This window comes from Caretta caretta, chromosome 18 (genome assembly GCF_965140235.1).
Source record: "Caretta caretta isolate rCarCar2 chromosome 18, rCarCar1.hap1, whole genome shotgun sequence".
Lineage (NCBI taxonomy): Eukaryota > Metazoa > Chordata > Testudines > Cheloniidae > Caretta > Caretta caretta.
This window is the reverse complement of record NC_134223.1, coordinates 6,207,707-6,276,842: the sequence shown is the minus strand read 5'-3', so window position 1 is coordinate 6,276,842 and position 69,136 is coordinate 6,207,707. Positions and strand designations below refer to the sequence as shown.

The window sequence follows — 69,136 nt, the reverse complement described above, 5'->3', positions numbered from 1 at the left end:
GGGCAGAGGCCCCCCTCTCCAGCACGGGATGGTGGAGGCAGGCACCCCTGCCCCCACCCCAGCATGGGAGGTGGGGCAGACAGCTAGAGACACATTCCTTTCCCTGGGACAAGCTAGTGCCTCTTCTCCCGTGGACCGAGGCTCTTCTCTGCAGGCCGAATCCATCCCTGCCCCAGAGCAGAGCCAAGGGTGGAGGGGTTAACTTGAACCCCTGATTCTGGGCCTGTCTTAACTGGGGTCTGGCTGCCCATGGCCCCTGTGGGTCTTGTGACACCCAGGAAATAGCTCCAACGCCAGGCCCCTGAGCTAGGATTTTTGGAGGAGGATGCAGAGCAGATTCTGTGCCCAGCAGGGGTCTGTCTGTCCCAAGGGAGGGGCGGGGGGGGGCACAGTGGGGGGGTGCCCCTGCTTTGTGACCCTTTAGCCCCAGCTCTGTTGGTGCAAAGGAAAGGAAGTGACTGTGAGTGGGGCCCTGTGTCTGAGCCCTGGGGCTCTCCCCACCCTCCCGGCTCCTTTCTGGGCAGGGGGGGTCTGGGGTGCATTCTTCCCTGGGTTATCGCCACCCACCACATTCCTTAGCCGGGCTTCGTAGCCGGGAGCCAGGCGGTGTCTCCGAGGCACGCAGCCTGCAAGCCACAGCAGGAGCCTGGAATGCTGCTCACTGGGCTGCCGCGAGGTGGATGTGCTGCCGGCAGTGTAGGGGTCACCCTCCACCCCGGGGGGCGAGCGCTTCAAGCCAGACGGCACCCAGGCTCCGTGTGGCGATCTGTACGCCGTCCCCGCTGGGCAGAGCTCAGCGCAAACCTGGGCAAAAGCGCTCGGCATGGCCGGAGCAGCAGTGCGCCTCTGGAGCTGGGCCGTGTGCCTCGTGTCTAGTTAGTAAACACGGGTATGTCGGTCCCACTGGGATTATGTTTGTTGTGTAAAGAGTAAAAAAAGCCAACACCTGAATTGCCAAGCAGCCGTCGGGTGCTGGCCTTGGGGAGAGCTGGGAAGGTTCCCCAAGAGAGGAGACGGGGCCCCGGTTTTGTGTAATGACTTCTTTATCAGCTACCCCATGGTTATGAGATCACAGAGCTGACGGCGAAGGTCTGCACGGTGCGACCGCCCCTGGGGCATTGGGCTCAGATCTGGGCACCTCCTGGCCTGCAAAACGTTGGAGAGAGCTGAGAGGAGGGCAACAAAAAACGAGCGGTGGGCTGGAGGGAGGGACTCAGGCCTTGTCTGCATGGGGAAATTTACCAGCATTACTGTAGCGGGATAGTTACACCGGATTAAATAGTCTTGTAACTCTCCTTTGGAAGAAAAGTGGCCTTAATCCAGTTTAGAATTATGGCTGCTTTTATTCCAAATGAGAGCGGGCAGGAGACTGATGCAGTTCAGCAGGTGCCCCTGGGGATCGCTGGAGAGGGACTAACCGGCCGCTGCAGGTGCGGAGTCAAGGGAAAGACCCGTTTGTTCGCATTTCGTCCATCGCCCGCGGGCCAGGGGGACTTTATTCCCTCCTGTGATTGGCTCAGTCCAGTTTCAGTGACCCAGCTACCGGGCTCCCACCCTTCCTCCACGCTCGAACAGATCTCATTGCTAGCGGGTCTTTCCAGCCCACAGTTTGCTTTTCTGACAGGGTCGGGGGAGATTCATCCCATGCCGCCTCATTACATCCCCTAGGACCACTCAGTGCCATCCTATTTCTAGACTCAGAGCATTCTCGGGCCAGAGGACCTGGCTAGGGAGTGACCTTCCAGAGGAGACCAGGAGACTCCAGAGTCTGTAGGAAATGCTTTAAAACCTTCCTCTTCGAAAAGATCATTCGTCAATGCCATGGCACTCCCATCCCTGACCCCATCCCCCTCTACACCGCAGTACTGGCATTAGCCCTTTCGGCCCAGCATTGCACTGAGAGTTCTTGTTTGGCTGATTATCCACTACAACCCCCAAATCTTTTTCAGTGTCACTGCTTCTTAGGATAGAGTCCCCAATCCTGCCCCTAAACCCCAACACTGGTACCCCTCCTATCCCTACCCTCCTACCAAACAACCGGAAACCTTCCCCCAACTGAAGACCCCCACAAAGGGAGACATGTCAGAGACTCCAGGAATCCCACTGGGCACTTTGCTATTGCTATCAATTTTTCCTAAAAGATGCCCAGATACTGCGGTGATGAGCAGCAGGACAAAACCATTAGCTAGATTAGATGGATGGGCACGTATAGGGATAGATAGCTCATTCCGTGTCTCCCCTAGGTCATTGCTTCGATCCTTAGTTCCTTCCATTGTAAGTAAATCCATGCAGCACCTTAGCTGCCTGATCGGGATGATGGGGAAGCCGAGTCTTTGCTGGAATCTCACACCAAGCAGAAGGAAACCAGCGCTCGTTTTCTATTGCTCCTTCTACAAATCCTTGGGCCACACCCCCCACCACGCCGCACCTTGTGTCCTCATTCCCGGTCCCTCAGTGCTACGTGAGTGTAACACGCTGCCCTATCAGACCGGGAATGTTTTACACCTCTTTGCACCGGTGTCAATGGAGCCACAAGGTGCACGGCCTGAGAGAGTTGGACCCTGGGACTGTTAGGGAGCAATGGGATAATGGTGCTGCAGGGCGGTTGCAAGGTGGGCCCCAGGACTGTTAGGGGTGCAGTGGGATAATGGTGCAGCAGGGTGGTTGCATGGTGGTTCCCTGGGACTGTTAGGGGTGCAGCAGGGTGGATGCAGGGCTGGTGGCACAGAGCACTGTCATGGCCTCCTTCAATCCCAGCCTTCCCTCGCAGGAATGGCTTTAGCCAAAGGCTGTGCCCACTCCTGCCTGGGGGTACGGTGCCACTGACGACCCCCTGGAGCCTCACCATTCCCCGGAGGCTTTGAGATCGCCTTCTCCTCCTGCTGCGTGGGACATTTCCATTGCTGCTTTGGTGTCCGGCGGCTCAGTGCCGCTGTTAGCAACCGGGGCCTTCAGCCAGTAATCCTGCTGGTCTTAGCAGCCCGGATATTAGCCTCTTCCATTTGCAGGTGGTTTCAGTTGCTAATTGCTCACTGAGCAATTTACTCACTGAGTAAACTGAGCAATTGCTCACTGAGTAAGGAGCCTCAGGGAATGTTCCTTAGGCAACAGCCTCCATCAGGAGAGGAGGAGGAAGTGAGAAAAAGGTCATTGCACTTAAGACCTATTGACCTCCTTTGGAGTTCCTCTGCCCAGGAGCAGGGCCTTGCCGGGGTGTGGACAGAGCACGGGGCAGCCACTCCCCGGCTGCAGGGAGGGCACATGAGGACACCTGGCAGCAGGTCAGAGCTGTGTGTGCATCTCCCCTTTGGGCCCTTGAATGCCCCCGGTAATGTTGAGCCCTAGGCACAGAGCCGTGGCTGCCTGCTGGCTGCAGCCTGGCTGTCTCTGGCCTGGGCCGTCACCCAGCTCTGGGGTGTGCCGGCCGCCAGCAGGCAGGGACTGAGAGCAGCAGGAAGGACATGAGTTTGGGGGTTAAATAGGAAGGAGCTGCCCGGGGGAGAGCAGCGGGGACACAGAGCTGGGCTTGGCAGGATTCAATTTCTCTTGTTTATAATTCTGACCAGTACCAGGCAGGTTTACAATGGTGCCAGTGGGGCCTGGCCCACATTCAGAGGGGGCCCCCCCGGCATCTGGACCATGGCCCCGCCCCCACGCTGCCTGTGCTCTGCCTGAGGCCCTGCCCACTGCTTGCTCCTCTCCACCCCCCCCTCCCACATGAGCGGCAGGCAGGGCCTTGGGGGGGAAGAGGCTGAGTGGGGGTGGGGCCTCGGTGCAGAGTGTGGGCAGAGCAGGGGCGGGGCCACGGTCGGGGGGGGGGCGGGGCCCACAAACGATTCATCCGGCCCTGATTCCGACAGATAACATCACTGTCTATTTGATAAATCCGGCCCTGATTCCCACAGATAACATCACTGTCTATTTGAAAGCATTTTTAATTGTTTCTAATCCATGTCAATGATTATTTAATGACAGTCGCTGTTGAGATTCAAAAAGTCAGAGCTTCCTCACACAACTTCGCCATGTCACATGCCAACAGATACACGGTAAAATATCCTTACATCAAACTCTACCGAGCTCTCAGGCAGCACCTCTCTCACTTGCCGAGCGGCATGTTTCCATTCGCGATGGCAGCATGTTGCCCTGGGTTTAGGTGTGCCTGCTAAAAGTGACCTTTACGGATAAAAATCGAATCCTGCCAAGCCTAATTATGAAGAGGCGAGGAGGAAATGGCGCCACCTCGAGGTGATTCTTGCCTCGCTCCTGAAATGATGCAAGACCAGCATTGTGCTGTGGCCATACCAGCAGGAAGGGGAGCTGAGCAGAGCAAGAGTCTCCAGGCTGGGACGGTGGAAATAGTCCAGCAGCCCTGGCCCCTGGGTTCAATCCTTGCTCAGTGCAGTCAGAAAGGGGGCACCAGGACGGCTGCAAGAAATGGGGCATTTCCTGGTAATTTTGCCCCGAAAGCATTTCAGGGAGTGAAAATCTTTCTAGCTCCCCCGCCCCCGCTGCCCAGTGTGCGTGTCCTTCTGGTGCTGACCCATTACAAGGCCTCTGTTTGGCCTGGTGGTGACGCGAGGTGGCAGGGTGGCGGCACCCCCATCTGGCTGCACTTGGCAGCGCCAGCTCCTGGGCTATATTTAACCTGCCACTGGCGTGACCCTGGACTCTTGCTGCAGTTTCACCTGCTTGGGCTTCCCTGCGTGTTTCATTAGCTGGGCTGATCTGGCTGCCTGTCTCGTGCTGTCTCTTCCCGCCCACTGGCGATGGTCCCATTGTGCCTCTGGGCATCCCAAGTGAGGAATCCCGCTGGGTCCCTTCCCCCTGCCAGCTGCTTCCCAGTTCTGGGTCATGCCTGCCCCATGGGCACTAGCCCAGAACGGTCTAAGTAGCAGTGGGGTGCCCGACATGCAATTTGCTCTGTGCCACTTGGGTCTGCAGCATCAAGGTGAGAGCGTAAAGGGACCAGGCTCCCTTCCCCTCCATGGCGGTCACATCTGGGGCCTGGTGAGGATTTCTTCCTTTTGCCAAGCTGGGTCACCACCCTAGAGAGAACCAGGGGGCGTACCCTGTCTGAGGTTAGAGCAGGAAGACGGGAGGAAGGACCAATCTCCCCTGGTTCAGCCCCTCCCGCTGCGTGACCTTGGGCCTCGGTGGGCTCTTTTCATGGAACGCTCCGTGTAGATGCAGTGGCCACGCTCATGGCCAACCCAGCGGCGATTGAACCAGGGACCTCCAGCGCTAAGCCCGTGAGCTGCAGCACCGCAGCTGGGGGCCGCGCCCACTCACGTCCCCTGCAGAGCAGCGTGGAGAGGGACCCACAGCACACAGTCCCCAGTGGGTTACATAGACCCGGCCTTGGTTCTGGACCAATTCGAGTGGGTATGGCCCGGGGGGAGCACCCACCCGTGCCTTGGTCCATCAGCTTGCAAAGGTCCAAAGAGCCCACGTGGCAGCCCTCCAGCTGCAGAGCCCGGGGCACGGCATAGCCAGTTCCTGTCCCAGCTTGCAGCATGGCGGGGACCTGCTGTGGAGATGGCAGAGCGGAGCAGTGCCCGGGCACGTGTGCTGAGGAGGCATGTCGTGGCGCAGCAAAAGCCAGACATGGAGGGGCAATAATCCGAGACGCAAGTGGGAGGCAAAATGGCTCCCAGAGGAAAATGAGGGGTGTCCTGAAAATCAGGGGTGTCCCAGAGGAAAATGAGAAGGCTGCTTGTGTCCGCGTGTGCCCAACCCCTGCAGCCCGCCTGATGCTCCCGACATCTCTCTCCCCCGCGCCCCAGCGAAGAGTGTTGAGTTGACACCTTCAGTTATTGCCACAGGCTGAGGCTGGATCAACTCAGCCCCTGCACGGCTGCCTGGGGCTCGCTCCTCATTTAAAGGCAGGCATGCAGCTGGCTGGGATCTGGCCGGGCTGCGTGCAGCTGGCTGGGATCTGGCAGCGCTGCGTGCACCTGGCTGGGATCTGGCAGCGCTGCGTGCACCTGGCTGGGATCTGGCCGGGCTGCATGCAGCTGGCTGGGATCTGGCAGCGCTGCGTGCACCTGGCTGGGATCTGGCAGCGCTGCATGCACCTGGCTGGGATCTGGCCGGGCTGCGTGCAGCTGGCTGGGATCTGGCAGCGCTGCGTGCACCTGGCTGGGATCTGGCCAGGCTGCGTGCAGCTGGCTGGGATCTGGCAGCGCTGCGTGCACCTGGCTGGGATCTGGCAGCGCTGCATGCACCTGGCTGGGATCTGGCCGGGCTGCGTGCACCTGGCTGGGATCTGGCAGTGTTGCGTGCACCCGGCTGGGATCTGGCAGCGTTGCGTGCACCTGGCTGGGATCTGGCTAGGTTTATGTGGCTGTCGCTGGGATCCAGTGGGGTCTGGCTGCAAAGGGCCCAGGGTGACGAGTGCTATTGACAGGTAAGAGGCTGCCCCTCACACCCCTGGCATCCCCTCCTCCCCTGCCAGCTAATCCCTGGCCTCCGCCAGCAACCTCTGAACTTCCTGTTTGTGTTGCTAAGGCCGTCGCCAGGGCCGGCTGAAAAGGAAGTGTCAGCCTCATCAGGTCTGGGGGATAATGCGGCCTGGCTACAGACTGCCGGCCTTGGCCCGGGACCGCGCTGGGAACCAGCTCCCCTATTCAGCGCCTGAGCCCCGGGGCTTTGCGCGCTTTGTCCGCCTAACAAAACACAGGAGATCGGCTCATCCCAGGCTGCTTTGTGCTGCCAGCCCCTCTCGCTGCGGGCGGGCGGCTCGCAGGGCGGATCTCGCTCCCCCCGCCCCTGGTTCGGCTGCGCTCAGCCCTCAGGGAGGCGGTGGCGCAAGGCCCTGGGGCTCTGCTCCCCCTGCAAAGGGCCCCGCAGAGGTGGGCGCAGGACGGCCAAACAAAACCAGGCCCCCCCATGGCACGGCGAGGCCGCACGGCGTCACACTCGGTTCCTCCCGGCGACAGCCTCGGCACAGCTCCCGCTGGGTGCAATGTCTCCAGTGGCGCTCCAGGCCCCTGGTCTGAGGCCGTGCAAAGGGGCCACACTCTGCAGTTATCGCTGCTCTTGGGGCCTCCTAGGATCGTAATGGATGTGTGGGTACCTAGGACTCCCCCAGTGGTCACGGCTAGAACTCAGTCCATCCTGTGCCAACAGCACCCACCCCTGCCTCTTGAGCTAAAGGAGAATCCCCACGAGCGGTCAGCAGTACAAGGCCAGGACAGGCAGTGGAGCAGTTCTGATCCCTTGCAGCAGAGGGCAGTGGTGCACACAATATTGCTAGCTGACCGAAGACCCCATTGCTTGGTTTCCACGCGTCGCCCTTTCTCTTGCAGTGGCCACATCTCCTCCTGCCCGCTGGGCTGAAGCTGCTGCCCCTTTAAAGAAGTGACACCTCTTGCCCTTTACTCCCATGCTGGGATCCAGCCGAGGGGCCGAGCCACTGGCATGTACCTCCCATGAGATGCCTGGGTCCCCGAGGGGGAAAACATCCCCCCCTCCCAGCCAGAGCTTCCACGGATCCTGCGGCACCTTTCCCAGCCTGTGCCGACAGCCCCGTCCATGCCAACGCGTGCAGAGAAACAGCAGAGATGGGGCCAGGGTGTCTGAAGGGTGAGGCATGCAGGCAGCAAGGGGTTAAAGATGACAGGCAAGGGAACGTTTGCCATTACTCACTGAGAGCCCTGCGAGCAGATTCCTAAAGTGTGATGAGCGGAGCTGGGCTCTGCTGAGTCATTGCCAGGCGTGCTCCGGAATGGGGCAGTGCAGTGCTGGGCAGAGAGCTGGGTGAACTGCCCCAGTGCATGGTGGGCAGAGAGGGACCCCAGCCGTAGGGTTCACACCCCCAGTGTTTGGATCTGAGGCTCTGGCCCGTCTCTAACAGCGAGAGAAGGTTTCATGAGCATCGGGTGTTGGAAGCAGCTACCCAGCTGGAGGGATTAATGGGGAAAGCCAGCTCCCGGCTCCCCCCAGCAGGAGAGAGATACATGGGATGCCAGCACTGTCCCCACACAGCAGCCCCGAGGGGCAGCAGGGCTCACTCGGGGACGTCCCAGCCAAGCCTGGTGCAATGAACAGAGGCTACCTGCAAAGGGGACTGTACCAGAGCCGTGCGGGGAGGGGCAGAATAGACATCTCGGCCCTTTGGGGTCTCTCATCCCCCTCCCTGGGTTTCCCCCTTCCCGCTCTGCACTGCGAGCACCCGTCCTTCCTCCCACGCGCAGTGGGCCCGGAATGCCGGCTGCATTTCTCCCGGGGGCGTGTCCCGCTGCGGCTCCTCTGGGGTGGGAAGGCGGGCTGTGTTTGTGGAGGCCGGTTGCTAAGCAGAGTGTGGCCCTGCACTGTGGGGGCGGTGGGGGGCCATGGGCTCCTCGGCCTGGCGTGAGTCAGCGGGAGGAGCCACTCTGTCACCTGCAGGAAATCCTGGTGGCTCAGCCAGGGCAGGGGAGGAATTTCAGGCCATATATAGAGCAAGGCTGGGCTCTTGGCCCGCAGAGGGGGGGTAAATCTGGAGCAGCGGCTCTGCGTTTACACCACTGGGACCCATGGCAGGCGCCGCCACCTTGTCTGCACTTGGCCTTGGCATCAGATTTGCCCCCATTGCTGCACCCATGGGAGCCCTAGCGGAGACAGAGGGCGGAGAGGAAGCCGGGCCGCCTCCCCTGCCCAGGCGCTGTGGGAACCCCTGGCACTGCTCAACCCAGCCGAGGGGCTGCCCTATGTTGAGCCCCTGCTGCAGTGGTCCCTAGGGGGTGCTCCATGGGTGCAGATCCACCCACACTGGCCAGGAGCTAGTGATCCACCCCATCCTGCCTCCAGCCCTGCCCCTGCTCTGCCCAGAGCCTGCCCTCAAACGGCCCTGGGCCAGGGAGGTGGCATCCAGAGGGCAGCGCTGGCTCTGTGCCTGGCGCAGGGACCTTCTGCCCCAGGGGCATTCCCTGTGCTGTGGCACCTTTGCCCCGACCTGGCTGGCACAGACAGGCCGTGGCACATTGATGAACCAGGCGTGTGATGGGAAGCACTCCCACAATCCCCTGGAGCGCAGGGTGCAGGCAGCCGTGGCAGCTGCCCCATTATGGCCCAGCTGTGCTGTATGGCTGGCGTGGCTCCTTTCTCCGTGGGCTGGCATGGAAATTCCTCGCTCGCCTTGTGCACTGGCCTGTGGCACCCTTTCCCCCACATCCCTGCTGCTTGCCTCCTGCCGCCAGACATGTATTTGCTTTAGATCAGGCCCTTTCCCCCATTTCCTTTATCTTCCCCAGCTTTGATCTTCCCATCAGCGGCTTCCATCCCTCTTCATATTTCCTTTATCTTTATTGTTCCCCTCCCAGCTCTGCCCTCCCAGCTGCAGGGTTCCTGGATTCACAGGCCTGTCTCCTCTGGTTGGCGTATCAGGAGGGGAGCCCTGATCAGGGGGGTGTAGCCATGCCAGGCTCAGCAACGGGAAGAGGAGGGGGCCCCAGCATGCACTCAGCCCTCCCCTAAGGCCTCCGTGGAGACCCCATTCCAGTGGTGTGGGTGGAGGGGAGCAGCTGGATCACTCAGCAGTGAGGTGATAGGAGGGGCCAGTACCCGTGGCGGGGGGGGGGCAGCAGCGGCAGGGTGTAAGTGGCACAAATCTGGTATCTGGTGTAAAAGGGCTGTAATGCACATGCAGAGGGGAAAAAGGAGGGGGAAGGATTGAGGCTTCTGGATTAATGTCCTGGTATACCACTCTGACAGCCCCCATTACGTGTCCCCCTCCCTTTGCAGCCCCCACCTGCCAGATCCCCGCCATCTCAACATTCCAGCCATTGCACCCCTTTTCTGATCAACCCGCCGGCCAATTCATCATTGGCCGGCGGCTCAACTGCCAGGCTGGTGCAAAGGGCCCACATGGGCCAGTGTAAACCCCCAAGACTGGAGGGCAGCAGCAGGGGCAGATTGGGGGGTGCGGCCAGGGCAGAGCGGCACGGGCTCCCCGCATCTGTGGTATTAGGAGCCAAGCTAAGGTAACCGTCAGGGCTTCCCACACCACCCGGCTGCCTCCCAGCTGTCCTGCCCCAGGGTGATCCAGGCCCCTGCTGTGTAACTTATCCCCTCTCTCTTCATCGCAGCTGATTGGTTCATATGGAAGGGGGCTCCCCCATCTTGCAGATTCCAGGGAGCTGCTCCCCTGCCTGAGAGCCCCAGGGTCCCCTGCAGGAGCAGGAGCAATTGCTCCTCTCACCCCATGGCACGCTCCATGTCGCCAGCCCGGGGCTCACACTGACACCTGGAGATCCACCTCTGCCCTCCCTGGTGCCAGGGTTGATGCCAGTGCAGTTACTCCAGATTTATGCCAGCATAACCGAGATCAGAATCTGCCTCTTAGGGGCTTTAATTTACTCCAGAAAGCCACAGACCAGGGGTCAGTGCCCAGCGCTCCCGCAGCCGCCCACTGTGGCTTTGGGAAAGTCCCCTGCCCTCTCGGGGGCACAGCTCCCCATCGGTGCAGTGGGGCTAACGTCCCGGCCTAGGGGTGTCAGAGCGAGCTCCGTTACAGGGTGTGAGGTGCTCAGATCCTCCAGTCCATGGGGTCTGTGTGCACCCCTCAACAGACAGAACTGGCCCCAGTGCTCCACTTTCCCCAGCGCTGAATGGGGGGGGGGGGGGGGCTGCAGAATGAGTCACCATGACGAAGCCCAAGAGGGTACTGCTTTTCTGTTTGTGCCCCCCCACCCCCCTGCAAAGCTGGAGGGGTCCCTACAGCCCTTTCACTGTGGCACTTCTCTGCCTTGCTAATTCTGCCGGCCCTTCCTTGCGTTCATTTCCTGGGGGCTCTTTGTTGGGATGATCCAGGCGGTTCACAGCTTGGCAGCCTCGGCTCTAAGCTCTTCCAATCCTCCTGTGTGATTCTCGGGGTCCTGCCCTGTCAGTCACCCCGCTGGGCGGCAGAGCACACACAGTAATGCAGCGGGTGAGCAACGGGCTGCTCAGCCTGGCTCCAGGACCCCGGGGTTCCCTGCCCGTTTCCACAGTGGCTCTAGCCCTTCTCACGGGCTTACCCCATGGCATGTGGCTGTCCCCAGAGCACTGTTTCTTAAAGCTCCCTGACCCGCTCTCCAACTCGGGATCTCTCTGGGGCCGCTGTTCTCCTCCAGCATCGCTCCTCCACCCCTAAATCTGTGATCACAGGCAGAGAGGGGACGGGCCCAGATTCCCAGATTGTGACACCCTGGGAATTTCCAGGGAGCCACGTTTCACGCTTCGGCCCTCTCTGATCTCCCATCCCGTGGGTGCTGGCAGTGGTGGGCTAGGAGCCGTGAAGCCCTGGCTGAGGGACCTACAGCATGCAGCCTGCCCAGATGTGCCTTGGACCAGCCTGCCTCTCGGATCCCGTCCGGGGAATCCAGGCGACCAGAAGGAAGCACCTGTTTCGCTCCCCGGGCGACAGCTGGCGAGCTGCAGGCTCTGCTCCTGCACCCGGGCTATTGTGTATTGTGCTACACAGCCGCTTCCTCCCCCACTGCAGCGCACACAGGAACTGCTGGGGAAAGCTCCCCCACCCCCATGCTCCCTCTCTGGGCCCCTCCCAGGCTGTGGGATTTCACGTTGGCTAGGCCTGAGTCCTCCCCGCACCCTATCCCTTTGTCCTCCCGGCTCTTGGCTGCAAATCTGATCAGGGCTGAATTCCAGCCAGGGAAGGGTCAGAATCTGCCTCTCGCAAGGGCAGAGACAGGGTTTGGGGGAGTCAGGGAAGCACTTAAAGCCCCTGGGCTATGCCCATTGAAGACCGGCAGGCTCTTCTGTGCCATGAGAGGAGCCCCTGGCACTGCCCATGGGCCAGTCTGAGAGCAGGAGCTACAGGGCCTTATCGCACTCCCCCACCACAGCATCTGAGGGCCTCCCTGTCAGACATTAAGCGAGAAGGTTGACATCTGTCATGTGGGGTTTGGTCGCTCCCCAGGGTGACGTGTGTGCCGAGGAGTGGTTTGTTTTGGGAGGGTTTTCGGTTTTACTGTACATGTTGCTCTGTGTGTACTTTAGAGAAGGAGGTGAAAGAACTGCACCTAGCACTGGGTGGGGATGTTTGGGCCAGTCCCTAGGCCCTGGGGGCATTTGCTCCAGTCTGGGATCGGGCCCGCTTTGTACAGCCCCCTTTAAGCACTGGGAGCCTTGTATGGCCCCGAGGGGCCGTGGCTTAGCCGGAGCAGCCACACGGAGCCCGGAGTCATGGTGGCAGCATTGCGGAACTCACGAGTCAGGCCCGAAGTTTGAGGGTTTTTAAAATAATTGTGAGGGGTTTTTCTGGCTTTAAGTCCCACTCAGGTCCCATTTTCAAGCTTTTCGCCCCAACCACAGGGGCTGAAAACCTGCTTTTTTACCCAATGGCAGCTGAGATTCTCACCACATCCCGTGACTCTGGGAGCTGGGGCTTGATGGAAGCCCACCAAATGCCATGAGACTCGTGCTGAAATCGCAAGAGCTGGGGACGCGGCCACTGCCCTGAAAAGCACATGGGACGTGGCCACAGTGTCTGTGAGCTCAGCACAGCAGCACTTTTCATGCCGGGGCAGACCCAAGACACACGGCAAGGATGATCTGGGCCCTTGTTCCTGCCTGCTGGGACTCAGAGCAGATCCAGTGGGCCAGATTCTCCTCCCGCTTCCCCTGCATTTATCCCATTCATTCCAGTGGGGTGACTCCTGATTTACACCTGCGTGGAGCAAAAATCAGACCCTTTGCATGCGGCATACCGAAAAGCTGGTTGAAGGCTGGAGTCAAACCCTGGCCCCAAATACCTCCAGCCCCAAAGGGATCCGGATCCTCATATGGGCCCAAATCCGGATTTTGTGGCCGGAGCCCTGCATCTCCCTGTGCTGCTTATCCTGGCACTGGGGGAACCTGCCCGCGACAATGCCTTTCCTAGCCTCCTGTCGGCGGAGATTAAGAGAACAGGAGGAGACAGAAGCTGACCGCGGCCGAGCACCTGCCCCATCCGGGGAGCCAGCTGTTCCGTTCCACTTGTCCAGACAGAGCGGAGCCAAACGCTAAACAGTCCCAGAGCCCAGGGAGAACCTTAAAGGCACAGTGCCCCAATTCGGGAGCCTCTCTGCTCACTGGGAATGTGACAGTACAGGCCCTGGAGCAGCCTGGCAGAGAATGGGTCCTGGCTCTGGTGTGGAACTGGCCAAGGGGACTCCAGCGACATTGGGCCCAAGAACCCTGCTGCCCCAAAGCGCTGGGCTGTTTGGCTTGTGGATCTGGAGCTCGCTGGGAGGTTCTGGGCTGGAGCCTGACACCGCCAATCCGGGCTGTCCAGATCCAGGCTGGTCCCCATTCCTGCCAGCGGCCAGCCGATGGGAACCCCCCCCCACCCACACGCAGCAAGGACAGCTGGATACAGGGTGTGCATGGCCTGAAGCAAGGTCAGCGCCCTGTCGAAACCCCTGCTGCAGCCCACCAGACTCTCTTGCAGCCCCCCGCCTCCGCCTTGCGACAACCCCTTCTCCCCACACTTATGGGATCCAAGCTGCAGCCCAGAACCAAGGGCCCTGCTCCTGGGCTGCAGACAGACTGCATTGTGAACCCTAGCTATACTGGTTGGCTGGCCTGCAATGGCTTTTCTACCAGCCAGAGATAGCCAGGTGCAGAGGAACACACCCAGCCACAGTGCCTTCCCCCGCCAAGTCCCATGAGACAGGAGCCAGACGGCATCACTGTGCCAGAGAATCCCCCTGCATCGGTAAAGCCAGATGTGAATCAGCGACACCAGACAGGGAAATGGGGCGTTTTGCCTTTTAAGAGGGGGTGTATGTGACCATGTCTCTTGGCACCTTGTGCCCTCACTGACAGCCATGCAAGGTGAGTGCCAGATGCTACCAAGGTCGGGACAGCACCCAGTGGACAGCAGTGTAAATCTCTCTTCTGGCAGCAGGGGATCAGTATCTATGTCGTGAGATGCATTGGACCCCTGGATCCAAAAGACTCCAGGCCTCCTGCCTCTCTAGTTTTCCAGGCTCTGGGGAGGCCTGGAAGTTTTCTCTCCCTCGCCCCACAAGCTGGCTGTTTGGCCTCAGCAGGAAATGTGGGCGCAAGAGAAGGCGCTGGGGGTGTGTGCGCTGCTGTCGATAAAGCCGAGCACTAGGGTGAGGGTGTAGTGACCCCAGGACATCAAGGAACATTCTTGCAGCTCATCTCCCCAGCACATCAGGAGCCCTGGGGGGCTGGGAGAGGGGAGTCCTCAGGTGCCCCCAGCCCTAGACGTTTGGGCTCCCCACCCATCTCCAGGCTAGACCATAAGAGCATTCAAATAACACTCTTCCTTCGATCTCAGGGGCAACCTCAGCCCCATTTTGCAGATGGGGAAACTGAGGCACCCGGCAGGGCAGCGACTCACCCCTGGGCACAGCGTGAGTCGGGGATAGGACCCGCGCCTGTGCGATGGACCACGTGGCGTTGACGGGAGGCTGCGTGGATTGTGTGAGGCTGGGCAGGGATCCTGCTCTGGCACTGCCAGGAAAGCAGGGGAGATGGCAACCATGGCAGGATTTGCCAGGTCATCCCCAGCAGCCTGCGTGCCCAGAAGCTGTCGCCTAGTCTCTACCCACGCCTTCTCTACAGCTGTGCTGTGCTTCCAGAGTGTGGGAGGGCTCCTGCCAGCCCTCGGTAATTCCCAAGCAGCTTCCTGGTACAGGCACAGCTCCAGGGGAGAGAAGGTTTGGGCTCCTGTGCATGCACCTGCCTCCTCTTTCATCCTGCCCTTCCCTGAGCTGGGCACACCCTGCCTGGCAATGGATGCCAGTGTCAGCTAGAGGGCGGCCTGCCATGCCTGTGAAAGGGGCTCTCAGGCTGCAGGCATTGTCTGGGGCAGGCACAAGGGCTGGGCTGGGAAGGTCCTGTCTCCTTGGCACGGCCATTTCGGGAAGCGGCTCCCTTGCGCTCCATGGCAGTGGACAGGTGAGTGACCTTCCTGTGGGCCAATGGCCAAGAACGTCGGGGAGAGCCGCTTTCTTCTGACACTGAACAAGGAGCTCTGGCGGCAGGAGGGAAGCAGCTTTATCCCCAAAGCTTCACGGAAGAGCTTCTGCCTCTGCTCTCCCCCGCCCCTCCAGCGGCCTGGCTCCTTGCGACACATTTAAAGAACCAGGGCACACAGTCTCACACCCTGCCTGTCCTGCGGTGCTGCCACTGGGGAAGGGAAGGCCTGGTTCCTGTTGGCCCCTCTGGTGAACAGAAGGTTAATAGATAAAGGGGGCTGAGTCTGGTGGGCAGGGGACTGGGGGCTAGGATGCCTGGGTTCTGTTCTCAGCTCTGGGAGGGAATGGGGCCTCGTGGCTAGAGTACGGGATTAGCAGGCTGGGCTCTAGTCCTTGCTCCGGGAAGGCCTGCCAGAGAAGGGGAGAGGGGATCAGGATGCTGGGGTCTATTTCCAGTGCTTCTCCTCCCGTGCAGTGTGATCCTGGGCCCCAGCTTCCCCAGCAGGAGACGGGGGGCAGCCATTCCCTGCTGCCCCGTCAGGGAGGAGGGGTTAGGCATCAAAGCGCTGTGATCAGGGTGGGAAGATGCTGGGGTGGCATGAAGTACTGTTCCAAAGTCCCACCTCCTGATAGCCATGACCGGAGCAGCCATTCCATCGGCCTTTTGGCCGCTGCCCATTCAGCTTTAGCCAAGCGCCAGGAGCAGCGTCCGGAAGCTGCAGGAATCGCAGAAACTCCCACGGCCAAGTGCCGACCCGCCCCGCCTCCCGTGCCGTCCTTTGGGGCAGGAAGGAAGGGCTTTTGCAGCTCCGGGGGCAGGAAGCGCCAGCTGGGCCGGATCCGCATTCCAGCACACCCGATCGCTATCACCCGTCCTGCTGCTGGGCTGGCGTCCTCGAGAGAACGGCAGAGACCTGCGCCCTGGAGGTGCCAACGGCCCCCCACTGATCCTGGCAGGCATGGGGCCAGGCTCTGGACTCAGTTACTGGGGTGGCTCAGTGGGGTGTCTCTGCTTTACACCAGGGTAACTGAGATCCCAACCTGGCCCTGAGCCGGGGGCCCACTCCCCAAGCCCAGGTCTAAGGGGCCCTCTGCTGAGATGAAGTGAGCTGTAGCTCACAAAAGCTTATGCTCAAATAAATTGGTTAGTCTCTAAGGTGCCACAAGTCCTCCTTTTCTTTTTGCGAATACAGACTAACATGGCTGTTACTCTGAAATCTGCTGAGATGGCCAGCTTTCGCCCCACAGAACTTGCCCTCCTCTCTTGGGCCTCCCCAGGAGCTACCCCGAAGCTGCCAGTCCCAGTGGTGGAGAGGGGGTGACTGGGAGAGCAGCTGGCTTGCTGCTGCAGGGAGACTCGCCAAGAGCAGGGTGGACGGGAGCAGCAGAAACTCCTCCCCCTGCTCTGGGGTCTCCCCCGCAGACCCGCCGGTGGGTTTCAGAGTACGTCTCTAGGAGGCTTAGACTATCCAGGTGAACCCAAGGGCACCTAGTGTAAGTGTGTGCACGTGTTTTGTGCCAGGGGTCTGCGTCTGCCCCAGTCTTCTGGGACAACATCTTCCTTGCTCCCTCCCCTGTCTGTGAGGCACCGTGCGAGGTTGCTTCTCACCCCAGAGGTGGCTGCATCTCACCTGGGTTCTGCACCTGTGCAGTCACGAACCATGAGGATGACGTCCCTCATTGAACCAATGCAGAGAATGACACGAACTGCTCCTTCTCAGCTGTGCACAAGGTGGGACTAGTGACGGGCCGGACTCCGGAGCTTGGGGTTCAGTGCTTTTCAGAGGTGTTTCTGCATCTTGTCTGAATAGCGCTGGGTTGGAGTGCTCAGGAGGGATCCAGTCCATCTTGTGGGGCTGGACCCCCTCCCAAAGAGCATGGTTTTCTGAGAGGCAGCCCAGCCCAGTGGTGAGGGCCCTGGCCTAAGACCTGAGAGACCACTTTGTATTCCCGTCCCTGCCCCGGCCTGCTGTGTGACCTTGGGGAAGTCACATCACTGCCTTGTGCCTCAGTTTCCCCTCCCACCCTTTGTCTATCATGCCAGCTTAGCTTAAGTTCTTTTGGGCAGGGACTGTCTCACACAGAAGACTGGTAGATGAGAAGACCGGGTGCCCTGGAGGCTTGTGGGCAAGGACTGGCAGCACATCATCTGTCGCTCCTGGGAGCGGGTGTGGCTGCACAGTGTCATTTGCAGACACCTTGAGTTAGCAGAAAGCCAGAGCAGTTCATTTCCAGGCTGCCCTACACCCCAGAGCTGGGCGCTGGGGGTAACATCGCACTCCGCCCTACATCCCAGAGCCTGGCTGCTGGGGGGTAACCTCACACTCCGCCCTACAGAGCCGGGCAGCTGGGGGTAACCCATGCTCCGCCCTACACCCCAGAGCCAGGCGCTGGGGGTAACATCGCACTCCGCCCTACATCCCAGAGCCTGGCTGCTGGGGGGTAACCTCACACTCCGCCCTACAGAGCCGGGCAGCTGGGAGTAACCCATGCTCCACCCTACACACCAGAGCCGGGTGGCTGGGGGGAGGACACACGCTCCGCCCTGCGCCCCAGAGCCGGGCAGCTGGGGGTGGGGTCACCCACCCTCTGCCCTGCGCCCCAGAGCCTGGCGGCTTGGGGTTTCCCACGTTCTGCCCTACGCCCCAGAGCTGGGCGGCTGGGGCGGGGGTCGCCCATGCTCCCCCCTGCGCACCAGAGTGGGGCAGCTGCCTTGTGGTGGGGCTGACTGGCTCTGCTGAGGGAGGCTGGTGCCTGCCCACGGAGCGTGTTACCCTCGAGTCACAGGGCGTTAAATATGTGCCTCCCCAGTGCCTGGCGTGACGGGCCCCTGACCACAGCCGCTGCCACGGTGGAGACATTAATCTTTCCTGCTGAGCAGGGCCTCGGTCCCTGGCTGGGGCGCACGGACACTGCAGCGAACATGGAAAAATGACGCTAACCACAGCTTTCTCCCAAATGGCAGGAAATGTTTCGTTTGCGTCAGCTCCTCCTGGATCCAGCCCAGCTTCCCGCTGCCCCTCCTCCCCCCGCAGTGGGACACAGAAAGGGGGGGACAGGGCGCACTTTCCGCCGAGCAGGAGTAACAGTTTGGGTACCGTGTTTCCCTGAGTCAGCGTTCGGGAGGCCGCTCGTCGACGCTAATGCCAGTGAGGGAGCAGCCGGCTGGCGCGGGACAGGGGGAAATGTGGGTCCAAGAGGGGACATGAGTGAGTTACGGGAGGAAGAGCCGTGGTGTGGCTAAGACGCAGGCCTGGCAGCACAGAGCCGAGGCTCTGACGGTGACGAAGATGCTGATGATTTGGTTGTATTGTGGCAGCGCTCGGGAATCCCATTCGTGGCTCCGGGCCCCGTTCTGCTAAGCACTGTATAGACAAGTAACAAAGGAGACAGGCCCTGCCCTGGAGAGTTTTCTGCCACTGTCTTCTTGGGTGAGCTTGGGCAAGCTCGCTGTGCCTCAGTTTCCCCATCCGTTAGGTGAGGATAACAATGCTGCCCTGCCTCCAGGGGGTTGTGTAAAGTGCTCGATCATTGGCTGGAAGGAGCCACAGAGTAGCCAAAGGTTCCTGGCTACTGATTTCTGGATGAAGTGAGTGGGAGCCAATCCTTCCAGGAACTCCCAGGGAGCTGCCGCAGGGATGAAATTGGCCCAGTGTGACCAGGAAACGTGCCGTACTACAGCAGCCCCTCGCAGGCTCCCTTAGGAATTGCGGCCAGCTGGCTGCCGGGGGTAGAAATGTCTTCCCAGCCCCACCTGACTGCTGCACCGGCAGGGGTGGAAAATCCCCCCCCCCCCCCCCCTTCTGAACTCTGTTCCCAGATCCAGGAGGGTCTTTGCCGCCCTCCCTAGGGCCCAGGCCTGTCCACTGACATCGGTGATGCACTTGGCCATTTGTAACAAAGGTGGCGGGATCAGACCCTCCATTTCCTTGTGGATTGTTTGCTGAATTCCTGAGGGTGGACTGTGCCCATTGGCCGTGGCTTCAGGGCTTCCCCCTTGGCAAGCTGGCATAAACCACTGGCTGCGCTCGTGGGGCAAAGGGATTGATTGTGGCTGTTTGGCTGAGGGGGCTGGCGCCCGTCAGCCCTATGATGTGCAGTCTGGAGTCAGAATCACACAGGATCTGACACGGGGGGCAGAGGTGAGCTCATCCGGAGCCAGACGCCTGGAGCTAGCCACCTGCATCCCGAACCAGATGGTACCAGTCGCCCCCATCCCGCTAGGACGTCTGTTACTGAATCCAAACGCCCCGAAACCAGGGCACAGCTGGAAGCCTGGCCCCATCTTGGTGTATCTAAAGCATAGGCCTTGTCCACACACACAGCCTGAAACCAGTTCAGCTTAAATCGGTGTCTAAACTGGGTTAGCGAAGCCAGTGCCAGCACCTTTGTGAGTGCTCGAATTTCAGTTCCAGAGGGGCTGATTTTAGCTTAGCGTTAACGTCTTCCTGAGCACTGATCCATGGCAGGGTTGTGCAGCTTCAAGAGGAGCCGCGCGGCTTCAGAAGTCAGAGGGAAGCCTGGTCCAGGGTAGGGGGCTGACCTGACCTGTCTGAGTCGGCGCAGTGGGGAGCCCCTGCTTTGTGTTGCCCCCGAGTGGGGTGCGGATGGCTGACAGTGGGGTGGGTGGCAGGATGGTGGATAGTGACCCCCCTCCGCCTGCCCGCCAGCACATCCAAGGCTTTATGGAGATTTAACGACAGAGGAAGCAGCCCTGTGTGACACCAGTGCCCTATTCAGACTGTTTGCGCCCTCCTCCCCCAGTGATACACAAACAGCTTCCTCCCCCTTCCCCCATTAACAGCTTTACGAGGGGGCCTGGGGTTTTCTCCCTTTGAATAAGCCGAGGCCCATAAAACGCAGGCCGCCCATGGCAGGGGCTGTGAGGAGCAGCACCTGGTTTACAAGGCGGATGCAGGAAGCGGGGGGTGCTGGGAGGCGATTTAGCAGGCCGGATGGTTGCGAGGAGGGGGGCCAGGCTGGCCCTCGGAATGCAGGCGGGGATGGGCAGAGAAGGACTGGCTCAGGGTAGACATGGGTGCCCCACCTAGCTGGCACCTTATGGACCCGACTGCACCCACCTTTAATAAAGGTGGTGCCCACAAGACTACCGGTTCTAACACGCCACGTTCCATCTTGCACAAAGCAGCCAGCCACGTTGCATGCTGGGTGCCTGTAGGCATAGACAGTGCTGGGGGGCACCCCTCCCTCCTGAAGAATGCAGGGGTTGCATTCATGACTACAGTGATTTCCTTTTTGCACCTTGAAAACAGACACTTTGGTTTTGGGCTCCCCTCAGTCACGGCTCAGTGAGGATGGTGCAGACCTAAAACCACACACACCATGGGTGGAACGCACGAAGCAACCTAACTTCTGCTTAAGCACCTAACCCCCAGGGGTTTCAATGCAGCATGGCTGTAGCTGTGTTCATCCCAGGAGATGAGAGAGACAGGGTGTGCAAGGGAGTATCTCTTGTTGGACTAGTGTCTGGGGGTGGGAGAGACACGCTTTTGAGCCACCCAGCGAGCGCTCTTCTTCAGCTCTGGGAACCGTACTCAGCTTTCGAGGGAAGTTAGGAGGCTATGGGCTGGTCTGCACCTACGTCACTCAGAGCTGTGGAAAATTTTGCACCTTGAACACTATAGTTAGGCCCCCCTGGCATAGCGGCAGCGAGGTGGGTGGAAGGAGTCTTCCACCGACCTAGCTACGCCTCTCGGAGAGACGGACTAGCCACACTGACAGGGAAACCCCATTCGGCGATGCGGGACGCGTCTGCACGACAGGGCTATGACAACACAGCTGCAGTAGTGTAGACCCTGCCGTAGTGTATCATAGAATCATAAAATCTCAGGGTTGGAAGGGACCTCAGGAGGTCATCTAGTCCAACCCCCTGCTCAAAGCAGGACCAATCCCCAATTTTTGCCCCAGTTCCCTAAATGGCCCCCTCAAGGATTGAACTCACAACCCTGGGTTTAGCAGGCCAATGCTCAAACCACTGAGCTATCCCTCTGTGTAGACAGACCCTAATGAGCTTTGCAGCTTGCACCCAGTGCTCCCTGGCAAGCTGACCCGTTGAGCCTCTTGCTTGCACCCTATAGTTGCTGTACCCCTACTAGATCTGTCTGGAACGCGGCTGTGGGGAGAAGGGGGGCAGCCAACAGCCGGTCGGTTGACACCTCTGGAAAACAATTGCTTTTCGGGTCTCTGTTCCTCTCCCCCGACGACTCTGGCAAGGAAATGGCGGCCAAGAAGCCCTTTGAGCCCACCCAGGGGTGGATGGGCCTGGGGTATGAGGCTGCGAAAGGGAAGCCAAGGAGTCTTGCCGAGCGCCATGATGGCTGGGCTTTTCCAGGAGGCCCGCGAGGCCCTTGAGCAGGAGAGGGGGGGGAAAGGAGAGCAGAGAAGAGCCAATCAGGAGGCTCTGAAAGTCAGCCCCTGAGGAGTGACAGCTGGCTGGACCTATCCCAGGTCTCTCTAGAGAGGTTTAAAAGTCCCCATGCGGATCCACAGCCTTTGGGAAACGGCCAGGCTGGGTGGCTCCCAGCCATGCATAATTCCCCATCACAGCAAGGGCAGAGCCCTCCCAACCAGGGCAGCAAGGAGCCAGAGCCCCCTGCAGGAGAGCCCTACCCCCCGGCCTGACTACCAGAGCCAGCGGGGCAAATGGAGCAGTGCTCACCTGGCTGGAGAAAGCCTAGGGTCCGTTTTCAGGGGATGCCCTGCGACAATAACTGGAGTGTGGCAAAACACCATTCAGCCGCTGTGATTTTAGCCCCTTGCCTACGCCCCTGAACCTGCCAGGGCCTTGTCTCTCCCCAGACAAACAGCAAACCCTGGGACTGCGTTCGGCTGCCCCGTAGGCGGCACATTGGCCATCCTGGGCCTCGCTATGTTGCAGAAGGAGCCAAACACCTTCTGAAGCCAGCGGCCTCCTTCGTGGGCTGCCTTTAATGTCCCAGTCCGTGTCGGCTGCTGCCCCAGCCAGTGCATATCATAACAACGGCTCTGCTCTGGAGCTGGGGAAGCTCCGGCCCAAGGCTGGTAAAGCTGGGTGAAGATCCTGCTGCGTGAGGGTGATTCTTTGCGCTCTCCCTGCTCTGCTCCCCGGGGCTCCCCCAAGCCCGGAGGGGGAGCCTTCCCCTGGTAGTCACACTCTGAGATATTCTTCCAGGGGATCAGCTAGACGGGCCAGTGAGCAATAGACGGTAAGGAACATGTATGCACGGAGACCCAGTAATGGGCAACATGGGACCCAGTGGGCTTTTCTGTCTATCTCGCGTGGCTCTGAGAAGATGGAGGCCCCAGAGAGGCTCATTACAAATGGTGCTGGGCAAAGCACTGGGGCGCCATGGTAACGGTGATGGGGGCCGCTGTGCTAGGAGGCGGGAGATGGGCCTCAGGAGCCCGCTGGGCCTTTCCCATCTCTAATGGCTCTGCTCCCACATGGGGTCCTTCCCCAGTGTTGCCCAGCAGCTGGTGGTCCCTCCCCTGCCTTGCTGGATGGGAGCAAGGAGGGGCCTTACCCTGCCTCAGCACATGGTGAAGCAAAGAGCCTGGAGATAAGGAGGGAACCGTCATCCTAGACTGTAGGAGGAAGGGTGGCCTGGTGGGCAGGGCGCCAGCCTGGGGCTTGGGCAACCTGGGGTCTATGCCCTGCTTTGCCACAGGCTCCCCGCGTGACCTAGGGCGTGTCCCTGAATAAGAGATTAAGCACGGTCCTGTCTCTGTGGGGTGCTATGGGGCGCAGGACTGGAGCAGCTCCTCCTCCTGCGACGTGACTAACCCACCATGGCGCAGCCAAGGCAAAGGACTCGCAGCCACTCTTGGCCCAGTCCTGCTCCACTGCTCACTGAAATCAGGGGGAAAAGCTCCCGCTGACTCCCCTGGGCATTGAGTCAGGCCCTCAGAGCAGGAACAATGGGCTCCCATTGCCCCTACCCCACTCCTGTGCCCGGGCCTGGCTTTGGAAACCGGCCTGTTAGATTTGCCTGGCGACCAGCTCTCCAGGCTCCTCAAGGGACCTTGTTCCAGGGCTGCGAGCAAGGGGAGGGGGCTGGGATGAAAGGTTAACAAGCCGTTTAATTGCTGATTGCTGTGAAATGGCTTGACACAGGCCTGAAACGGCTTCCTATCTCCTGATGTGCGGCTATCTCCAGCTGCCTTGCTTGCTGACCTCCAAGCAGGGCAGGGGAGCTAAGTCCCTGTTAGCCAAGAGCTGTGTTATCTCTGGCATTTGCATTCCTGGCTGTGAACGGCTGCATTCCACACCCCAACCTGTAGCTTTCCAGTCCTCTCTGGACCTTGCAGTCTGCAGCCCCTCAGTGAGGAGCAGGCTGGGAGCCTCTCCCCCTGTTTATTTCATTCTGCCTTCTTTCACACTGGGAATGCTGGACGTCTCACAGCCCTGGAGCATGGAATCGTCCGTCTATCTACAGACCAGGCACCGAATTCCCCCTGGAATGCCTCAGCGCTGAGCCAAATCCTACATTTTCAGCAATGACTAATGATTTTCAGCGGTCAGGTGCTGAAGATCAAGCCCTTTTAAGGTGTCTCAAGTTGCCCCCCAAGCAGAGGCACCCAAAATCACTAGTCACTCTGGAAAACTGAGCCCACTTAAACTCCTAATTCTGTCTCCTCATCTGTCCAGCCCTAGGCCTCTCTGCTGAAACTGCCAGCGCAGGGGACACTTAGCACCAAGAGCACTGGTGGGTTTGGATTCCCACTAGGAAAAATGTTGAGTCCCATCAAACTCATTTCACAGAGGCCGGTGAACAGCTTAGTAGACGGGAACAGCCCTCTCCCGATCCTGAGCTTGCAGGCATGCCAACCATTGAGCTGCAGGGGAACACTGCTGCATCTTATTGCCAGTTCTCTGAGCCACCCGGGACCCCTTGGGAAGATGGGTCAAAGCCCTACATATTTCTGTGCTTCTTTGGCTCCATTTAAGCCTCATTTCCTTTGCGCTAAGCCCTGTTAATGTGCAGCTTTTGGAAGAAGAACCGCAGATGATAATTAAAGGAGGTAACTAGCAGCTTTGAGTTTTAGTCTTTTAAAATCTTTTCTCTGCGGGCTGGGTCCTTCGCTGTCTCCAGTGGGTCGTTTGGCTCTTGACCAGATGTCAGCCGTGCTTTCGCTCCTGGCTTCTGGCTCAGGGCACATGGTTCTGGCCCAGCTCCGGGATAAATAGCGTTGCAGAGCGAGATTAAGACGAGGGCTAGATAAATGAGGGCAATCAGTTCCTGGCCGCTCTGGGGTAAACCGTGGTGGAAGGGATTGCGGTAGAGGAGGAGAATGAATGAATGGTCTCGACAGAGATTTGGGGAAACCAGGAGTCCTCAGGGCATTTTATGGAAGGGAGGAGAAGTTTCCTGTGGAAGCCCCACAGAACCTACCTCAGCCCCACACTTGCAGCCTTGGTGGCACCCGCATCGACCTGGCGGACAAAAGCTGTCCCAGATGATGTGGTTTGCTCAGCCAGAGGGGGCGCTGCTGAGTGAGTGACAGGAGGGATTCACTCCCTTCCCAGCCGTCTAGCTTCGCCCATCTCAGGGAGCCACAGAGACCAAGACTTGAACCCAGGTTTCTTTTGGGAGCAGTGGAGAGGGGAGCATGCGGAGCTTCAGGGCTGAAGGTTCAAGCCCTACCTTGCACCCCACCATCAGCACATCCTAGATCCAACGCAGAAGCACTGGGTTTGCTGTCCTGCCCAATCCCTGCCCGAGAAGCTCACAGATGTTGCCACCTCCCAGCCACGTTGATCTGGATGTAGAGGTGAGGTCTCCTTTGATGATAGGACTGAGGGTGATGCTTTGGCCCCTGCCCATGTGCTGAACTCCCCCCCAGGATCCCCTGTGGGCCCTGGGCTTTCCCACACACTACGGTTCCTGCAGGCTCTCCGCCCAGCCACAGGTAGGTGCCAGAGTCCTTGGGAAAACTGATTGGAACAGGGCAAGAAAAATTGTCCGGTTGCTAGAAGGATGAAAGGGGAAGGGGAGGGCGAACGGGCTTGTTAGTGTGCCGAGATAAGTTGCCACTTAGCGGGGTCACGAGTCCATGGCCTGTGTTTACCCACCGGCCTCTCAGGATGTGAAAGGCTGGAGAGGGCATCCTCATGAATGGCCCCTTGTGTGCAGGGATAACCCCGGTGAAATGGGGCTGCTTCCAGGGCCCCCGTGGCTCAGCCCCTCCCTGTGTCCACTCCAAGGCTGCCAGGTGGATGCCAAGTACCTGCCTGGCCACGCCCCCTCTATGGCCACTCCCCCTGCCATTGAAAGGAGAAACACAATTGGATAGTCTGTCTCTCTCTCCCCCCCATAACGCTGTCAATCAACCTTTTTCTGAATGAATAAAACGTAAACTGACTCAGTGGCCCTGGTCCTGTTTAACTCTTTCCTCCCTGCACTCTGCTGTCTTTTTACAGTGAAAGTTGTCACATGACTGCAGGAGCTGGGGTTTTAAGAAAAGCACCAAATACCACAAGACTTGCACTAAAATCATTGACACTGGCAACCCTGGCATAGGTCCAGAGCTCAGGGTGGGAATAGCACAGGGAGCAGCCGGTCAAGATCAAAGGCCTCAGCAGAGCTGTTCGGGCCTGGGAAGGCACGCGGGTGGGAAGGCAGGACTGGACCGTCAAGGGATGTGGCAGAGAAGGACGGAGGTGCGGCAGCCAAGCTGTTGGGACTAGCAAAGCAGAGGCTGCTGCTGGTCAGAAATAGAAAGAGGCATTGGCAGGGTTAGGATGGGGCAGGCTGGAATAGCGAGGCTGTTGCAGGGCAGGCGTATGGGGGAAGGTCCCACGGCACCTGGCTCTAACTTGGTCCCTTCCTCACTTAGACGGACCAGAGAAATCAAACCTGGAATTCCAAACCAAAAATAGCAAGAGACCCGGCAAATAGCACGAGAGCCTCTGGCACCGAACCCAGAGATCAAGGTGTGGCTGGCAAACCCCAGGCAGGCGGGAGTTACAGTTTCACTTGCTGGCTAATGGGTAGGATTTTGCAGGAATCTACTTCAAAGGCTACCGTGAAACGTGCCCGATCCAGGCAGGAAGTCACCTCACCTTGAAAGCAACTGGAACCGGCAGCAGACTGCATGAGGGGAGAGAAAGAGCAGCAATTAATTACCCCACGGGGACTTCAAACAGCTCAGTGCAATGAGCCGCTGCGCCCACTCAGATATTAGCAGAGCCAGCCGTGCCCGCTTGTTACACCCCATCTGAGCACTAGCAGGGGGAGCAAGGGGATCATGCTCCATCTGGGACCGATAATCCTGGAGCCAGGGATACTGTAGGTACTATCCTGGCGTCTTACCATCCTACTCATGTGGCAGAGGATCTCTTGCCCTGCAGGGTGAATTCCATTGAATGACACCGAGTTCCTGTAAAAAATGACACTCCCTCCCTTGAGGACTGGAAACTTCCTGAACCTCAGGACGGTAGCAGCTCTGCAAACTGCCGCACAACTGTGGGACTGCACCTCACTGCTGTTCGGCAGCCCCTCTACGATTCCAGTCCTGGGGTCCCCACACACATCTCTGCTGACGCCCCTCAATCCTGACCTCCAGCTCCTGCTAGTCCAGTCCTGAGTTTCCTGCTCCCAACAGCTGTCAGTGCACCTTAGTCCTGATCTGAATCACACTCTGCATGTCTAGTTCCTGAACCTCATTGATCTTTGCTTGGCACTTTGCAGGGACAAGTCTGGTCCCCACTGAAGTCCATGGAGCAGCATGTCATGTCTAACCAAGGGCAGAATTCAGCCCATACAACGCTCAGTTTTGTACCAAATCCACGCTGCTCTATGTCAACTATGGAAAGGAGATAAGAGGATAACATTACCCTGCACAATGTTGCTGAACAAATGTTGCAATTTCATGTTAGACGATTATGTGATGCAAGATGAAACCACCTGGTTCACATTGAAAACATGGGACATTTGAAACTCCCCACAGTCCTGAAATTTTTGAGCAGTTTGTGGGTATTGCTTGAAAACAGGATCAGTTCAGAATGCAGGGGAGCCTCATTCCTGAGCGCAGCCCCCCACTCCCGGCTACATTTCAAAACTTTTCTTCTTCTTCTTGTCAGATTAAACCCTTTGGGGCGATCCCTCAAATGAAACATGAAAACCTTGATTTTGTCCTGGGATTTTACATGTTATTCCAGCTAGATCCTCACCCCCAAATTATTAGTAGTATATTGCATCGAGGTCCCTCAGACAGGGCTCAAGGACGGATTGTGCTGCCAGTAATACAAAGACAGTTCCTACCCTCAAGAGTTCACAGTGTAGGAGCTAGACAAAACGTGATTGGAGAAACGGTGGGAGGACTAGGTAACAGCAGGGAACGGGGCGAGTGTGCAGTGGAAAAGTCACGGTGGTCTCTGCAGTCACAGGTTAATTTCCAGGTCTGGAAGTCACATCTTACAGTGATTTATTTGGGCTGCCTATCCTGCGAATCCTGGATGCATTGAACTCTATGGAAGCCAGCTGGGCCTCAATCCTGGTGCTTGTTGCATGCAAGCTGCCACACAAAGCCTCTTGGACTTCAATAGGAAGGCATCAAGCTGTGGGATCAGGGCCTTTCCTGCTGGAACCAAGCTGGCAGGATCAGGCCCAGCTGTAGTATGCTTTCCACTTGAATAAACCCCACTGGGTTGACAGGCCCTGCAGCAGCTAGGAGCTCAAGGCAAACCCTCGGAGGCTTGACTTAGGCCGTGATAAGGGATCATGGGACGTTATTGTAATTCACGCCTCCCGGAATGGTGTTGCCATCACATTACACTTCCCAATACACTAAACACGAGGTTAAGGCTGGAGTTTTACGAGCGCTTTGTCGGCTTGGAATGGTATTGAGCACCTCGGGCCCTTCCCTGGACTTTATGGGAGAGTTCCTTCTTCATTAGGGTTTATGGTGGCAGCATAAATACCACCCTCGATTATTTTTTATAAGGCTCGCCTATAATCTTTCATTTGTAAAGGCTGTTTGGAAGGGGCCCCTGGGGGGGCTGTTCTCAGCTGGTCAGAGTGCAGGACTGCGGGCTACATCAACTCGATATAAAATCACGAATACATAGTAGGGAATGATTCCACCGCGTTGTGTTTTGGTAGGATGGTTCCTAGTGCTAAAGAACAGATTCTGATCTCACGTCACCTGCTGGTCCCAGTGCTCAAGAACAAGGTTAAGCATGTGAACAGCCCCCTGGACCTTTGCATGACTAATTCTGGGCTTAAAGCTGACATCACTGTAGCCAGCACCTTGTGTGAAGCCAGCCAAAGTGGGAGCCCCAGTCTGCCCAATGTCTTGAGTCTCCTCCAGCCCCCCCTCAGCCATCACTCCAGGGAAGTCGGTGGAGTCCCACCAGTGTCTGTGGAGCCATTGGCATCAAGAGCAGAATCACAGAAAAATCATCCTCCCCAGAGAAGTCAGGACCTGCTTGCCCCCAGGCTTTGCTCTGGCATTGCTTCACTGCCTGCCGTGGAGTGATTCCTGCCGGTTTACTGGGGTGAGACACTGATGACCAGGTCAAATAGAATTTTAGTGGAATTTTCAGGCTGCTTTGGAGGGTTCGCATGACACATGGCGTTGACAGAACAGCATACCGGGTGATTTTTCTGAAGCGCTTGGGGCCGGTGTTTCAAGTGCTCGGCACCCAGAACCAGAGCTGGATTTTAAAAAGTGCTCTGCCCCCAGCATGCTGAGTGCGTCTACAGACGGGGTTCTGATTCTGAGTACTGGACTGGGCAGGTTTGAAAATCCAGCCCCTAGTGCAAGTTCTGCCCCAGGCACTTAAAAAAAAACAAAAAACCAAAACTGTACCCAGCTGCAGGGGAAAGGATGAGACATTAAAAAAAAAAAAAGATTTCTGAGCAGGTGAAAAGAAAGTCAATATCTCAGTGTATCAGTGTGAATTACATCAAGGGAATGTGGAAAGTTTGCTGGAGGATTAAAATATTACAAGGACATTTCCTCCCAATTATTTGTCTCCTTTGAACTAAACTGTGTGTGTGTGTGTGGTCAGGTGCTAGTGGGAGGAGAGGGAGGATATTTCTGTGTGTGTACCAGGAGTCCAGCTGCAAAAGGGTGCGAGATCTCTTAAATACATTCTACTTTCACACCCAAATGTGTCCTTGTCCCTAAGGAGGAGGTGGGATGGACAGCATTTCTCATCTTGCTCTGTTCCCAAGGATCTACCATATGCCCCCACCTTAAGCTTTGCTGCCCAGTAGGAGGATTTCCCCCCCCCATGGGGTGAACAGGATGGCACCGAGATGAGAGGTGATAAAAGATCAAAGCTCCTTGCAAACGCGCTAGGTCTGATTACTCCCCCTTTGCTCGCTCATTTTGGTGCTGTCTCTTTAAGGCATTCCTCAGGGAGTGGCTTGGGTGACATCAGCTCAGGGCATGAATGAACAGGACTGAAGTTTCCCACAAACTCCCATTAAGTTGCTCATGGCAGGAGGGCGCAGATAAGGAACCAGCAGCCGCAGCCGCCGCCGGAGAGACTCGGATCGTCCCAACCTCTCCCGAGGGCCCGAAGCCAGAAACATGAGAAGCCGATGGGCACAAGCGCCCTTCTACTTCGCCCTCCTGCTGCTCCCCAGCGCCCTGCTCAGTTCCCGGGCCAAAGAAGGTAAGAGCGAGGCTTTGCCCTGGGTTTTTAAGCCTTGTTCCTCCAGATGCAATTGACATGCCGGGTCCCACCCCTCCCGCCGGCTCCCTGGAAACTCGGCGCCCCTTGCTGGGGTGGAGGAAGCGGGGAGGAACGAGTGTCTGTCCCTGCCCTTATCTCGGGTTGATCCGCCGCCGATCGCCTCGCGTGGGGCCCCCGACACGTGTGTGGGGCAGAGAGGGGCTGAGAGCCGAGGCTGGGGCCACAGCCCCCTTTCGTGGCTTGGAAAGGGGCGGAATGCGGAGGGGCCCGAAGGAAAAACCGGCCGCGGGAAAGATTTGCAGGGCACCGGGCAAGTTTGATAAACCCCCGTCGGCACCTCGCTGTCTCACAGGCAGGTTGTTTTAGCGGCGCCTGGGATTGGGTGCGACTCCGGATCAGGAGGAGCGCTCATACCAGCGCGGACCTTGGCGGATTGGCTAGGAGCGGGGATTAGCGAGGAGGCACATTTCGGCCAGCAGAGGCTGGGAAGTGTCACGCGTGGGGGTGGTTCGGTGGAGGAGCCTGCTGCCGGGGGTAGGTGGGAGAAACTCGCCCCGGGTGAATGGATCTTCCCCGCCTTCAAATACCCGGGGAAAGGTGAGGGGGCCCTTCTGCCTGCTCCGATTCTTTGGAAGTCCCCTGGCGCCCGGGAGAAGTCGCGATTGCCCCACTTCGCCCAGGGCGGCTGATTCAGGGCGATGTCACTCTTGGGCTGGAAGTGCGAGCAGTGACACCTCGGTTACACAACCGCCTGGCTCGCCCAGATTGGGCCGCACAAGCCCATGGCAGGGCCAGGCAGGAGGGGAGGGGGCTGACTCACTGGTCGGAAGGTGCATGAGGTGTTGCGTTGCATGGTGTGAACCATTAAAGGGTGTGTATGGGGGGGGGGGCGGGCGCTTTCCTTGTTTTGTCCAGAAGATTCCTTCTTTCCATGCAGTGTTTATTGAGAGACAGTGTTAATGTGTGGCCTGAATGCTGCTTTTGTAAAAATGTAAATTGCATGAGTGGTCTTTCTCCTGATTTAGAAACCCCCCGACACACCCAGGATATCTCAGAGAGAGGGCCAGATTCTGCTTTCAGTGACACCAGAATAAATCTGAAGTTAACCCCACTGATTTTTAGTAAAGCTGCTCCAGATTGACTCTGGCCTTTAGCCCTCTGAAGACAGAATTATTACATTCCATTTTTTGGGGGGGGGGGGAGGGGGGGCTAGAGGCAAATTGATCCCAACTTCCAATCCGTACTTTTACCATGTAAAGTTTCCAGCCAGGCGGGGCCGAGGTCCGACACAGAGCCTTTCCGGGGTTTGGATCGAGGCTTTTGGGTTTGGGCCCATGTCTGAAACATTCCCAGCGTTCTAGGATTTCACCTACACTCCTGGGGATTGCTGCCCTGGGAGAAAAATCAAAGCAGATTGAAGCAGAATTCCTGCCTGGAATATTTAGGACAATATTAAGAGTTGTTTAAAAATCAAATAAACTTTTCCCCATCCTTCACTCACCTCTTCGTGCTAAGTGATTACAATGACCAGGACAAGGGTGCTTCTAGGGGTTTGTCTTATTTCTGGGTCCTGAGTAAGCAGACGCACCTTCATACTGGTATAACTGTGCATCCAGGTTCTGCTTTAACGAGATCTGTTTCTAAACTGATGTAGTCATCAGAGGGCTACAAAACCCTGTGTGCAGACAAGCTCGCAGGGGTCAGTAACTGATCTGCGCAGTGGTCAGACTCCCACTGGCTTTGAGCTTTGGCTTAGGTCCAGAGAACAACTCCGGCACGCGGCTTGGCGGCTCCCCGGGATGGCTCCCAACTTCTGATCGGCTCCAGATTCAGCTCAGACCTTTCCCAATGCATGAGGCTGTTCCGATCTGATGTTTGAGTTCTCTCCATCATTGAGATCTGGGGCTACTTGTGAAATTCCCACCTAGAGCTGAACGTTGGGATCGAGGATGTTTGTCTGGACCTGTCTGTCATTCAAAGAAGCCATTAGAAAAGGGAGCAGCTGTATCGAACTCTGAAATTTTGTGAGTGTGTATCTTAAACAAAAAGTGTTGTAAAGAAATCCAAACCCTCGGCGTGGGCACGTGACACCAGGATGGTTTTGGTCCCATGCTGAGTTATTGGATTTCTTTTAAAAAAACAAGCCGAATGTGGCTTAGGCATGGAATAATACGCACACTTGGGCAGATGGGCTGTAATTGCTCAGAAAGAAGCATAAGAATCTATGGCATAAATAGAGATTTAAGGCAAAACACACACCCTCCCCCCAACAATTGAATAGCAGCTGCTAATTTGGGGCGTTTGGATTTTTAAGCACTCAGCAGGGGAGCTCGGTTTTTGGGTGCCCAGGCTTTGATTTTGCTGCCTCTCGGGTTGGCCACCCACCACTAGTAGCTGCTTTCGGCTATTCAACCATCCTTAAAACCAGGCATCGCTACATCAGCTTCCCTGGGCAGCTTGATTCGCTCCCCCCCAGAAGCAGCCGCTGGAAGGTAGCTGCAGGTTTTCAGATTAACGTTTGCGTTTGTTGTTTTCCAAGTGCCAGAAGTAATTGGTGTCTAATGTGGACTAATCTCTTTCCAAATTGCAGCTTCCAGTTAACATTGCTGTGGAATAGAAGAGGGCTAGTTACTCGGTAAATTCCTGAGGTCTATTTTTATGCTTTTTATGCTGCAATATACTAGGGAAATCAGCTGCTTTAAGAACATGTGCTTTCAATCAGTCCTTGGGCTATAACCTGAGAAGTATATTCAAGGGTGAAATTCTCCTCTCCGATCTGCATGACGGATCTTGACAGTACTATTCTATTCCCCCTCGGAGTAACGATTCTGCATTAGGGAAAAAACCTGGAGTTCCTCCATATGTAAGGAGAGCAAAACATGCTAGGTGAAGTCCACAGTGGAGGGGCCAGAGGAGACCCTTGCCATTAGTCCAGAGCACGGTTACTACAGATAAGGTGCTCTGAGGGTCTGAATGCAGATCTACAAAACTGGAGAGCTAATCCCTGCTCTGACAACCAGCTCCCTCTCGGGGCTGGGCTGCATTGGCTAGAATAGGGTAGATAATTCTCCACCAAAGATAGAAGCTATAGTGTAGACAGGTCTCAGGTGTTCTCAGTGGGGCAACTCATGCGGTGGCGGGGGGGGGGGGGGCTTGTCCCATTTTATCAGCCTTTGTGGCCTTGAGCAGATCACTTAGCTTCTCAAATAGGATTTTTCCTTTGTTGATTTAATGTTTTTAATAGCCAATTAAACAGATTAAACAAGGCACTGAAAAGGGAGGGGAAGAAAGGATTTAAATGTGTGTGGGGGGGAAATGGGGGGAATCTCTTCCAGCCTGTGAAAGCTTTGCCTGGATGACAGCACAAGCACAGACAGACAGACAAACAGACAGACCGACTGTGACTGGGGTTTTTTCCCCCTCTTGCGTAAAACACTTAAAAGGCGACTTGCAAATGAAACCTCGGAGCTGGGGCTGCTTCGGTGACTGGGCTCGGCCCACTGAGATGTTTGTATTATTCACATTGCCTTCCGAATAGGCTGGAGCGGGAGATAGCTAAAGTTACAGAGCATGCATGGCAGATGGGGGAGCTTTGCTCACTGAGGCCCCAATCCGCCACATGCTGAAGTCCAGGAAAGCACTAAGCTCAGATCCTCAAAGGTATTTAGGTTCCTAACTCCCACTGGAAGTTAGGAACCTAGATCCTTTTGGGAATCAGGGCCTAAATGCCTCCAAAGTCAAAGGGGATTTAAACTGGGCCTGAAACTGGTGCTTGCAAAGGCTGGGGCTGTGAGTCAAGAGATCCGGCTTCCAGGCTCTGCCACAGATTCACTGTGCGGCATCACTGCCTCGCTCCATGCCTCAGTTTCCCCAGCAGAGGCGCAGGGGAGCAATCAGCCCTGCAGCTGCCCTGTCAGCTACAAAATGGGGCGATAATGCTGGGAGATTCAGATGAATCTTTGCAAAGTGTCGGAGGGGGAGGAAGATAAATGGGTGAAGAAAGCGGAGGAAGTAGCACCACCAGGCGCCCTGCAATGATGGGGATGGAAACCAGCTGAGCCCACCTTTGCGTTGAAATAAGCCAGTGGGGTTTACGTTAGCTGGGCAGATTGAGATCCCCGGTGAGGTGTCGACTCCATGCACAGCCCGGTTTCTGAGCTCCCATGCAGCCAGCTCCTCCGGGCTGGGGGTTCCTGCCGAGAGGCGCGTTGGTGAGCCTGTACACACCACACCCGGTTTGCCTGCGGATTGCAGCCACCCTTATCTTTCATATGGAAGTGTGGCTGGTGGAGGGGCAGGTCCCAGCATGCGATGTAGCAATGCTGAGCGGGTCAGGCCGGGAAACAGGACGCTAGGATCGGTCACCTCCATGTGCTGCAAGGGGAGGGTGATGGTGCCCCAGGAACCTTGCTGGGTTAAGAGATAGCCAGCCCTTTCCAGGAGTGCAGGGCTCAGATCGGGACAGAAGGAGATGCTGGGTGGTGACTTTAAGTGGCACAGGCTGAGTTAATTAGTGTGGGGACTAGAGGGAACCCCAGGGTCTGTATGCAGCCGGCAGCCTGGAGGATGAATCCTCTTTGTGTTTATCACAGGCCCTCCTGTGCCTGGGGTGCTAAACTCTCCTCCCAACAGCTGCCCAGCTCAGGGGTGTCACTCACGAGACCCACCCCATCCCAGGCGCACAGGAGCCCGGCATACAGGAGAAAGCCCCTGTATCAGACCAGTCATCAGCGTGGCTTTAACTCCTTGGCTGGTCCTTCAAAACCTGCCGTGACTTGCCAGGTGCAACCTGCAGCCGGAGCAGGAGGGTGTGCCCTCTCCCGGCGTGGGCCAGGGGCTCGCCCCTGCTGCTAGCCAATATGCAGGGGGGTGGGACTGGTGCTCGGGGTGAGAATTCTCAAACTCAGCTCACTGCCAGGGTGCGAGATCCTGTCTGTGCCTTGCCTCACTGCCACGGGGGAGGAGGGGGCCTGGGGGTGCAGGACAGCCGGGAGAGACCTCCTGTGTCAGGGAGTGTATTCGGATCGGACCTGCAGCACTAGCCTCCCACATTCTTTATTCCTGCACAGATTGGGGTGCTGGCACCTAGATCAAAGAGATGGGATGGGGGGAGCCTGTGGAGCTGGGCTGTCCCATGTTAACCGGGTGGGCCTGAACACCACCCCCAAGCTCCCTGCTGGGGCTCTTCTTAGCCCTGGGTTCATCTGTCCGTGGATTAAAGGCATTTCCAGCCCTAGGGCTGGTCTGGGGCCCAAAGGCAGGTAGCAAAAGATGGATCCACAGAACCAAAGGGGGCTCACTGCCCAGTCTGCTTCCCAGATCCAGTCCGCCCCACGGATCCACCCTGAACTTGCCCCGATCCAGGGACCCGCCCTTAACTGCACCACTGCAGGTAACGCAGAGGGGGCGCTCGGCTGGGATAAGCAGGGACCTGTGAAGAAGAAATGGGGTCTGCAGCAACCTTCAGCAACTGCCCTGGGTGGGAGCCGAAATGCAGGAGCTTGTTGGAAAAGCGGGGCCCAAGCTGGGTCACGTGTGGGGGGTGCAACAGGGTTTAGGGACTCTCTGGGGTGCAGGGCGTGGATTGCCTGATCTGTTTGGTCCTCCTGCAATCCAGCCCCACCAAGGGGCTGTCCGGTTAGCTCTGAGGGTACATCAACACTGCGATAAAACGTAGCCACAGGTCTCGCGGCCCGGATCAGCTGTCTCGGGCGGCAGGGCTATAAACCTACAGTGTAGACGGTCAGGTGAGGCCTGGTGCCTGGCCTCAGAGATCCCTGAGCCTGGGCGTCTACCCTGCAACTGTACAGCCCTGTGAGCTGGTGTCAGCTGACCCGGGCCAGCCGCGGGACTTTGAGTGCCACGTAGCCCTATCCTGAGACGTCGAGGCAGGGAGCACGCCCATGCCGCGGGCAGAGCCCAGCTCTTTCCGCTCCAAACCCCCCTCCCCAGAAGCCAGCTGGTGGGTAGCAGGAGCTGCAGGCGCTTTGGGAGGAGCAGAGGCCCTGCTGTTCCTCATGCCCACCTGGCGGGGCTGGCAAGGGGGCGTGTTTCTTTAAGGGAAGCTGGAGCAGGGTGGTCTGGCCAGTGCTGCTTTATAGAGGGAGGGAGGGCATGGAGCCAGCTCTGCTGCCCTGGGAGAATAACCATAAAGAGATTCCCCCCCGCCCATCCCAGCAGTGAGTTAGAGCGGGGTGGGCTGGGGGACTGCAGCCCGTCCCACGCAGCCTGGGGCCCTCGGTGTCCAGGCTACAGCCCTGGCACCGAGACCTCAGGCCTGGCGCTCCTCCCCCTGGCTGCCCCTGGCTCTCGCAGATCTGAGAAGGGAGAGTCGGGCCCCTTCCTCTGCCTGAACCCTAGGTTCCTTACAGCATGAGCCCGGAGCCCATGGGGTGCATGCGCCTCTGGCCAGCCCGATGCCCTCCACTGCTTGCTCAGAGATCCCTGATGCTAACACATTCCTGGCTGGCTGATTCACCGGGGCTTGGCAGGGCCCTGATGGGCTGGGTAATTGCTTCCGTTCAGGCCTGGGCCGCTCGCCCTTTGATTTCACTGCCTCTGTCATGCGGCTGCTGGGTTATTTATTTTTCTTTTCTTCTTTCCTTCCTCTTTTCAAATCCATCTGATCCCTTGGCAGGTTCCAGCCTCCGCCCTTGTGCTAATGGGGACAAGAGGCTCCGGCCCCGGCATGTCTGAACATGTCTTATGAGGGTTTGGCTGGCTGAGGACAGGGGGTGGCCATGGCAGATCCCATCACTGGCCAGTCAAGGACAACAGTGGCCACTGCCTGAGGCTACCTGTCTGTAATGTGCCTATACAATGGTGCAGTGCTCCAGCTGGTGGGGTTAGGGTGTATTTCTTTCCTGACCCCTGTGCCATGATCTGCCTTGTTGTCATTACCTTCACTTTGCATGGCTCCAGTTTTCACTTGTGGTTGCAAAATAGACTCGTCCTCTCAAAGACTCCCAACCACAATGTTTGCCTTGATGAGAAAAAAAGATGGCCTTGTGGTGAAAGCCCTGGGCTGAGACTCAGGAGGGCTGGCTTCTGGTCCCAGCTTTTCCACAGGCTCCCTGGGTGATCTTAGGCAAGTCGTTTACTCCTTCTGAGCCTCAGTTTCCCCACTTTAGAATGAGGGTAATCACACTCCCCCAATCACATTCAGGGGGTTATGCGGGTAAATCTGTTGGTAATGAATTAAGAAGTACTTGGAGTGATGAGGCTGCGGAAATGCTTAGAAATCCTGCAGCTGTGAGTTACACAGGTTGGCAGTACGGTGTGTGAAGATGGGAGGGTTTTGTGGTTACAGCAATGCTTTTAGGAGCCAGAGCTAGGAAAATGAGGGTTACCCCCTCCCCACTCCAGTCTTTCTTCCAGGCACAGATATCACCAAGCAAGGCCTAGCTCCTGGGGCTGATTCTGCTCTCACTCCCAGCGGAGTAAAGCAGGAAGGCAATGGGGTTACAGTGCTGCAAGTCAGGGAATAAGCAAGAGCAGAACAAGTGAGGTGAGGCTTCCTCCAGCAATCCTAGCCCAGCACATGTGCTGAGACCCAGAGAATGGAGACAGACACCCTCCACCCCCACCCCGTTCCAAGCCCCCTCGGAGGCAACAGGGTTGGTTTGCAAGCTGCAGCGTAATGTTAATGAATGGTTTGCAGTCTTGGCAGCTGCGAGCAGCCACTGGATCCAAACCGGCATCTGGAAGAGATTTCGTTCCCCCAGCGCCGCGGCTCCTTTTCACACAGTGGAAAAAAAACTGGAGAATGGGAACGCTAAAGAGGAAAACCCTGGAGGCGACAGGGATCATGCCTGTTTGGGGTGAAGGACCAGCGAGTCGGGGTGGGCGTGCAGCAGGAAGGGCTGAATTGGATGCTGCCAGCACAGGAGTTAGCAGAGCAAAGGGGCATCCTGCCTGCTATCCTGTCTCCGAAGCTGCATGCTTCCGAGAAAGGCATCAGACCTGCTACTGCAGTGATAGGGGGAGGAAATTCCTGCCTGACCTTTGCTGAGCTGGTGCCCTGAAGCATGAGGGCTGGTAGCCTCGTAATCCTTATACCAGCTAGCGCAGATTCATCTCTGGCATAACACCATCGTCTTCACTGGGGTTATGCCAGGGATGATTTGGCCCTATTGTCTAACCCGACCTGGCTTCCTCTTAGCCGTAAACAGAGCTGGGCCAGCCTGACCTTTGCCGAAACTTCCCTCCTGCACCTTTGGATCCTCTGCCCTTTCCTCTCCGGCTGCCGCCCTGTTCCTAAATAAAAAGCCTCTAGCTTGTTAGTCAGCTGCTCAGATAATGGGAATGAGGGCAAATAAAAAAGCAGCCCTGAGATAAGCGTGAGATAAGGGTGCTGGTGTCTCCACCCTGATGGTGACTGCCCAGCACTGGGGCCATGATGCTGCTGCAGCCCCTGCAGCTTTGGGGACCCAGCCTAAAGGCGCGGGGGAGAGTAGAGGCCAAGGCCATAGGAGGCAGGTGCCTGCGTTGAGAGGTTACTCCTGGGCAGAGCTGTCCTGCTCCGGCTCTGCGCTGAGCTGCAGGGCCACCCAGATTTCGTATTGCCCCACTCTGGGGAACAGCCACCATTGGCCCCTCGGCGTAGCCAAAGCAGGGAGCCAACGCTTGTCGGGGCAAGGGCTGAGCTGAGCCATGGGGCTGGGCCCTTTATGGTCCCTTGTGGTGCCCGCAGGAGGCGCGCGAGGTTTGTTTAAAACAAAGGTTGCCGGAGCTTTGAGGGGGTGTGGCTGCTGGATCTTTAACAAAGAGGGGTTTTCTCCCCGCTGCACGGCAGGTGCTGGCGTTAAATAGGCGTGAATGAAACCAGCCTCTGGCCTTGCACCCTCGCTCACACCCATGCAAAGTGCTACGCCACTGTGCGAGAGTGGAGGGTTCTGATCTGGGGGGGTTTTTCTCCCTCGGCTGGGCTCGGTGAATGCGCCAGACATCTGGTTGTCTGTCGGTGAGATGAGGTGCCTGCGGCTGGGTTGTATATTCCCCCTCCCCTGGTCTAACCATGTTTGTTTGCTTTCCCTTTCAGTTGTCCTGCTGGATTTTGCCAAAGCCCACGGCGAGCTTGGCTGGCTGACCCATCCCTATGGAAAGGGGGTAAGTCTGAATCCCTAGCGCTAGGCGGGAGCTCCCGGGGGCGGGGGGGAGGGGCTCACTCCCTAGATCCGCTCCTGATTCACCCTGAGGTTAGTGAGAGGAGAATCTGCTTCGATGTATGTTGGGAGGCAGAGGACACAGGAGGTGTCCATGCCTCGATTGGTGACCAGACCCTCTGGGAGTAGCAGCCAGGGCTTAGGGAATTCTTTGCCTTTCCTTTCTGGATCCTGCCCACCCTCAATTAAGTTTAAATCCAGAGTAACCACTCTAGTGTAAACGACAGCAGAATCTGGCCCAGCAATGCTGGCTAGTGATGGGTGGGGAGCTTTTCAAACTCAGCCCTCTCCTCGAGAGGGAGTGCCCAACTCTGCCATTGGAGTGGCACGTGATGTGAATTGGGTGGGCTGTACAGGGTATGTTTGCTTTAAACATAACATGGGCCCAGGGCCAAAGCACCAGTTGGAGAGCGGGGCGGTTTGTCCTTCCATAAGCAGGTTCGGTTTATTGTCCGAAGATGGGGGTTGTGATCTCATCCGTGATCTCAGGGGGCCTGGGGAGAAGGCTGGGCAGCCCTGGGGCTTTGGGTGGTGGCTTTAAGGGCTCACCGCAGTCACTGCTTTATTGCAGCCCCTTTTTAAAGTTGATCAGGTCAGTTCAAACCAATCCGTGCGTGACTCCGGCCCTTTGAGAGCCCCTTTGCTGTGATGAGCTCAAAGCACTTTTCAGTCGGGATTAACCTCCCCGCCCCCACCCCACTTACGCTGGTGAGGTAGGTCACTGTGATTGTCCCCTTGTACAGATTGGGAAACTGAGGCACAGGGAGGGGAAGAGATGTGCTCACATCCTGAGCCAGTGGAAAAGTCAGGAATTAAATCCTGGTCCCCTGGCTCCTGGTCCCCCCGGCTCTAACCAGACTCGGTTCCCTGGCTCCTGGTCGTCCCCGCCCCAAGTTCTAACCAGACCCAGGTCCCCTGGCTTCTGTCCCCCCACTCTAACCAGCCTCAGGACCCCTGACTCCTGGGCCCCCTGCTCTAACTGCTAGACTTTCCCCTTGAACGCTGTGGCTGGAGGCTGTAATAGAGCTGGGCTGTATCGGCGTATTTGGAGAAAATCGGCTCATCACTGCCTGCTGGGAGGGGCCACGTCTGGATTCCTCCCCCTCCCCACCGAGACTTTCAGGAACTGCCTCTTCCCTGTTCTCCGGCACCCTGGCTCGGGGACTGCCCCTGCGGGAGGCGGTGGTAACCTCCCGGGGGAGGCTCTTGGTCAGAAAAGCGGGACGGGGATGGGAAGGAACCTGAATTCTTGGCCCTAGAGGGGGTAGAGCTGTGCTGGGGGCCTCAGGAAAGAGCTGGGCCCTGCCCGCCGGGAGCTGTCCTGTGGGCGGCGCATGTCCCGATGCAGGGAAGGGCACGGGGGGCATTTCTCCCAGCAAGGAGCCAAAGATCAGGCTCTGGAAGGAAGGCATGGCCTTGCTTGGCAGGTCTCTGTGGTGGGGTCTTTGGAAGCAACGTAGGCTAGAGATCAGGTAGGGTCCTATTGCTGCTCGGGGTGGAGGGCGGGGCACTGCACTTACTGACTAAGACCAGACCCCCAGTGGGAGTTAGGCATCTATGAGGATCTGGGCTTGAGTGCACACAGGCAGACCAACCCTGCACCGCCCCAATGCCTTCACCCCCCATCCATTGAGCCCTCCTCTATACGGCCCCAGGTCGCACATCCTGGGCCAGGCGCTGAGCTCCAGCCATCCAGCGTGCCACCACCGATGCTAGAGAGACTGCTGTGGATTTCCCTGAGGTCATTGGGATCAGAGCCTGCCCCCCCCCCCCGTTTCCTTGATCAGGGAGCAGAGATCAAGGTGGGGGGGTTATACTCTGGGGGCCCCCGTGGCCACCCCATTACAGGGGGGATGCGGCGCATGAGGGGCTAAGCACCAGCTGCAGGGTATCAGCAGAGCTGTGTGGGGAGGCTCAAGGCCAGAATAGCAGGGGCAAGTCTGCAGTGGGGCTGCAGGAGTGAGCGGCTTCGGCACAACGGGGTGTGCAGCACCTAGGGCCAGTATTCAGGTCGGTGCCCTGGGGACGGGCTGGAGGGCGGCTGGAGCTCTCAACACACTCTGAACATTCAGTCTTGGGGGACTCTCTCCTGCGGCCCTGCTGGACTGCTAGGAAACATTCCAGCCCCTGGCTCCCCAGGGGGAGCCACATGGGGTGGGCAGGGGGCGAGAAGGCCAGGGGGTTGCTGGGTGGGATCAGATGTCCCTTGTTTGCAGCAGTGCGGAGACCCCCAGGGTGGCTGCCCTTTCCTCTTCCTCCCCCAACCCCAACCCGAGCAGCTATTTGTTTTGGTCTTTCGTGGCAGGTTTCCTATCTCCTGCCCTCCGGTGGGCCATGTCAGGAGGTTAATTGGCCAGTGTGTTCTGCCCTCCGCCCGCCCGCAGGACTGTGCTGACAAGTTAATCCCCTGGGTTTGCTAAACCTCAGTTATTTCCAAGAGCCAGGTGGAACCCGGCTGGCTCCAGCCGCAGCCCCAGCCCCGCCTCCGCCCTAGCCATGCTGACAGCCTGATCTCGCTCCCAGTGGAAAGATACTCACTGATGTCAAGGAGCGCTGGGGTCAGAGTGTCTTTGGCTGGCCAGGCTTCCCAGGAATGGGATGAGATTTAATTTAATTTCCAGCATCTGGAATAATTTGGGAGCAGCACCCCCCCGTGGACGGGGTGAGAACTGGTCGACAGCACTGGCTCCAGCAGGGAGTGGGCAGCTTGGTCCGAGCTCTGTGTTTGCACTTTGCGGGCTTGTATTGGGCACCCAGAATCAGAGGCCCCTTAATAATGTGGGGCCTGAACCGCCACAAGCCTCAGTTTCTCCATCTGTAAAACCAAGGTTGGTCTCTTGACCTGACGAGCGCACCGGAGGGTCGAGGGTCAATATCCATCCATGGACAATGGCAGGGTGTCTGTAGGAGGACAGGCAATAGGCAGCGGAGGGGGCGGGCATGGGGCGAGCATGCTGAGACCGGGTGTAATTGCAGGGTGGTATTGGGATCAAACCGCCCGTGGCTGCCTTCAGTTGCAGGGCGGAGCCGAGGTAGGGTTCACCAGGTCCCAGCTCCCCGCTTCAGGGCATGAGCCAACCTCCAGCTGAGGGGATCAGGAAGAAACTTAACCAGGGGCCCTGCAGGGTTTCTTGCACCTTCTTCCGACCATCCGATAGAGGAGCTGGGCTCGCAGTGCCTAGGCTCCAGCCCATTTTGCTCTCATGTAACCCCTCGTCTCCCCCGGGCAGTGGGACCTCCTCCAGAACGTCATGAATGAATCCCTCATCTACATCTACTCAGTCTGCAACGTGATGGAAGGCGACCAGGACAACTGGCTGCGGACCAACTGGATCTACCGCAGCGAGGCTGAGCGCATCTTCATCGAGCTGAAGTTCACGGTGCGGGATTGCAACAGCTTCCCGGGTGGGGCCAGCTCCTGCAAGGAGACCTTCAACCTGTACTACGCCGAGTCGGATGTGGACTATGGCACCAACTTCCAGAAGCGCCAGTTCAGGAAGATCGCCACCATTGCGCCCGACGAGATCACCGTGCGCGACGACTTCGCCTCCCGCAACGTCAAGCTCAACATGGAGGTGCGCTCAGTGGGGCCTCTGAGCCGCAAGGGCTTTTACCTGGCCTTCCAGGACATCGGGGCCTGCGTGGCCCTGCTCTCCGTCCGCATCTACTACAAGAAGTGCCCCAGCGTGCTGCAGAACATGGCGCTTTTCCCCGAGACCATCGCCGGCGCCGACTCGCAGGCACTGGCCAAGGTCAGGGGCACGTGCGTGGAGGACGCAGTGGCCAGCGAGGAGCCCAGCATGCATTGCAACTCGGATGGGGAATGGCTGGTGCCCATCGGGCAGTGCCTGTGCCGGGCGGGCTACGAGAAAGTGGAGGAGAGCTGCAAAGGTAAGGGCGCCCGGACGGGGGTGCACGTGGGGGGAGTGGGGGGGGAAGATCTCGTGTGTACGAGGCTGCTGGGGCTGGGGCAGCACGGGCAGGGGCTGTGCAGAACTCCCCAGGCGATACCAGTGTTATTGTGGGCTCCCACACTCAGCTCTGCTGGTGCCCCCCAGTCCCGATCTGCACCCCCCACCCCCACCCCGCTTACTATTCTCAATCCGGCTATTCCAGCCCTGAGTGCCCTCTTAGCCCCCAGATCTAGTGATGCCTCTCAGTCCTGACCCCCAGCCCTGGGCCTGGGCACACACAGAGCTGACAATCAACCTCAACCCTGACCTGTGGCCACGTGATATCTCAGCCCTGGGCTCCCAACACAGCTCGGCTGATGGCCCTGAACCCTGCCCCGCAGCCCCCCTGCTCTCCCAGCCCTGGGCAAATGCTTCTATTTCCATTCATTCTCTTCTCTGCCCTGCTCCCCCTTGGGGGCGCCCCACTGGGCCGGGTCTCAAGGCTGTTTCCCTGCTCCGGGAGGGGCACCAGCAAACCGGAGAGCAGAGATCTGAGCCTCCCCGATAAAACCCTCTTAAACAATAGGCATCAGTGTTGGGAGCGGTGGGGGAGGGGGCAGGGGGTCCGGCCATGGAGCAGATGCCTGTGCTGGCCTTGCAGCTCCCTCATGACATGAGTGGTGAGGAATGCAGTGGGAGAGGAGCCGGCAGGATAAACCTCGGCAATGCAAAAAGTGGTGCTGGGGGGTGGGGGGGAGCTCAGACCTTGGCAGGGTGGAATCGACCATCTTAACTCCCTCCCACACATACTTGCTGTCGACCGTCGACAGCTCGGGGGGAGTCCGAGGTCACGCAGGTCAAGGAGCAGGGAAGGGTTTGATTTATGGGGATTAGCTGCAAACAAAGCAGCCACGAGTCCTGGGACAGTGGGGTGGGGGTGGGGGTGGGGGATGGAGCCGTTCTGCGGCGGGAGGGGGCTGAAAACCCAGGCCATGTCCCGCCTGGTGCTGGGGCTGTTCTTCCTAGCCCAGCACGTCCCCCAGAGACACCCCCTGGGTGTCTGTTGGCCCTGAGTGTCTTTTTGCCACACACCCCCCCCGACAAGCCCAGCATGGGCAGCAGCCCGGCATGCCCCTGCCCCAGTGCCCCCCGGAGGGATCCCTGTAGGAGAGACTCCACGGCCCGTTCAGTCCTCAGCTGCCCAGCTGCTGTCAGCTCCTTGCCTTGGGCCTGAGAAATATCGGCCGCCAGGTGTGGAAGAGGAGCGGAGAACGGAGCCCTGCTCCGCCCTGGTGTCTGTAGGGGCCTGAACCGCATCTGTGCTCTGGATTGGCCCCCCTCCCTGGATCAGGGCCTCGCCGGCCCCACAGGAGGGCGGTTAAGGTGCCATGGGTGAGCCATGTCACGTCTGACAGCTGCTGTGATCCAGCTGTTCCCCTCCCCTTGGGCTGCCTGTGCCCTCGCTCCAGCACCACTGCCCGGCTCTGTGGCTCAACCCCCCGGATGGTGGGGCTCATGCGCCGTGCAGGGCCTACACCCTCTCTGCCTGCTGTGGCCGCCCGGCTCCCTCCGGCCCAGCTGGGTGGAGGATGGTGCTGAGCCCCCACATGGCCCAAGAGCCCCCTGGCCAGGCAGGGGGAGCTGGGATGGGGGGGAAGGGAGCTGCCCCCTCCCACCCCAAATTGCTGAGCCCGGGGGGCTGCTAAAGGCCGTCCCGTCTTAGTACGGCCTCGGCCAGCTCTGCAGCCGACAGGAGCCTCTTGACCTCAAACCACAGGCTCCTGGGGCTCCATTTTCTCCCTAACTTCCCTTGTGCAAAGGGGGAGCTTGACAGGTCAATGCATCAGGCTCCCTCTGACACCTGCCTTGGGTCACAAGTGACTCGAGTTTGTTGGTCTCAGCCCTACTCTTGGAGGGGAAGGTGTGCTCGGGGACCTTCAGGGACAGGCCCAGGATTGTTGGAGCAGAGGTGGGGCGGGGGCGTGGGTTGGCATTGTCCTTACAGTCCCTGAGCCCAGTTAAGCTATGAATCCCTCTGTGTCTGGAGAACTGCACCCAAGGAGAGGCCAGGTGTGACTGGGAGTCTGGGGATCGGGGTGGGGGGTGTTTATGGATCTTGCTGCCTGCCTCGGAGACAAGAGGTCTCTGGCAATTACCAAGGAGGTTGAGTGGCAGCTATAAATTGCCCCAGCCTTGCAACCCTGGCGCTGGGATGGCCTGTGAGACACCAATCTGCCTTTTCCAGGGGCTCCAGGGAAGCAGCAATAAATTGGGAAGTGCCTTTCCCCAGCTTCCAGCTCCCATCCCAGGTGCACTGTCTCCTGGCCGGGTTCCCCGGCTGCTGGGAGCAGGTGGGCTGGGATCAAGGCCTTGGGGTGCGGGGTCTGGCGTCTCTCTGGAGATTCAGCTCTTTCAGATGTTTGCCCCCGAGTCAGGAACAGAGGGTTGCGTCTCTGCTTCGTACACAGGAGAATCCTAGGGCTACAATAGCAGTGGAGGGCTCAGCGTGATTGAGGGGGGCTCACAGAGCTGTGGATGGGGAGATCAGGGCTGGTATAGCAGGGGGCTGCGGGTCAGGATTGAGGGGCGCTGGCAGAACTGCCCACATGGGGCCCAGGCGTGGAATGGCAGAGTTGTGGGTGGGGAGCCCAGGGCTGGGATAGCTGTGGGCTGCGGGTCGGGATTGAAGGGTGCTGGCAGGGCTATGTGGGGAGCCCAGGGCTGGGGTAGCTGGGGGCTGTGGGTCGGGATTGAGGGATGCTGGCAGGGAGCCCAAACGTGGAATGGCAGAGCTGTGTGGGGAAGCTTGTCCCACCCCTGCCTGGGCCATGCCTGGCTTAGTCCAGGGTTGTCCCAAGCCCAGTCCAACCGTGTCACGGGCTGGTCAGCCGCCCCTGAGTTGTGGGGACTCTGCCCTGGAGAAGGGCATGGAGGGTCGGTCCCTGCGCTGGCCACCTGGCAGGGCCTGGGTCATAGACCCCCGAAGTTAAAGGGAGCTTTGTGCCAACTCAGACCCTGCCTGGTGCTGAGCCAGCCATGGCTGATGTCAGTGGGAGTGGAGGGCGCTGGGCCACAGTATTACCCTGGGATCCTCGCGATGGCCCTGGGCGCCCCCACAGCCAGCCTTGGACCGGCGAGTCCAGGGGAGAAAGCAGCCGGATAAGGGGTGATGGGAAAGCAGCAAGCTGGGGTTCACCCCCACCCCAAGTTTACCTGGGAGGGCACTGTGAGCAGAGGGGCCTTCACAACCCACACACAGAATAGGCCGTGACGGGGGCACCATCTGCTGCCAGCCCCCGCTCCCTGCAGAGCTCAGCCTTCCCGGGAGTGGAGAGGAAGGGAATGAAACAAACAGGAGATAAAGGGTTGGGGGCTGGAGAGGGAGTGGGAGGGGCCCCCTCCATTTTGTTGGGGTCAGGAATGTGACGGGAGATAATCCATGGGTTTGCATAAAGCTTCCGTTCAGTGCCGGATCTCCAGCCAGATAAGGAGCCTTCCAGCACTGTGGGCTCTCTGTGAACCGATCCCATCGCCTGATGCCGGCGGTTTTCGCGCTTTCCTCCCACCCCGGCTGGATACGTCCCGGCATTAGCGGGGCCTGGGCTCTGGCGTTGCAGGGGAAGATAGAGGGGAACCCAGCTGTGCCAGCAGCCCCTACCTGGCCTTTTCAAACCATGATCTGCTCCCTGCACTTCGCTGTTTGCCAGCGGGCCGTGATGGAGTTGGGGTCAGGGCCAACCTGGCCAGCTCGGTCTCTGGTGGACACAGCTCCACTCCAGAGTGCAGGGAAATCCGCTTGGTAAGCCTGGCCCCTTGGGGGATGGCAGCTTCCTCCTGAAATGCACAGCCTGGTGCTGCAAGGGGCAGGCTGGAATCAGCTGGCGAGGCCCTGGATTCCAGGGGGGTGCGAGCGGTGCAGCCATGTGCGTGCGTCTGAGTGACCCCGTCTCACCCTGTGCCCCCTTCGCTCAAGCTGTAGGGCCCAGGTGCAGCCCCCCGTCCCCAGGGTGCCAGTCTCGGGGGGCAGCCCTGTGTTGCCACAGGAGCACTAGGCTTGGCCCAGGATGGCGGGTGGGGGAGACGTTCTGCCCCCTCCCCATTGAGCCCGCTTCTCTTAGAAGCACAGATCACCCCGGTGTGTAGCCATTGAGGAGGGGATCAGGGGGCAAAGGTGGATCTCAGAGGGCCTGTACTGTCCCCCCTTTCCCAAGCCAACAACCAAAGGGAAAGGGTTGTTCATACAGACTCCGCTCCCTCTCCTCAGCCCGTCGAGTGCTCTCCAGCCCCTCCCCGGTACTGCAGAGGTCACCCCAGAACTGCAGGCCGTGTACCCCCTTTCCTCAAGGCCAGGCTTGACTGTGGCGTAGGCCCAGTGGGTCACCATGGTGACCGCATCCTTGCTGCCGTCCAGTCCCCTCTGCCTCCAGCTGGTACATGAGGGGAGCAAGCGGCAGCTCCCAGGTGGGCTTCCTGCGGTGGGGTGGGCCAGACCCCCCAGGGGAGCTTTCCTCAGCCAAGGACCAAACCGCCCCATGCTGACATTAGGCAGGACTCTGCTCCCTTCCACTCCTCCTCATTCTTTCTTCATCAGCTGCTCAAAGGGATATGCATAGTGCCCCCTTTCCATTCCTGGGCACGCTGAGAGAAGCTTTAGGGCAGGACCCTGCGGTGCTCCCCCCAGCAGTGCACCCTCATTCATCCTGGCCCCCACCCCTCCCCCCCGGCTGAGTCTGCTTGCCCCAGTGCCTTGGTAGCCAGCTGCACAGCGAGACCCAGTGGAGAGTGCCCGGGCGCCAAAGCACGTGTGCGGAGTGTAGTTGCACAAGCATTCCCCGGGGCATGTCCCGTGCCAGCCGGCCTGGCTTGCCGGTGCCACCCGCTCGAGCCCCCGACCCTTTGGCATTGACAGATGTCTTTCCTCCTCTCCTGGGCAGCTCGGTGCCTGCTTCCCCCTCCCCCATGTTCTTGTTTGTCAGCCACACTCCATCCGTCTTCCTCTCATGCCTTACTTGTGTTTTCCCCTCCCTCCCCCCAGCCCATCCGCCACCCCCATCCTCCTGGGAAAACAAGACTTGCTAAGGGTTTGCACCCCCTCCCCAGTGCAGACACTAGCTCTATGCTGGCTGAATGGAGGCATTGTGTCTGCAGGAGTGTGTATGTGTGTGTGTTGGGGGTGGGGGGTATAGGGACCCCGCCTGTTGATGTTCTCCCTCATTAAGTCAGACAGCCCTTTGGGACTGTGACCCATGCGGGCTGACGCCTCCCTTTGTCCCAGGCAGGCCCTGCTCTTCCTGCTGTCTCTGGCGGTGAGTCAGACGTGCTTAATTGACAGGCCCCGCAGTGGGTGTCCTTGGCCTTTTGGGGGTCCTCTGCCAGCTGCGGCGGAGCGAGTCCTGACCACGAGGCCCAGACGCGGCTCACAGAAATCTAGCACCCAGAGCGCGGCTGCCCCTTCATTTGAGCCCAGTGGTGCAGCCTGCAGAGACTCGAGGCCACAGCGTGCAGGGCAGGATGGCTGCCCACTGGTGCAGCTCCGCTGGTATCACAGGGGAGCATGGCACGGCACGCCCTGGGCTGCCCCTTTGTTTGGTGCCAGGTGGAGCATTGCATGCTGGGACCCATAGTGTCTATGGGCCACCCCTCTGTAGGAACAATGGCAACTGGGTTCACTAGCACCTTGCCTGGGAGCCCAGGAGGCCTTCAGATGCGCAGAGCTTGGGTGACAGGGACGTAACCGTTCCACACTCCTCTCCCCCCCACCCCCCCAACCAGCTCACAGCAGTTACCTGGGGCTCTGGGACCTGAGGAAGGCTACAGTGTTATGGGGGCTACCCCAAAGGTTGGGTAGGACAGGCCCCAGCTGCTGTGGGACCATGAACCCTCAAGGAGCCTCAGTTCCTGGAGGCCCTCCATGGAAGCTCAACGGGGGGTCGTTTCTGGCATTGCGTGGCAAGTGTGAGGCCTGTCTGCGTGCTTTGTGCCCGTCACTGTCTGTCTGATTCTGCCCCCATGCCTGTAGGAGCTGAGCGCCTGCGGAGTGCCCTGGGGGCAGGGAGGGAGGGACTGGCCAGTCGGTGCCACTGGCAGGGCTGCACATCCTGGCAGTGGCTCCCAACCCGACTGGCTTCCTCGCCCTCAGGGCAGGCCAGCGAGCACCTTGCTCCCCTGGCCACTTGCCACGTGCCTGTGAGCTGCCCCTGTGATCTCTCCCTGGTCGGATGGAGGCGCTTCCTGCCAAAGATGGGGGGCGGGGATGGAAAATGGAATTTGCCCTTTGTGCAGAGAGATTCTCTGAGCTCCGGGAGCAGTGCTGGAGCCTACTGGCCTCTGTGAAAGGGAGCCCAGTGAGCAGGAAACAAAGGAGTTTATCTCGGGGAATAAACACAGATATTCTTAGCCTCTCCTCCTGCTGCCAGAGTCCCACCCCCCCTCCATGAAAGCTTTACCCCCACCTTCCGTCTAGGGGATACAAAGAGGAGTCCATACCCTGTGCAGCTCACAGGGGTCTGAGTGAGTCAGACCCTGCATTCTGCATCTATCTATCTATCTATCTATCTATCTATCTATCTATCTATCTATCTATCTCCTATGGTGGAATCTCCCTCCTTTGAAGTTTTTAAGGTCAGGCTTGACAAAGCCCTGGCTGGGATGATATCACCTTGAGATAGGGCCTTGTCTACACAGTTCTTGTGGCACTTCAACTCCGGTCTAGGTCTAGTTACAGCGGGACCACCCCCTTGTGTGCAGGCCATAATGGTAGAAAGGTGCCGTAGACTGGTATAGCTGGAGGGATGGGGAAAAGGCACACCCGTGTAAGGCATCTCTGTGCTGGTACAACTGTGTGCACACTGGGGGTTGTACTGGTGTAACCACACTGGTAAAAAGTTGCCCCTCTAACTGGCAGGGTTAAAGCGGGATAAAATCAGCATGTGGACGAGGACTGTGTTACCTCCCAAAACCGAGTGAAAATTAATTTGAGGGTCCGTATCTGCCCCTGATTCCCCCTGGCCAATTTCTGTGTTTGTCAGCCACATTCTCCTGCATTTACACACGGTTTTCTCATCCCTGTTGCTGCGGAAACCTCCCCCCCCCCCCAGCGTTGGTGGGAGCCATAGGCTTGTTCTCTGTAGCACGGTTATGATTGGTTGGCATTACGGTCAAGACCCCAAGCAGACAGTGGGGGCCCGTTATGATAGGTGCTGTACAAACTGCCCCGCCCCAAAGAGCTGACAGCCTAAGCGCTGTCCTCTTGTTGCATGTATCTGGATCCGTTCCTACGCTGGGGGCTGCTCTCTGGAGAGCGGGAGTCCTCACGTCAGTCAGCGGCTGCTCATTCAGGTGGGGGCCCTGAGCAGTCCCCCCTCCCGGGGTTGGCTGCAAGCCTGGAGGGGGGAAGTTTGAAGTGCCAGGTTGGGGGAGGAATGTACTGATCTTGGATTGGAAACGTGCGTGTGTCTGTTGGCCTGTCCCATTAATAATACCGGAGGAGAGGCTGGGCAGGCACGGAGGGGAAATCTCCCCCATCTGCCTTCGGTGAGCTGGGACTGATGGGAGCAGGAGTTGAGGCTGCAGAGCTGCCCCGATCTCTGCCGCAAAGGGGAGATCTGCGTCTGGACGGAGGAGGTTAACACCGAAAGCTAAACCTACCCCAGGCCTCGGAAAGTCCAGCCCTGTCCCCACACCCCGGCTGGTCTCCACGCTTACATCGTGGCTCTCAGTTACTTTTAGAAAGGAAGCCCCCAATCCTGCCCCTCCTGGAAACATCCACCCCATCAGCGTGCCTTGGGGGGCCAGCGTTGGAGGCTGTGCATACCCACGGTAGTGCCCCACACTGCCTCCTTCCCCCTAACTGCAACGCCACCTCCCAGCATCCTGGTTGTTAGGCCGTCCGAGGAGCTATCCCCGGGCTCTGCAGACCCACTGGTCACCGTCTCCTTTTGCAGTCCTTCCCATGTTTCCTCCATCACTTTGCATCTCCTGCTTTCTCCTGGATCCCAGGGGGTCAGGCCGGGCTCCGGGGAGGCTCCACGAGAGCAGGATGCGTTGCCCACTGCACATTCAGGGCTGTGAATGGTTGTTACCCCCATGAGTGTCCGCATTGCCTAACCTGTGCCTTGCTCTCCCCTCGCAGCCTGCTCTGCTGGGTTCTTCAAGCCGGACATCTCCGGTGATGCCTGCTCCAAGTGTCCCCCGCACACGCTCTCCTCTCCTGAAGGTTCCACCGAGTGCCCATGTGAGGAAGGCTATTTCCGGGCGGTAGAGGATCCAGTGTCTTTTCCCTGCACCCGTGAGTATGAGACGTTGCTGTGGTGACAAACCTCTGCTGTTATCACCTGCGTTCCCATCCCAGCTGCCCCTGGGACAGGTCAGAGCCTGCTCCATTTTCCCGACCTGTAATAGTAACCCTCAGCTCATCTAGACCTGTACTGACCCCTGAGGATCTCAGGGCGTTTTGTGAGTATTTGTGCTTTCAGCATGGGGGGTAAGTAAGGGCTCCTCCATGTTTTATAAGTGGAGAAACTGAGGCACAGAGCAGTCAAGTGACTTGCCCATTGTCACACAGTGAGCCAATGGCAGAGCTGGGACTAGAACCCAGGAGTCCTGCCTCCCAGTCCCCAGCTCTGAGAACCAGACCGCCCTGCAACTCTTTCCAGTAGCCCACGTAAAGCTCCTCCCCCTCATCCTTATGAGGCTGTGAATCGTCAGGCTGGCTATGAGACAGCCCAGTCTAGACCCTTGGATCACCTCAGCCCAGTGAGCACCACCCCCTGAGAGCTGGGATGAACTCAGTCTCATTGCCTGCCATGGGAACACCCCAAATGACAGGAAGTCCTGCCCCTCATGCTCAGTGAAACATCCCGCTCCTTTGGGGGCGGCACTTCTGGTAGTGACATCATTCAAATAGCGAATATATTGGTGGGGGCAGCCACGGGGGATGGATCTGGCTGCTCTTCCCCAGGGGGGGTTGGATCTGGCTGCTCTTCCCCAGGCTGGGGATGGGGCATGTCGGTTGGGTCTCCCTCTTCCAGTTCCAGAAGTTCCAAGCTTGTCACTTCAGCTCCTCTCTGCTCTGGGAGCCATGTGCTCTCTTTACCCTGCCCCCAAAAGGAAATGCCCTTGGCACCATCACCCATGGCACTATGACCTTTCCCCTCCCCCATCCAGGTCCCCCTTCCGCCCCCCACAACGTCATGGCCATCGGCTTGGGTGCCAAGGTGCAGCTGCGCTGGTCCCCGCCCCGCGACACGGGGGGCCGTAAGGACGTCACCTACAGTGTCACTTGTGAGCAGTGCTCGCCGGAGTCGAGGGACTGTCGGCCCTGTGACAACAGCATCCGCTACTCGGACCAGCCCCAGGGGCTGACCAGGACGTCTTTGACTGTCAGCGACCTGGAGCCACATGTTAATTACACCTTCACGGTAGAGGCCAGGAACGGGGTGTCCGCGTACGGCACCAGCCACAGCTATGGCAGTGCGAGCATCAGCGTCAACCAGACAGGTAAGGGGCGGTCAGGATGTATAACTGGTGGGCTTGTATCAACATGCCTGTTACATTTGGCTGGGGAGGTGGGATTTATATACAGATGAGGGATAGCTCAGTGGTTTGTGCATTGGCCTGTTAAACCCAGGGTTGTGAGTTCAATCCTTGAGGGGGCCGTTTGGGGATCTGGGGCAAAAATTGGGGATTGGTCCTGCTTTGAGCAGGGGGTTGGACTAGATGACCTCCTGAGGTCCCTTCCAACCCTGATATTCTATGATCCTATGAGGGAGGTGCACTGGTTAACATGGGAAAGCTGTGAACGCCAGGTATGGGGTTTGGTGGGGCTCGGCAGGCATCAGAGAAGGGGTGAGATCGTAAAGGGGTAAAGGTGAGGGGTAAAGCAGCTGAAGTCACCAGTGCAGCAGAGGAGACCATCTGCTGGTGAGTATGGTAAAGCAGAAGGACTTGTGCATAGTTAGATGTTTGGACCGGCCATGCCTGTGTATGGGCAGCTCTGCCAAAGCCTCGGGGGCTGCTGAGCCCCACATCCTTCCACCCAATGATTGAGGTGATGGTTTCACGCCTCGTAGCACCCACCTGACTGTCGCCTTCTTCTCCACTGGCCAGAGCCTCCCCGGGTGACATCAGTGAATTTGGACAGCCAGACTGAAACCAGCCTGAGCATCTCCTGGACCGTCCAGCCCCGGCAGCAGAGCCGCGTCTGGAAGTATGAGGTCACCTACAGCAAGAAGGTAGCGCTGGCCATTCACTTTCCGAGCTAGTCACGCCCCTCTGGGCCTAGAGGGCAGGGAGGGAAAGGAGGGGGGCCCACAGCTTCCTCGTGGATCTGCCCATAGAGCCAGTTGGAAGGGGAGGTCCTGGCTCGGATGCACAAGCCACAGCCTGAATCAAGCTGTTGGAGTGGCCCCCAGGAATACTCAGAGGGACATCAGGTCACTGGGGGTGCCTAGTAGTGAAGCCAGATTGTCCTTACTGGCTTGGCCTCAGCCACTGATCCTTGAGCCAGGATGATGCTGTCACTGGCTCGCCCCTCTCCCATCCCGGGCTGCCAGCAGGGCCAAGTCTGCACATGCTGGGTTCTGAGGCACTGCCTGGTCCCGCGAGGCTGCTGATCTTTGTGGTGGGGGTTGTGTGTTTTGCTTTCTGAAGATGGATGAGAACAGCTACTCGGTCCTGCGCTCTGAAGGGAACTCGGTGACCCTCTCCAAGCTCACACCGGGCACCAAGTACTTGGTGCGGGTCCAGGCCCTGACACAAGAAGGCCAGGGGACCTACAGCATGGAGTATGAGTTTGAGACGCGTGCTGAGGGTGAGTATGTGAGGGAGCGGCAGATCCCACTGTTACTACCTCCATTTCCCCAGCTGGGGAAACTGAGGCACGGGGAAGAGAAGTGACTTGCCCCTGGCCACGCAGCAAGTCGATGGCAGAGTCTATGGGACTAGAACTCAGGTGTCCTGTCTCTGAGTTCCCAGCTCTGATCACTTGCCACACGTGGCTTCCAACTCCTTGTGCCCCACCTTCGAAACGTACCGACACTCAGTGCAGGACAGAGATCAGAATGAAGGGAGCCAAGAGCGACAGAGGGAGCGAGTGCTCACTCTGCCTGGACATAGCTAAATCTCAGTAGCCGAGGGACTCCTCTCCCGCCACCCTCGGAGAGGCCTGGGCAGAGCCCGGCCAGTAAGGAGCCATGCTGGGAATGTGGGGTTAGTTTCCCCGTGGCTTCCTTCACCGTCTTTCCTTCCTCCTGCAGGCTCCGAGGGCATGAACACGGCGGCCATGGTCGGCGGCTCTATCTCCGGGATCATTTTGATACTGGCCTTGGTAGCTGTCGTCCTCTACCTTCACCGAAGGTATTTGCATTTCCCCCCCCTTTGTCATTAGAGCATCCATAGCCCAGGAGTGGCTGCCTGTCCCTTCCCCATTGGACCTCCCTTCCCTCACAGAGGCTGCACCCACTGGCCTGGAGCTGCGGAGGGGGCAGTATTGGGGCAGCTAACCTGAGCCTTGCTGCCAGCCCAGGCGTTAGTTACCCCGTGATTCCCCGCTGCTGACCTGGCGTCGTCCGCTGAGACGTACCTGGGCAGGGCTGGGTCCAGCTTAGGCTGTGTAAAAGCAACCAACATGTTTGCTTAAGGGTCTGACTTTTTGCAACCCAGACATCATGGCAGGAGAGCCCGGATGTGAAACTGACCAGAGACAGAAGTGAAACAGACTAGTCTGTTCCCACTAGGCCCTCAGGTCCTTACTCACTGGTTACCCAGCCTGGGTGTCACTGGGAGCTTTGCCCAAGGAAGGGCTGAAGGCAGGACTCCCCAGGATCTGGTCCCATATTAAGAGTCAGGGCGGGCGGCTGGATCAATCTGGGGTCTCTTCAAGACAGCAAAGAAGGATGTGGGGGAGATGAGCTTGTCTGGTATGTTCTCTCATGGAGGGCTGCTGGTCATCTGATTCGGGATGCAGTGGGGAACATCTCCAGGCCTAACCCTCCTTGTTGTTGTAGGAGAAGGCGCTCACGGACCCGTCAGTCGTCCGAGGACGTTTACTTCTCCAAGTCTGGTGAGTGAGAGACTCCAGCGGCAGCTGGGTCGGATCCACGCCACGGAGTCTGCTCCCGGGGGCTGGCAGGGAGCATGTGCCCCTTAGAGACGAGTGTGGCAGATCCCAGCTCTATGCTCAGCTAGCTCCGCCAGCTGGGGCAGGGAGGGTGGAGACAGGGCCCCTGCACCCCATGGAGGCTTACCCCACAAGGTGGTGCTTACCCCACAAGGCGGTGAGCAGACCCAGGCTTACCCCACAAGGCGGTGAGCAGACCCAGCGCAGTCCGTGTCTTTCCTCATCTGCCCATGCAGGGGCTGGGCAGAATGTGGCCCTACAAGCCCCGGCCCCCTGTGAGAGGCCTGCTGGCCCCACAGCCTGCTGCTGAAGAAAGGCCCTAGTGTGAGTCCCCGGTGGTGTCCATGCGGGGTGTAGCTCGGCTGCACTGTCTGTGCTGTGGCCTCTCGAGCCACCTCGAGAGCGGGGCCCTTGGAGCCAATCCCAGTGAGTGAACAGGAACCCGCAGTGTGACCCGTAAATATCTGTGCAGGCTCAAGGGAGACTCTGCCAGCCTGACGTCGGTGGAGCCCCTGTCTGCAGCAGGGGGAGGAAACGGGTGTTGGGCTGAGGAGGCCGGGACGGCTGGGCTTCCAACGGCCATGAGTTGAACTGTACTTTCAGTAGGATGAGATCTCGCTGGGGTCCTGAGCCCCAGCCTCATGCCTGCTTCCATGTGTCCCCTCCCTCCCTCCGCCCCACAGAACAGCTGAAGCCCCTGAAGACCTACGTGGACCCTCACACCTACGAAGACCCCAACCAAGCAGTGCTGAAATTTACAACCGAGATTCACCCCTCGTGCATCACCCGGCAGAAGGTGATCGGTGCAGGTAGGTTGCTCCCTCTTTCTGCTGCAAGCGGCTGGTGCAGGTGGGGCCTGCCTTCCTCAAGCAGGCTGTGATTGGTGTAGGAGGGGTATGGCCTCCTGGTGCAGCCAGTAGTTGAAGGGGTTTTCCCATCACAGAAGAGGCAGACGGGCATTTCCTTTGCGTTGCCCAGCAGTGGACATGCCCAGGTCTGCAGTAGCCTCAGGAAGATCACCCGCTTCCTCCTTTCCTCCTGCCAGGCGAATTCGGGGAAGTTTACAAGGGGACACTGAAACACGGGAAGAAGGACGTCCCGGTGGCAATCAAGACCCTGAAGGTTGGCTACACAGAGAAGCAGCGCATCGACTTCCTGAGCGAGGCCAGTATCATGGGCCAGTTCTGTCATCACAACATCATCCGGCTGGAGGGCGTCGTCTCCAAGTGTAAGCACCCCCCGATCCTGCACGCCCCCCATGGCCCCTTCTCACCTGAGGGATCCCTGGGTGACAGCCAGTAGTTTTCCTGCCAAGAGCACTGATTTAGCTTCAAAAATGGCAAGGTTTGTGCTGGGGCGACTCATGGAAAGTCGCTGTTCTGAAAACCAGCTTCAAAAAATCCCCTCGCCCCTCACTGCAGGACTTTGAGCAGGATCATTCCTACCGAAAGGTACCCGAATCCTGGGGTTGCACCAGAACAGCTGCTTGAAGCAGAATGTGGTGGCCAGCTTGGCTACTAGCCACACTACAGTGGACCCCTCCCACAAGCATGACCCTTTTCCAGTCATGTTCCCTGCCATGTGCCCATCAGCACAGATGACGCCCACGCTCAGCGGAATCTTGATCACCTTATCTGGGCTTCTTCTCCTGGGAGGCTGATCCAGCCACCCCTCCGCCCCATGACCAGCACCCGGCTCCCCTTCCTGCTCTGTGTGCACAAACGCCCACGGGCTGTCACCAGGCGTGCTGGGACCTGGGGGAAGGAGCTCTGCCAGGACTTCTCGTGATTTACCCTTTTCTTTTCAGACAAACCTTTCATGATCATCACTGAATACATGGAGAACGGAGCCCTGGACAAGTTCCTGCGGGTAGGTGTTGTGGTTCCTCACTCATGAACAGAGAGTGGAGAAGCACAATTCAGTCCTAGCTAGGCCCACTCATTTTTAAAGGGATGCTGTCGAGAACTGAAGGCCACACCCTCGGATTTCGGTTTTGTCAGATAACAAGGAAGAGAATCATCAAAATTTACCAGTCAGGGTGAACTTCTGCCTTAGTTATTTGCTTTTTCAGTTTTTCAGGTGTAAGCATGTGGGCTGATGAGAGTCTATGAAACTCTCCCCTACAGCCTTTGCATCCCAGGCATCTCCACCCTGGGCTAGTGCATTCCAGATGGGAGGTGAAACCGACGAAACTGAGCAGCCCCCGTCCCATGTCTGGAGTTGAGCAAAATGCAAAATTAAAGGAGCTGCATCAGTGATGCAAAGTCCACTGGGTTGTCAGAATGCTCCTGATCTGAATCATGTGAGCGGGAATACAAGGCAGGGAATTGGCTCTTTAAATGTCTGCTTTTCTTACCACCACTTAATAAGAAAAAGAGCCGGACTGTCTAACCCAGTGCTCTTCAATATTTTTTGCTCAGCAACCCACAAACCACCATATCCCACAATCCTTTGCAGGTGCAGGGAAAGGACAGTCAAGCCCGTAGATTTACATGCAGTGTGCTGTAGGGGAGCCAAGCCTATAACTCCTGGGGTTCCACATGGGGTTAAAGACCCTCCCGGCCCTTCCTTTGGGTTTGGATTCGTGTCCCCCTCATTGTTCTGTGCACTGATGGGCAGCCACCCTCCACCCCAGAGGTGGCTGCATTCTGGTTGCATGGCATAGATATAGTTTGTGGCATGCTCTGGGTTCAAGGAGCCATGTAAACGCGAGATGGTGATAGGAGCACAGTGCCTGCGGGGAAAGCGATTGGCTTAACTCCCTGCCGTCCTGAGCACATCTCTTCTCGTCATGCAGGAGAAGGACGGTGAGTTCTGCATGATCCAGCTAGTGGGCATGCTGCGGGGCATTGCTGCAGGCATGAAGTACCTTGCCAGCATGAACTACGTGCACCGGGACCTGGCTGCCCGCAACATCCTTGTCAACAGCCAGCTGGTCTGCAAGGTGTCTGACTTCGGCCTATCCCGCGTCCTGGAGGATGATCCCGAGGCCACGTACACCACCAGCGTAAGTGCTGTCGACTGCACTATCCTGCTCCCCTGGGGTCATTGGGTGTCTTCTGTGGTTGGGAGACTGAGTCCCCCTGCTATTCTGGGGCATAAGGCCCCCAACATCTCTGGCTACATAGCTCTGTCAAAGCCCCTCAATCCCAGCCCGCAGCCCCTCCTGCTATTCCAGCCCTGCTCCCTGATTTAGGTCCACTGATGCCCCTGTATCCCAACCTGCAGCCCCTCCTGCTAATCCAGTCTTCAGGCCCCCCCAGCCAGCTCCCCTGATACAGCCCTTGCTTAGGCTTGCAAGAGAGTGGGAGAGAAGACAGGTAACACCAGACAGGATCCAAGAATTGGCAGCCGCAGTAAATCAGAATTCAAGTGTAAGGGTCCCTCCGACCTGGGGCAGACACAGCAGGGTTGACGATGGGACACGGGGCACAAAGTGAGGTTGGAGCCAGCACCATTGCGGCAGATCGAGGCCTGACTGTTCCTGGTGCTAGTGGGAGTTTGGAGAACGCCCCTGCTGCTCCCACTGCCCTTACAGTGCTCCCCTTGGCCAAGAGGAGTTTGTTCTGTCTCTCCCAGGGAACAAGCCCCAGCAGGTGGACACAGGGGAACGCAGATGACTCCCCCCTACCCCCCTGGGGCATGGGCTGATCCCACCCCATTCTCAGGATGGCGAAGGGCAGTAGAAGAGTCCCCAAGATCACGAAGGGAGCCCCCCTGGAAATCTGCTCCCTCAGCCACGGTGGGTGGACAAACCCCTGGGCTGGGGGCAGCTGAGCTCCTTCCGGCATGGAGGGACTGCAGCCGGGGCCTGTGCCTGCCTCTCTTTGTTGGCGAAGGACCTACACTAAGTGGGCATGTTGGCTGGGGCTGATGGGATGTCAGAGAAACTCTTTCTCCCCACACCCAGCAAGGATCACGTTTCCGCCCGCACTAGAATCCTGCAGCGCATCAGTTACAGTCGGTCCCCGTGGAGCTGCGTGGCCATGAGAGCCCGCCTGGCTCCTCGAGCCTGAGCCCAGCTTGGTCTGGGCCCTGCTGGTGCGGCCCCCCGCGTAGCCCCCTCTGGGTCCAGCAAGCTCCGGCATGCCCAGTCGTGGGCACAGGAGGAAGCCCTGTGGGTTGCACCCTCCCTCGGTATAAGCCAGGGATGGAGCAGGCAGGCAGCAGTGTCAATCCCTGGGCTGTGTGGTTCTCGCAGGGCGGCAAGATCCCCATCCGCTGGACGGCCCCAGAAGCCATCTCCTACCGGAAGTTCACCTCGGCCAGCGACGTGTGGAGCTACGGCATCGTCATGTGGGAGGTGATGTCCTACGGCGAGCGGCCCTACTGGGAGCTCTCCAACCATGAGGTGAGCACAGCTGGTGGGGGACGGGGGCAGAGCCGGCCTGTCTGTCTGAACGGCCCTATGGGGATGGACAGCTAGGCTCCTGCTGGGAATGGCCGCTGCATGTCCGTAGAGTGGGGATCCGGCCCCACGCACCAGCTATTCGCTGTGCCCACTGCCCTGGCACTGACAACACAACGGTCGGCATCTGGGGGGAGGATAAAAGTGTCTGTCTGTCCATGTCTCTCCACCCATCCATCACCTGTCTTGAAGGGCTTGGATATCCGAGAGGCCTGGATGGAGGCACGGGGAGGGGCTAAGGACCAGACTCCAGCCTGGCTTGTTTGTCCAATGCTGCCCCGTCTGATGGTCCTTTGTGGCCCATGTGAAATGCACTGGGGGGTCCAGACTTCCGGGGACAGATGCCCACAGGACAAAGCCCACCGCTGTGGCCGGCAATAGCAGCTGCAGGGCCAGGGAGCGAATGGGCCATGAAGACGGAGCTCCTCCTTTGGGCTGAGCAGGGGACACATCACAAGGCACCGCGGGGGAAGCCTGCACGGCTGTTAGCCTGGCAGCACCATGGTGCTGCTTCCTTGGGCATCTGGAATGGGTGTGGTTAACATGGCAAGGGGCTTTCCTGAGCCCCCATGACGGGCAGCATGAGGCCCCGCCTTACTCAGCCTGGTGTATGCTCCAGGCACAACTTGGGTTGCTCGGTGGGTGATGAACAAGGCGCTCTGACCACCTGTGGGGCTCTCTGGGATGGTCTGAGCCATGTGTCCATTCTTAAAGCAAGAGACAAGGAGACGCTCCCTGTCCAGCCAGGGATTTATGGGAGAGCTCCCCGCCTGCCTGCCCCACATGCCTCCGGGCAGCTCTCCGCAGCACCAGGCTGGGAGGCCACCCCTTGACTGCAACGAATGGCACAGAGCTAGCTGCGTTCGCCTTGCCAGAACGTGAGAGGTGAGTGCCTCTGATCTGCAGGCCACGTCTCTCACCCTCCGTGCGCCTTCCCTTGGCAGGTCATGAAAGCCATCAACGAAGGCTTCCGGCTGCCAGCCCCCATGGAGTGCCCTTCCGCCATCTACCAGCTGATGATGCAGTGCTGGCAGCAGGAGAGGAGCCGCCGGCCCAAGTTCAACGACATCGTCAGCATCCTTGACAAGCTCATCCGGGCCCCCGAGTCGCTCAAGACCATGGCAGACTTCGACCCTCGGTAGGCAGCTGGCCACCAGCCCTCTCCACATGCCCCCTGTCCAGAGCTCACCCACCGGGCCCTGGGCCCTGCTCAGCCAGAGCTTGCTCTGGGTGGAGGGTGGGGTTCGCAAACCCAGGGCAGCAGGAGGCAGCTGGTCCGAGCCGCCTCTGCTTCCTGAGGACAAGACACTGAGCCATGTACAGCTGGCACCATCGAATAAGGGCCTGGCAGCAGGGGCTCAGGCCGGGCTGGTCCCAGAGGAGGCAGGGCAGCCGACCAGGCAACGCGGGCGATAGGGGAGGGTGTTTCTGCAGGGTCCTGGCCTGCAGAGGGTGGGAACCGCAACAGGAGCTGTGAAAGCAAGCGAGGGCTGGGTGCAGCGCGCCAGTGTCCCTGAGCGCTTTGTGGCACTGGCAGGAGGCTGCTGCAGGGAGGTGAAGACCTGTGCGCCTCGGGGTCGGGGAATTCCAGGTGGTGCTAATGGGACGGGCTGCCAACTGGCTGATGCCCAGGGGCAGGGCTCGGACCAAGTGTAGGGGACGCAGGGCCAAACCCAGGCCTCGAGCCAACAGGGCCATGCCAAGGCTGAACCAGTGCAGGCCATGGGGCAGCAGATGTGGGACGCCTGGAGCACAGACTGGCAGGGGTGGGAACCCTCTCACTGCAGCGTGCAGGCAGCCAGGGCTCTCCCACGGCTTCTGTCCCCCATCGCGTCCCCCAGGATCCCCTTGAAGCCAAGCTCCTGTGAAAGCTGTGAAGCAGCTGGGCCCAGCGAGCCCCCACCAGACTAACAACGAGCAGTAGTTAAAAAGCATTTAGCACTGACTCAGCCCTTTACAGACATGCTGCAATTAAGCCTCCCAGCCACCCTGCCCCATGGAGCGGGGATTTGTTACCCCCACCTTCCTCTGACAGATGGGGAAACTGAGGCACGGCTCAAGCTCTTTATCCATGGTCACCCAGCAAGCTGATGGCAGTGCTGGGTTGGAACGTCAGGGATCCTGGCTCCCGGCCCTGTGCTCAGTCCATCAGCGCATGCCATCCGCTCTCCAGCCCTGACACGTCTGTAGCTCAGCACCTCCTCCCATGGGGTTTGACGCCTTTGAGATGAAAGGGAGGCATGGCGGGGGCGTGGAAGCATGCCCCTACCTTGAGGATGGGAGGTGTGAATCTCCCTGCAGTTCAGGGGATGGGGGATGGGGGTGCTTTACCCATGTGGCTCATGGAGGAAGGAGGAGTGACCTGTTGGGTACCTGCCCCCATGTCTTGCTCCCCTTGGTCTAACTGCCCTGGGTGTTGGGCAGAGGAATCCATCTCTGCCCAGGGGAGATGGGACGCTAACGTCTGGGGCTTTGTGTCCTTGCAGGGTGTCCATCCGCCTGCCCAGCACCAGCGGCTCGGAGGGCCTTCCCTTCAGGACAGTCTCTGAGTGGCTGGACTCCATCAAAATGAACCAGTACACGGAGAACTTCCTGTCGTGCGGCTACAATGCCATCGAGAAAGTGGTGCAGATGAGCAACGAGTGAGTCACACTCCCCCCTCTGCTGCCTTTGTCTCACGTCTCTCTGAGGGCTTCCAGGGCAGGGCCCCGTGCGGATCTGATTGCTCACCACAGGCCCAGTCCTTCACTGCGGGCAGGCTCTGGCTCCGCAGGCAGATGCGTGCACCAGCTTCCCACACTGGCTGCTTCGTGTCTTGCCAGGGCGAGTGGGTCCTGGGCATTCCAGCACTGGCCAGGTTAGACGGGCTGCAGCAGGCACCGACCGCGAGCCGGATTGTCTCTGCCTGTGGCACTCGGAAAGGAGCCAGATCACCTGGCTCTTAAAGCCCCGTCAGTTTGATCCTTGCCAGCCACTGGGACTGAGCCCTGGGTGTGGGGGAGAGAGCTCTGATCCAGGGGCAACATTGGGCCTGGCACCAGAGTCCCCCTTGTGCTGGTACGTAGGGCTATCAGGCTGATGCCCGCTGAGCTGCTCTTCTTCTCTCCAGGGCCGAGCTGTCCCTGTTCCCCTGGTGAAACCTCTGGTTCCCTGCCAGTGTCGTTCTCCTGCTCTTGTCACCGTCTGGCGTTACCTCCCCCACCCGTACCTGTTTTCTGCCCAAGGAGGGCAGGATCCCATCAGCTGTCCCTGAGAGAGAGTGGGGGAAACCTGCTAGCTCCCCACCCCCCAGAGTTTCACCTTTCTCCAGCACTCCCAGCTCCAGCTGGCCCCAGAAGCGGGGGGCCGGGCCCGGAAGGCTGAGCCCAGAGCTGCTGCGTGCACTGCACTTTGCTAACCGCTGCCCCCTCCCCTCTCTGCATTGCCCCCGTCCCCGGCTGGGCCAGGGGCCGACGCAGGGAGATGGAGCCTCCCTTCGGGCTCTCTCTTTCCTTAGAGCTGGTGGTCTGGGCTCAGTTTTGCCCCTCTGCCTTCCCTGCTCCCAACCCCCGCAGTGGTTCCTGGCAGAGCCACGGGAAGCCGCGTCCTTCTCCGTGCTGGGACCCTGCTCAGAGTCACCCAGGAGGGAGAAGCGCTGTCATCTCCCCCCTGCTCTCCCCCAGGCACTCTTGGAAGGAGGGGAGGGACCCTCTTTTCCTTCCCTCCCCCCTCCAAATCCTCATCCCCCAGGAAATAACAACACCCCAAGCCCTGTAGATTAAATATAGCCTGTGTGAACAGCAGGGCTGGCTGGCTGCTGGACCAGGCTGGGAATGTTTTCTGTATGCCCCAGGGACAGAGATGGGGGAGAGCATCCGGGGATAGCTGCAGAACATCACGTTCCCTAAACAAAGCTGGCTCAGCTTGGCCCAAGGGGATTCTCTGCCGCCCAGCCTGGGGAGCCTCTGCCTGCAGTGCGTCTGCTCTAAATGCAGGGGAGGCAGTGTGGCCTAGTGGCTAGGGCACTAGATTAGCACTCAGAAGACCTGGGCTCTATTCCCAGTTCTGCCACCAGCCTGCTGGGCAAGTCACCCCCCTCTCCCACCCCCATGACTCAGTTTCCCTTTCTACCCTAAGCTGTTCAGGGCAAGGGCTGAGTCTGGGGCTGGATTTCTGTTGGGGCCTCTTGGTGTTCCTGGGCTGCCAGCAAGGCTGGGGGAGTTTACCCATCTTCTGGAGCTGGCTGTTTCCAAGGCTGGAAGGCAGACTAGCTGGACTGCTGGCCTGTTCCTCTATGTTTGTAGGGAGGCAGCATTGTCTAGTGGCTAGAGCATAGCACTGGGCAGGGGGCGTGTTGGATCTGGTTCCTGGCTCCGCCATGCCTGTGACCTTTGGCAAAACCACGCCCACCTACCTGAGTTCCCCAATGATGACAAAGCTCCCTTTGTGAAGGGCCTGGAGACATGCTGCAGAGCCCAACGAGACTAATTGCCCTTGTTAATTACCTGTGGAGGTGTGTGGAGCTGCTTGTTTTCCCCGCTGGCCTTGCCCTAGCCCACAAGGTGGCTCAGCGATGTCTCAAGAGGTGCTGCCGATCTGAGCACGCACCCTGTAATTAACTGGCTTTACAGGGAAACAAGGGAGAGGCTCATTAACAGGCAGGCTGGTCTGCCCTCCCCTTATTGTTCAAGCGCTGGGGCTGCCAAAAGGAAGCAGTGTCAGGATAGGGCATGAGAAAGAGTCTCCCAGCTCCAGCTGGGAACACAGGGCCTCCCCCAGAGCCCACTGGAGCCTGGGAGTCTTTCCTTTGGCTTCACTAGCTTTGGATTGGGCCATCGGCAGTTGTCCGCAGGGAAGGATCAGGCTGGGTCGTGGGGGAAGGAGAAGACGAGAGAGGAACGGGGATGAAGATAGGGCAGGGGGAGATCGTGAGGAGGCAGGAGAGGACACCAGTCCTCAGTGGTGGTCACAAGAGGTGCAGGTGGCTCCTTGGTCCTGAAGCCAGTTCAACACCATCAGCTGCGTAGTTGAGGGCAGCCTCAAGGCTGCTCTCAGCTCTGCCAGCTGGCTGTGACCCTGGGGGGCTAATGACTAGACAGGGATGGCAGGGGCACAGGCGCACTCCAACCATGCCCCCTTTCCCTGGCCATGCCCCACACGCTCGGGCTGCTAGGCCAACTTTCATGGCCGCTTGGTAAATGTGAGATGAGTCCTTCTCCCCTTGGGGATAGCAGGTCAAACCAGCTTGGACCGGAAGGCCGTCCCTTGCCCACTCCTGGCATTCATGCATCATGGTAGCAGCTGGGCCCGGCTGACATTCCCCTTTGCCTTTTTGTTTCCCAGCGACATTAAGAAAATTGGGGTGCGCTTGCCGGGTCACCAGAAACGCATCGCCTACAGCCTGCTGGGGCTGAAGGAGCAAGTGAGCACAGTTGGCATCCCTATCTGAGCAGAAGCCAGCCCCAGCCCAGGCCGCTTCGCCACCTGTGTGGAGAAGGAATCGCTACGGGAGAGAAAGCGACACTCAGCAGCTGGGCAAACTGGGAAATACTTGAAGTGGAGAATTGAAGTGCGCTTGGCATCGTTCCCCAGCCAAGAGCCTCTGAGGACACTGACTGCCTGGATGGCAGTGCCCAGAGCAGAGTCAGCCAGTCTCTCATGCCATTAGTATTGGGTGATCTCTAGCGTGCCTAGACACTGCAACCGCTGCTTTGCAATGTTAGCCGGCTCCAGGGGGAGGCGCTAGGCCCAGCCTGTTCTGAAGGAATGCCCTCCTTGGGTTTGGCCAGGGCACCAGCTGCCATCCTTGGAAGGCGCTCCAGCTGCCTTGCGGGCAGCCTCGTGGCCGGATGTCAGGCAGGTTCTGTGCTTGCTGAGGTGGCCCGTGGCGAACTCTTCCTCCACCTGCTGCTTGCACAGAGCTGGCCAAAGCAGAGCGGGGCTCATCGGGCTTGTCTTTTGTTCCCTGCTTTGCTGACCCTCTCCTGACTGGCGGGAGTGTGTGGATTTTCCAGAATGGCCTCCATTTCTAAGCAGAGGGTAGGCCGGGACTTTGCTGTGACAAAGCAACATTGATTTTTCCTTTGCTCTTTATAAGAGGATGAAGATTAAATAAAATGATAAATGATAACGTTTAAACTTCAAAACAACCAACTTTCCAGGTGCAGGGAACCTGCATCTTGGCCAGGCTGAACCAAAGCCTGGCTTAATCTATTTCCTTGCTCATTTCCTTTCACCGGGCACCGATACGCTGCTCCCGTGTGTTTGCTTTTTAAGCAACTGGCTGTATCAAGGACCTTTTGCTCAGTAGTTTTATTCTCCTGTCTGCACCACAAGAGAAGGGCAGATGCCGGTGCCTTAAATTTGACATTGCTCTGGTAGCAAGTGAAGCAGCTTTGCAGATGACAGTTGATAGCTGTGCCCAAGGTCTTGTAACCATTTTCCTTCTCTCTATTTATTCTTCCACTCCGCTCCCCACCCTGTGCTCCTTTGTGTTTTGCTAGATGCCCTATGCTAGTCTGTCAGTGTTAACTTTTTTAATGTAATTTATTATATTTTTTTATATTTATTGATGGAAATCAGAGGGGTTTTGCCCTTTCTCAAAATTGCTGTTCAGATTAAAACAGGCCAATGGAACTGAGTTTACTCATGGGTTCCAGGAAAATTTGTTCTGCGATTTTAATAAAATGTGCAGGGTTTTTTTAAAATACTTTCCGTTGAGTGTGCAGTCTTGTGTGGTGCAGGGAACACACAGGGTTACTTTATTGCTTGCACCACATTTGGAGAATCGACACAGTAATACAGACTGACCCGTTGCTTGGGTCATCAGCTGGGATTGACCCCACAGCCCCTAGATTCAATGCAGAGACCTTCACTGCGTCAGCTAATTTATTAAAGCATGTGATGTTCCCTTCAATGGGACTGAAATACTTGCTGATGTTAAGCATGTGGGTTAAGGGAGTTTTTAAAAGGCATAAACAGTCGCTATGTAACCAGCTCCCACTTTGAGATGGATTTCTGGTCCAGATGCAGGGACTAGGTAGGGCGCAGGGGAATTCTGGGGGGGCGCTGGAAGACAAACCACGCTCGAGGGGAGCTAACCTGCGTCTACATTACAGAGCGATCCCGTTAGCAGCTGATGAGTTGTGCTCACTCCGATTTTGCCCTATACTCCCGCTCTGGCCGGCCACCTCAAATTCACAGCAGCATCGCACTTGAGTGCCAACTCAGGTGATGCTGCCATGCAGACAAGCTGACCTGCCCGGAGTGCGTTGGGCATTGGAACCCAAGCCGGAAGCAGTCGCCAGGGGCTGCCCACTCTGGAAAGAGGGGCAGGGGGCACACACTGTAGGCTTTGGGCTTGTCGACACCCAAAAACTGTCTCCCTTGGATTGAACCTGGCTCGTTAAAGCAGTACAACCCCACTGGTGTGGATGCAGTGGCACTGATAACCAGTACAGCTAGCCCCAGATGGGGAGGAGAATAAGCTATACTGGTATAAAGCGTTTGCATGCTGTTTTAACTGCATCCACACAAGGAGTTGTACTGGTAGAACTATCAGTAAAAATCAGCCCACCCCCTGCCCACGTGGTTCTGCTAGGATAAAATCTCTGCATTGTCCCCATGGGGTGATTCACTGTACGGGGTGTGATTTCTAAAGCACAGAGAGGGGTTGCACATTAATTGGTCCGTGGAGCCCCTGCTGGTGTGCACTAAAGGTTCCCTGATGTGCTTTAATGCAGCGCTGTTTCACACTGCACTACGTTACAGCTTGTCAGCAGGGTCTACACCGCCCAGCTCATGCCCAGCGCATCACTGTGCTTTGGAAACCACGCCTGCGGAGCGCATTACCCCACCATGTAAACAAACCCATTGCCGATGTGTGACCTCCCTCCTGGCTGCAGAAGCTTGTCCCGAGCTGCTGAGCTCCCCAGCAGGTCAAATCATCGTGCCAGCAGGTGCCAGGTTCAGTGTTTGCTGCCAGCTTAGCCAGGGGTTGTTGCATGTGTATCGGGGGCTCCGAGGGCTTCACTCAGCCCAGCTGGGTGGTCAGACACCTCCGAGGTGCGACTCTCATTGGAGATTCACTCTTCAGACCAAATGAGAAAAGGCCAATATAGTTTGGGTTCTGGACAGAGGCCCGGTGGCACAGAGAATCCATTGTGCCCCCCCTCTGCATGGCTCGGGTGAGGCCCCCCGTGCAGCTCTGTACCCACAGTGGAGTTGCACCAGTGCCAGACTTTGCACCAGCACATAATCTCCCCTTGCGTGTCCAGCGCCGTGCAGAGAGGTGTCTGTGGGTTGCTTGCTGTGTGGGACGTGTCCGTGCTCGTAGTAACAAGTTGGCGCTGCCAGCTGCCCGAGCCAGTTCTTAGGCAAAGGAGATTTATTTGCATGGCCGAGCCCAGCTTAGTCAGCAGCGTCCTCCTAAGATTGCAAAACTGCCTTGGAAGGATTGCGTTAGAGCCACGGCTTACAAATCGCTCCAGCCCAGCTCTGAAGCTGAATGCTCCTAAAGGAATAAGCCAGGCTTTGCACATGAGGACCTAGCTGAAGGCCTGTTCCCATAAGGACGACTCCCAAATGACAGGAACAAGATAAAACTGGAAAGGCAAAGGGCAGTGCTGGGGTCAGCACATGGGAAAGAGTTTCCTCCGCACAGAGGCATATGCAGCCTCCCAGAGAGACTGTTTCTTCGCAGAGTTCTGGCAACGATTTGTGGCAAAGACTGACTAAGATGGCAGTAGTTTAATGGGGTCCGTTTAATGGCAAATTAAACAGCACAAAGGGACCAATCAATTAACCCGTAAGCTTCCAGGGCCACTCAACAGGAAGCAGTGTTTGCCTCTGGACTAAGGGACTGGCAGTTGAGACTGTGGGGTCCTAGTCCCAGTTCAGGCCCCGATCCACAAAGGTATTTGAGTCCATAGGAGTTAAGCACTTCCTCTGAGGATCAAGCCCTCTGCCACTGACCGTGGGCAAGTCACTTAATGGCTCTGCACGTCTGCCTTCCTTTCAAAGGGGCCTACCCTGTGGTTCTCCCCTAAGTTGATCCAGCCGAGCTGAGGCAAGCACAGTGGTTGCAAGCGGATGTGCTCTCTCCAAACCAATGTCTGCATGAAAGCGAGCAGGAATGTAACCTCACTGTGCTTGCCAGCAGCTCTCAAGCGAGTGTCCCTTGGCCCAGAGGAGTTGCATATTTCACAAAGTCTCGGCCCTGATTGTTAACCATAAGCAATTCAATTAGGCTCGGATTCCACCTTTAAATTGAAGCCTGGTTCAGAGATGGAAACCGAGCGGCGTTGGCCTCGGTGCATCGTTCCCTAGCGGTGTCGTGTCAAGCGCACTGGCATCACCCTGAGCATCTTCCCTCTGCATCATGTCATGTTTTAAAACCCAACCGTCTCATCTAATCATGGTCAGCAAAGCACTGCGAGGGGTAAACCCTGGGTTCAAAATTCAATGATTGTTCCTATCTCTGGCTTCCGGGAGTCTGGGCCTCTCTGCAAACAGGGAGGGAGGTTAATGACCGATAAACATGGCCCTTTTTTGCTCCTTCAAAGCCAAGAAGAAATAAATCCATCAACTGTCCCAGTCCTCCAAATAAGGCAGGGAGAGGGGAAAAAGCCCTTAAAGAAAGATGTTTAGATTGAAAGAAGAACCCAATCCACAGGCTGTTTTATAGATCCGTGGATGGTCAAATCAGAAGGGACCATCATAGTCATCAAAGCTTCCTGCTTTGAGCAGGGGGTGGGACTAGATGACCTCCTGAGGTCCCTTCCAACCCTGAGATTCTATGATTCTATGATATGGAAAGACCCTCAACCGGCGATTCCTGCAGGAAGCTTGGAGCAGCCGGTTGAGCTAGAGCACATCCGGTGCTGATTTAAAGATGCCCCGTGACAAAGCTGCCATGGCCCACCTAGGGCAATTGGCCCAGTTGTGAATTATGCTCACTAGACATTTGCACATTAGATCTAGTCTGAATTCAACTCCCTGTCACCGGAGCTCGTTC

At 58.2% G+C, this 69,136-nt stretch overlaps 1 protein-coding gene across 1 annotated transcript; it reads left to right on the top strand.

The window, feature by feature from the left end:
• The first annotated feature begins 29,330 nt into the window (after window positions 1–29,330).
• On the top strand, window positions 29,331–65,830 carry EPHA2 (EPH receptor A2). Its single transcript, XM_048825326.2, has 17 exons — window positions 29,331–29,538; window positions 38,600–38,667; window positions 41,954–42,614; window positions 50,748–50,903; window positions 51,782–52,114; window positions 52,724–52,848; window positions 53,267–53,426; window positions 53,872–53,971; window positions 54,622–54,677; window positions 55,418–55,543; window positions 55,780–55,962; window positions 56,542–56,603; window positions 57,532–57,741; window positions 58,936–59,085; window positions 60,087–60,280; window positions 61,629–61,784; window positions 64,465–65,830. Exons 1-17 carry the CDS (start codon window positions 29,454–29,456, stop codon window positions 64,568–64,570), a joined length of 2,931 nt encoding a protein of 976 aa, XP_048681283.1. The 5' UTR covers window positions 29,331–29,453; the 3' UTR covers window positions 64,571–65,830.
• The last annotated feature ends 3,306 nt before the right edge of the window (window positions 65,831–69,136 follow it).

What these genes read in the sequence shown, in the direction of transcription:
- EPHA2 (XM_048825326.2), top strand. Translation starts at nt 29,454, where the DNA reads ATGAGAAGCCGATGGGCACAAGCGCCCTTCTACTTCGCCCTCCTGCTG. An exon ending in CCCTGGACAAGTTCCTGCGG is followed by an intron (nt 56,604 to 57,531) that starts GTAGGTGTTGTG and finishes CTCGTCATGCAG; the next exon opens with GAGAAGGACGGTGAGTTCTG. An exon ending in AGGCCACGTACACCACCAGC is followed by an intron (nt 57,742 to 58,935) that starts GTAAGTGCTGTC and finishes TGGTTCTCGCAG; the next exon opens with GGCGGCAAGATCCCCATCCG.